The 72,089-nt window shown below is 37.0% G+C and overlaps 2 protein-coding genes across 8 annotated transcripts; one reads left to right on the top strand and one right to left on the bottom strand.

The window, feature by feature from the left end:
* Nucleotides 1-4,125: 4,125 nt before the first annotated feature.
* Nucleotides 4,126-12,675, top strand: LOC107790762 (transcription factor LHW-like). The gene is made up of 11 exons (XM_016612724.2): nt 4,126-4,413; nt 6,033-6,573; nt 7,120-7,323; nt 8,547-8,640; nt 9,238-9,279; nt 9,379-9,438; nt 9,741-10,976; nt 11,060-11,161; nt 11,737-11,883; nt 12,032-12,157; nt 12,327-12,675. The coding sequence occupies exons 2-11, from the start codon at nt 6,476-6,478 to the stop codon at nt 12,414-12,416; spliced, it is 2,199 nt and encodes a 732-aa protein (XP_016468210.2). The 5' UTR covers nt 4,126-4,413; nt 6,033-6,475; the 3' UTR covers nt 12,417-12,675.
* A 30,354-nt stretch (nt 12,676-43,029) lies between these two features.
* Nucleotides 43,030-56,127, bottom strand: LOC107781813 (ultraviolet-B receptor UVR8). 7 transcript variants are annotated; one of them, XR_012699492.1, is made up of 11 exons: nt 55,765-56,127; nt 46,624-46,700; nt 46,448-46,532; nt 46,134-46,268; nt 45,794-46,027; nt 45,383-45,622; nt 45,052-45,095; nt 44,588-44,776; nt 44,128-44,290; nt 43,552-43,595; nt 43,030-43,478 (listed from the first exon to the last, which is right to left on the bottom strand). XR_012699492.1 is itself a non-coding variant. In XM_016602594.2 (11 exons), the coding sequence occupies exons 1-11, from the start codon at nt 55,988-55,990 to the stop codon at nt 43,356-43,358; spliced, it is 1,488 nt and encodes a 495-aa protein (XP_016458080.1). In that variant the 5' UTR covers nt 55,991-56,127; the 3' UTR covers nt 43,030-43,355. The 7 variants fall into 7 exon arrangements, 5 of the variants coding, with proteins under 5 accessions (XP_016458080.1, XP_016458081.1, XP_016458087.1 ...); XR_012699491.1 differs by having other exon boundaries at nt 44,128-44,282; XM_016602594.2 differs by having other exon boundaries at nt 44,128-44,218.
* Between the last annotated feature and the right edge of the window lie 15,962 nt (nt 56,128-72,089).

The following is a 72,089-nucleotide window of genomic DNA, read 5'->3' as shown; positions in this document are numbered from 1 at the left end:
TGATATTAAGGATATTATAACTAATACATAGGACCTTGAATTGGATAGGAATTTTGATAATTGGTCGTTATATTTTATTGAGCGACAGAGTTTCACTGCTTAGCTATAAAATTTATCTGTCGCAAATTTTCTTTTAGTTGACATGTCTAGAATATACAGTACCTATAAAATCCTTTTCATACGAAGTTAAGACAAAAGAAGGGGATACATGATAGATCATTAAGCATTTAAAATTATTTGAATTATTTTTAAGCTTGGCTAGGTCATCCGTTATTTTCTTAACTAAATAGGATTAATATTTATCATTTTCAAAAGCTTATATTTTTTAAATTTTAGTTTATAACTCATATATACTATTTAATATTAATTATTAAATTTTTAAAAAGTTATACTAATACATATAAGGTATACGCACATCGCGTGTATCCTAAAACTAGTGAAAACTAAACATGCATACATGTCAGTTCGTAGCTGGTTTTGGAAAGGTTTTATCAATAGAAAACACAATTATTAGTACAAGCTAGAGAGTATATACTTTCCCCAGCTAATGGCAAAATATAACATGCAAACCAATTGATTTTACCAAATTCATGTAGCTTATTTGTTGCAGAAGAATGTGTGTTAACTAGCACAAAATCACACACAAAGTTAGGAGAGAAAAAATAACACAAGAATTTAACAAGGTTCGGCTAAGTCTAGTTCTTGGGGAGAAGCAAAGAAAGTTTTTCACTATAAATAAAAAGAAAAACACAGTACAATAAGTTTCCAACTACGACCCCAATTATGTATAGGTTCCAAGTAGTCTAAACTTACAATAGAAAAGTTTTTCCAATCCTACAAGGACAATAAATCTTTTTTCCCCAAATCTATTAGAACAATGGATTTTTTAAACCTATATGGACAATGAATTTCTTAAAAATACAAGAAAAAAATTCAAGACATAATTATCATTATTGTTGTTAGTGATGCATGCTATTAATCTTTTTTCTCCACTTACCCGAACGTTAAAAAAAAATAAAAAAGTCAACTAACATTTGCTCAACAATTGCCAGCCAATTTATTGGTTGGAGTTGTATTACAATGGTCGTAACAATGCCAGCCAATTTACATAAAGCTAAGAACTTGGAATCGAGATTGGAGTTGTATTACAATGGTCGTAACAATGTCAATACCTTGTACTAATTAGGTGGATAGATTTCAACGTTATTGAAGTTCCTTCTTTCATTCATTCCCTAACTGCTTACAATTATATATAAATCACGGCAGATGCAGTTCTTTGGCGACAAGTTCATTCTAATTAAAGATTTTCAATATAAAACACATGTATAGATATGTGAAAACCCGATAAAATTTTAACAAATATTAAATATGAACTCATAATTTTATAAGTATAGTAAATTTGGTGTCACGAACATTAAAAGTTAAACATATCAAATTTAAACTCTTGAATTCACCTCTAATTAAGTGGATCCATAAATTCAAGTCAATTAATGCAATCTGCAGATATCATTGTATACTACTAATTATGTACATGTCTCATATGCATTTGAAAAATTAAAATTGTGTAACCATAGAGTATAGATCCATCAACTATTGTATAGCATCGTAAAAGAAACTAAGCAAACACAAAGAAAATATAAATCACACGCTTGGAAAGATATTAAGCAAGATGAGACTCAAGAATAAAGTTTATAGAACATTAAATATTTAAAAATATAAATTTAAATCATGCGAAAAATTCAATACATTGTAGTTTGCTACTCATAATCGCTAGATTACCTTGTATCTTGCTAGTGAATATGCTGAAAATAATTTAGTTTCAATAGGAGTAATATAATAGGTTTGGGAATTAGAATTTTGGGTTTAATTAATTGTTGGCTTGTAACCGTTTTTATATTTTCAAGGCCCAAGGAAAAATTTAATGCTTTATTATTTTTAATATTAATATATAAATATATTTTTCCCACTAAATTTATTCAGTACGGTTCGGTATTTTTTCAATTTATTTTCATAAAATAAAAAATTTACCCTAATTATCAATACAGTTATAAATTTATAAAAAAATCTATGATTTTATTAAAGGAAACCTAAAAATCGATTCGGTTGGTTTATTCTGTTTTTAAATATCCATTGACACTCGTACTTCCTAGTACCGCGTTGGAGCAAAAACAAAGACTACGGAACTTGATTGCCTTAACGGAAAAAGGTTAAAATTACCCTATTATTTGGTAAATAGTTTAAACTTATCTCCCGTTCATCTTTTGATCCAAAAATATCCTCAACATGATTTGAAGTGAGTCAACACGAAAATTGTAGATATGGCCATATACATTATCAAAAGAGTGCATCTGTGCCTGTCCACAGCCCATGCTAACCCTAATAAAAGTATAAATGAGAATCTAGTTGTTTTCTAACTAGTCAACCAAATAAAAATAAAATTATTAAGTTGACATCAAACCATTATTTAAAATAAAGTATAGATATCTATTACACGTGGTGTTCAACGATAAGAGAACATACGTAGTGTACTGTTTCTCGTGGAGATCAGCTGATTAATTAATTTATCCTTTGCAATTAACAGTTAGAGACTGCGAAAAATAAATTATTTCTATGTTTTGAAGGACTAACAAATGTACATTACAGAATGGTTTCGACGGAAATTAATGTTTATAATATATACTTGGTAAGTTGACTTGATAAAATACTAGCAAGTTGTACCTACAGTATAAGTTCAACTTCTATTGAGCTTGATGTTAATTGTTATATGTTTAATTTGATTTAATTATCAATTTGGTAGTGTTCTTAGCTGGATATACTAATAAAATGCGAATCATGCAAAAAAATTACTTATGAATTCATCTGCATTAATAGTACTGCTTTCTAACTTTGAAATAAACATTTTCTACATTAATGGCTTTGACCAGCCAAACTTTAATCTAAACTATAGCTTTTCTTTTTGCTAGAATATTTGATTTGAATTAATAATTCTAACTCATTTTTATTTTTAATCTCTATGCATTAAGTAGATGAGAATTATCATCTAAAATTTTTGGTTTATAAAAAATTGATCTGTAGTATATTACTAGTTGCAATAATAATTCAAAGTCATTTCAACAAAATTAAATTAGCATTAAATAGCACAAAAGGATATGACAAGGCTAGGAAATAGAGTTTTGACATATTAACCGGTACTAAATAAGTCAGAAATTATTAATAACAAGATTATAATTCCGGGATAATCTTGTCTTCGAACCAAACGACCCCTAAGGGCACTCAGGAGTCAAATATATATAGCCGAACATTGTCGTAGGAAGGTTGAATTTCTTCTCTTTTAATCATAATGTTGAGTTCGAGTTTTGAAGTAAGACGAAATTTTAAATAAAAAGATCTTTATTATGATTTTATCTAACATTAATCAAAACATAAATAACACAATCAAAAGGGATGTGTGACATGAAGAGGATAGAATTCTAACTTTTGAGATCGTTGGGAATGTTTTTTGTTCATTATAGTAATATAAGGATACAATTTAACTTTGAATATAGTTGAAGAAATATTTTTGGCGAAAAACTCATAAAAGCACATCAAACAAAGACGGTAAAGTACAATAAAAGGAAGAAAAAAAATGAAAAAGAACAAATACGGCTCCACCTATGTATTTTATTTTATATTAACACCTTCTTTCTTATATTGTTAAAAAAAAATATATTTTATATATAAAAATATTTTAACTTTAAGCTTCCATTTTATACTTGATGACATATTTTTATAATTATATAAATACACGACATATTTAAGACCACAACTTTTAAAAGATATTTTTTTTCCTCAATTTTTTTTACTTAATCAAACATATTAAGGTGTATAGTCATTTCATATAATCTCCGTATCAGTTTACGTGATATAATTTGATTTAGTACGAAATTTGAGAAAGTGAAAATAACTTTTGAAAACTGTAATCTTGAATTTGGTATAATATTTGTACGACTGTAAAAATATATAATATATAATTTTTAAAAGAGGCTTAAAGTTAAATTAGTACTAGTTTGGATAAATCTTTTTCACCCACTAGTGGGGGTGGGGCTCTTAGCGCCTTTATTTATACACCAAATACTACCCTCGCTCTGAATTCTCAAAAGTCATTTCACGCTTTCCCCAAAGCCATCATCTCTCTCTCTCTCTCTGCTCGTTGTTCTTCGGGTGCAACACAACAGTGTGATTATTACTGCCGGAAAATGAGCTCCGTATCATTCTTCGTCTCTTGAAACTTCGATTCATTTCATTCATTACTTTCTTAATTGCGGAAGGAGTTCAATTCGAAGTGTTGCAGTTATGGACGCTAAACAATTCGAAGTTTACAAAAGTTCTTTCCTTTGAAGCTAACTAAGCTGCTCTTTTTCATCATAACAATTTGTGAGTTTTCACTTACCTTATATTCCTCTCCCTTTTTGTAATTATCGATTTTTTTTCATAGATAAGTATTTACACAATCAGATCACTACTTATTGTATAATTACAAGTTAATCTTCTGATAAACATTAAGTGATAATATGATAAAAAGTAATAATAGGTTAAAATTCACTGATAGCGTTAAAAAAAACTTTAAACTATAAGTGTATATAATTTAAATCCTTTGTTTAAATTTTTTGTATCGATTTTGTTAGACTAGAAGTTTTCATTCGTGTGCCGCAATTGTATACTATCGTTTTGATTGAAACGAAATAGGCATTTGCACAATATTTTGAGTTGAAGCTGACAAAAATAAGTAATTGTTGTTGAGCTTGAAAAATAAGCGGGGATGAAGTTGTGTTTGGACTTGAAGTTCAAAAACGTTATAAGAAAGTTGAAAATTTAAGTGTAGATACCAGTATTTTCACTTAAAATACATCTTAATATCATTATTTTAATGAGTTTAAGTTCTATGCACTGTCAGTGTAAAAGAAAATAATAAAATCAGGTCATTTATTAGGTAATTACAGCTAAATCTCTTGATAAGGTGTAATTCATAATCTGGTAAAAATTGTAACTAACGTGCTGTCACAGGTTAAGTTCACTGAATGTTTTTTACACTGTGTATAGCGTATATAACTTAATCCTATTTTAATATTTTCACATGAAATTCAAATAGTGAAGTATTTGCAAATAATGATTTGTGTTCGATTATTGCACCAAATATTAAAGAGTCTGCTGTCAATCTCTTTAACAGCTTAAATTTTACAAGCTAGTCTGAATTAAATTTTAGAACAATTGGTATATATCCATTAAGGTGCAACGATTTAGTGCAAAATGAGAGAAAGATAGAACTTTAGAAATGCTTTCATGTTTTTTACTTGGTCTAAGTAGGATACAAATTCCAAGAAATTTAAAAAAAAGTATTTTCTTTTGACAAAATTGAGTAAACTTTTTGCTTTGGTTTTTAGCGGTAGATTGTGATTTTCCTTTGTATCGATCATTGTAAGTCAATTCTTGTTTTTGATTTAGTCCAAAATAAAGTATGTGCAACAAGCTAAATGCCTTTCTGATATTTTTTTTTTTTTTTTTTTGATGTAAAATTGGGATGTAAATAATGTACATTTGTACATGAGTTTTTGTATTTTATTACCTCCTTAAGTTTTGTACAACTTCTGGATGCTTTGTTAATAAATTATCATTGTTTCATCCAACAAAAAAGGTGCAGAATTGTTGCAAACCTTCACTTCGAAACTTGATATCTTCAATTAAACTGGAATCTACTTTTTCTGAACAAATGTATTAAATCTCTTTAACCTCCGGCCTTAATTCTTTTACAATCCAAAATAATTTGTCTGTTCTCTATAAATCAACGGGAAGTCGGGAATAAACTAGTAGATTGAAATATTGACTGTATCATAGTTGTTGACCAGAAATAGTTCTGAAGAAAGATATGTCTTAGTTGATATAATCAATTATGCCTCCCTAAAGAGAAAATTGTTATTGTATATTTAATTTTTTGACTTTATGTATTTTGATTATCTGGAGGATTTGTCATAATCGTGTAAATTTTCTCTTTACAGTTTATCCTGTGCCTCTGGCTTTGAGTTTTGGCTTCTCTCTTGATTGTTTAGTGGAAGCACCAAGTTGCTCTGGATAGGATTGGAGGCTTCTTCTCTGCTTTTCTTGTCCTTTGATCAGAATTTACTGCATTATTTGCTTCTCTATCGGTGTTGAAGTGATGGACGCGTTCTCAGCCATGCTTTCTTCTTAATTTCTAGCTTGAAATCCATTTGTTATGCCCTTTGCATCAATTTGCTTTTTGATAGTTGGAGAGATCATTAAAAGAATGGATATGTTACTTTTGACTTCAACCGAGCCCCCAATGAAGCGCAGAGCTGGTTTGTTTATAGTTCAGGCTGGACGAGGATCATATCGTGGAAGTTAGTCAGCGATTTGATGGTAAATTGTGTTGCTATTATCTGAATTTTTGGAGCTTTTGATTTATTATTTAGAATAAAGAAGAATGAGAGCTGCTTCCTTGAGGCATTTGCTGCAAAGTCTCTGCTCCAAACCTCCATGGAACTACGCAGTGTTCTGGAAGCTTCAGCACGGTTATGCTACGTAAGTTCTTTCTTCGCCTATTCCAGTGTGACAGCTCAGTTTCCTATCTAGTAAAACAAGAACAGAAAAAAGAAAATAAGAGAAGTATATTTCCGAGGAAAGCCTATGTATCTCTGAATTATTTTCTGGTTGGCAAGCCTATGCTTCGCTAGCCAGCTTACTTGATTTGGATCGCATGAAATTCCAACGGAAGAAAATACAAATGCTATACACCTTTTTTATGACATCCATCTTCTTGTATATGCAACGGCTTACTCTCATTCTATTTCTTTTGCAGCCCACAGTATGGGCGTCTCTATGTATTTGTTTAATATTTGTCTTATTTGTCTTTCTACATATTGTTTTCCCTTTGTATCGTATTGTTGGAATTCCTTTTGCCCTTGTTTTTCCATGAACTGAATTAAAAATGTATTGCATTAGCAGCATTTCACTAGAGCAGCTTTTTGTTTTTTCCGAGGACTTGGTCTTAGGTGGTTTGTAATCTGTGTACAAGCTGAATGGTTGAAACTGGTCGCTCACTTACATTGGCTCGACTTATTTTGGCAGGATTTTGACATGGGAAGATGGATATCTGGACATTCCTTGTGCTAGAGAACCTTACAGAAGTCTAATAGGCAATTATTACAGCAAAACCTTGAATGAGTTATTCCCAAACTGTGGATCAAGATCACATATTGGAAATTTGGGTGAACATCCAATTGGCTTAGCCATGGCTGAGATGTCAAGTACTTATCACGTTGCAGGAAAAGGGTAGATCATTGATTTCCATCTCTTTCTGGTTTCTGTTATTTCTTGAATTTGTTATAGTAGCATAATTAGGCATTCATAAAAAATGACTTTAGCTCGCTAACATGTTCGCTAGATGTTGTGGGCTGGAGGTAAAAGATTCAGGCCATTGATATTGTCCTCCAGTTACTTCATAGTGTCACTCTAAGACTGTAAAGTTTCTCTAGGGGAGCTACTGCTCTGAAAGAGCATAATCCCATAAAGTTGTGTTGGCCATTTCATCATCATGTAAATGTGGTTTCTTTAGCTTCATTCTTTGTTTTGTTCGAACAAATGTGTAGCCAATTCCACTTCCAACTTTTCGATCTTTCCATTCATTCCTTGTCTTCCCTTCTTCCCCGATTTTTCCCATTCTACCAACGAATTCTCTATAATATTTTGTAAATTTAGATTAGCTAATTTTCCTCAGATAGCACCTGTGCCAGTGGAGATTTCTCGATTGCAAAATGTACCAAAATCTTGCTTTTCTTGGTGATGGCAAGTGAGTGTATGCCAAAGGGAGTCACAAATTGTTGAATGTATTGTACTGGTACTGTTGAATAAATTATCAAGTGGATAAACACAGAAAACTAGCTCCCTGTAAAAAATAAAAGGAAAAATAAAGTGACTGACTTAGCTTCTCCTAATAAACTGCTAATGTTTGTGATTAAGAAGACATTTGTGACTTATCGAGTGTGCATCATCTTAAAAAAGGTAACCCAATGCTTGTTGGAGGGAAAAGAGAAAGAAGGGTCTAGCCAATAACCATGATCTTTGTCAGAAGCAAATGTGCTTACCATTTATCTCTTATAGACAGATCAAGAATTTACTGGTGCTTGAAGCCTGTTTTATGGAAAGATCAGAGTGGATATAACTACGAAATAACTGTCGCACACATTTCAGATCCGATATGCCACCACATTGGATGAGTGAAATCTATACTGATCTGTGAATTTCTGCAATGATAAACCAACATTTTCTCTCTATTCTTGATGGTTGTTTAAGCTACCGCTTGCATAATTTACCTGGCTTACTCCTAGACGTATGGTCAGGTTTGGATCCCCATTGCATGGTTATCATCTTTATACTTAACCATGATCCTGATAAGCTGAGAGCTACTTTTTGTAGTCCATCTCCTTTGTTTGTATGAGACCAAGAGTCAACTATAATGTTTTTATTATATATGTCTTTTGTTGAAAATGAAACAGGGTGGTTGGTGAAGTGGCTTCTTTGTGCATCCCACACTGGATTTCTTCCGACGGTATAGCACCTGCAGAGCTCAGCTTTGGTTCTGTTGCTGAGGTATATATGACGTTTGACATTTTCGCTTCTGGACAATGTAGTTCATTGATTAACTTTTTTGTCCTTTTCTCAATTGAGAGGAGCCCATGTTACACTTAAACACACTGTTAATGAGGCCAAAATTGATGTAGCTTTATTATTAATCCCTCCCCCCCCCCCCTCCCCCCCAAAAAAAATTAGCCGGATAAAGTTTTCCGTTTTTTTTATTTTACCGGATAAAGTCTCCGTGTGACCTATAAGTCACGGGTTCGAGTAATGGAATCAGCCACTGATGGTTGCAGTAGGGTAGGCTGCCTATACCACCTTGGTGTGCGGCCCTTCCGGTAACCTGTGTGAACGCGGGATGCTTCGTGCACCGAGCTACCCTTTTTTGATCTCTTTGCATAACCTTTCTTCTTTAATGGTAGTTGTGGATAACTAATTTGGAGCTCTCCTGTTAATGTACAACAAAGTAATTTGGAACCCTTCCCTAGACCCTGCGCATAGCGGGAGCTTAGTGCACCGGGGTGCCCTTTTTTTTATGGATAACTAATTTCTCAAATCTACTTCTTGGATTGAAGCGTAGTTGATAAATTGAATGATTGAAATTTGTTGCAGTGTCCAGATGAGTGGCTGCTTCAGTTTGTTGCTGGCATTAAGGTGAATTTATTTAGCATTCTTAAATTTGAGGCGGTTTTATTCATCTTTTGTGTTTACAGTATTCCTTAAATTAATCATTAACATATCTTTCTTTTTCAGACTATATTGCTGGTACCTTGTATTCCTCACGGTGTTCTGCAACTAGGATCAATGGAAACGGTGTGTCATTTTTGATATCACAATATTTTCAATATTGCAGGCCTTCATTGGATCTGTTTCTGCCAAATGCCAATGTGAATTTTGAAGTTGTGTCTGATACTTATCTAATGGAAACTTAAGCAGCATATGTAACTTTAGCATAATATTTCATCGTGATTTCTAAGCTTTGGGGTGGCCATAGAACTACATGATGCCTCATTTACTTTTTCTTTCCCTTGCATTGTATATGTGCTTACATGTTGTGGTATCTTCTTACAGTCATTCACACGATTGACGATACTGTATTTCTTTCAAAAAATCAGGTAGCTGAAAACGTGGAGATGGTTACCAATCTTGCTGAAGAACTTGATGCCCATTTCAAATTTGTGGAGAACTTTTTACCTGGTGGAGGAAACTGTGAATTTCTTCTACAGTCTAGTCTCTCAGAGAGTTTGAATATACTATCTGAAACTACCACAAATAAGGTTAATGAAGATGATTTAGCTGCTGATATAGCAATTCTGAAAGATCACAAGTTATCAACTGCATTTCCGATGACTTCATTAATTGAGGTTCAACATCCCTTTCAATTATCTGGACAAAACATGCGAAATGTCCTTGAGAATGCCAATGAAAGCAAAATTGGTATGTTCGATGAAAACGTGCTAAATGTCCTAGAAAATGCAAGTGAAAGAAAAATTGAAATGCAACATGCAGACATGATTAATCTAGTGAAGCAACTCAATCATGAATATTCTGATGATAATAAATCAGGGATAACAGAAAACAGCTTGGATAGATCTTCTTGCCATGCAAAAGATGTAGATACCTTTTCTTACTCTAGCTGCAATGTCGTCGGTGGAGTTAATGCTTCCAGTGAGCTAGATTTTTACTTTGACGGAGACGTGCTAGATCCACAATCTCTTGGAATGGATTGCAGTGACACTATTCTCGGAAATCCAACAGAATGTGAACTATACAAAGCCCTTGGAAGTACAATTCACAACAACTTGTCTGGCTTTAGCGAGAATACTGTTAGCAAATCCATCTATACTGCTGATCCTATGTTTAATATTGAGCCATCTTTCGGGGAATCTAATGGATGGCGTCTGAAAGAAGATAATGCAGAGAATCTTCTGGAAGCTGTAGTTGCCAGTTCACTCAACAAAATGACTGGTCTGGAATCGTTAAACATGCCATTAGGAAAGCCTGTTCCTTTCTGCAAAAGGAAAAACCAATCAACAGAAAGTGCTTTGGTTGGAGATAACACAGTTACATGGAGCTCTCTTACATCGGCTTCTGCTGGGGCAGATAGATATGCTTTGACTAACTGTTCGCCTTCTGCTTCTTCATTTGATTGTGTTGTCAGTGCATTTAATGAGGGTCAGCATCAGTCGAAAGTCTTTAGCTCTCTGAGCTGTCGTAAGGAGTCAAAAATATCTAATACCAACAAGAAAAGACGACGGTCTGGTGATAGTCATAGGCCCAGACCACGAGATAGGCAGTTAATTCAGGATCGGCTTAAGGAGTTGCGACAACTTGTCCCTAATGGCGCCAAAGTAAGTGCTAATTTCACCTTAGTTCTATTAGGGTACTTTCCTTGTACCTTGGCTTAAATTAACTTTTTGTTTCCCCATTGCAGTGTAGCATTGATGGTTTACTACATAAAACCATAAAGCACATGGTGTTTCTGCTAAGTGTTACTGATCAGGCTGATAAACTAAGGTGCCAGACTCAGAAAGAGGTAAGCATTCCGTGGTTCATATAGCTACTCCCTCCGTTTCAATTTAGATGATATAGTTTGACTAAGCACGGAGTTTAAGAAAAAGAAGAAGACTTTTAAAACTTGTGGTCTTAAAAACTTAAGGGGTAAAAGCTTTGTGGGGCCATGCCATTTGGGTAGTTATAAAAGCTTCTCATTAAGGGTAAAATGAAGAGTTCAAAGTTTGAATTATTTCCAAATTTTGAAATGTGTCATTTATTTTGGAACAGACTAAAAAGGAAAGTACCTCATCTAATTTGAAACGGAGGGAGTATTTATTATGTACTTAGTTGTTTTTGTTGGGAATTGTTTCTTTTTTGAAGTTTTATTAAAAATATTATGGCAAAATCGCACCCTCTTTCTAGCGCTATTATTATGAGTAAACAACTAGAAAGCAACTACAAGAAGGAATGCAGTGCGGTTTGTCTTCAGATAAATTCATATCCATTAACAATAAGAAAAAGAAACAGGCCATGAATGCAATACCACACTCTCTTTTTCTGCGGGTCCAATATTTCGTCAGGTCTTAATTTCATTGATCCATAAATGCACGGCAGGTAGCCCCTGACAAGAGCCTCCAATCACCTAAAGTAAAAACTAGTGTTCAACGAGGCACCAGTTGGGCTCAAGAATTGGGAAGTGAGGACCAGATTTGCCCTATAATGGTCAAAGATTTGGAGTACCCTGGACACATGCTTATAGAGGTATATCATATGGCTTCTTCACTAGTCCTAGTTTCTTTTTACTTTTCGGTGTTCTAAAAGAATCTTCTGATCTGGGACCATAACACGAATCTGAGAGATCAGTATTCTTGACATCCATATTATGAAATTTGACATAAGTTTCAAACAGATGATGTGTGACGACCATGGACGCTTCTTAGAAATCGCTGATGTTATTCACCGTTTGGAGCTGACGATTCTGAAGGGTGTGATGGAAAAGCGTCCAGAGAGCACCTGGGCTCAATTCATCGTTGAGGTAATCCGTCTGTTCATAGATTTTACCTTTCACAACTTCTTAACGCCATTTTCGGAATGGATAAGCAACACTCATTTACTCCATTGTAGTTAATTTTCGAACTTGATTAACAAGATCAGGGAAATGGCAGTATACATGTACCGAAATATTTTTTTATACTTGCTTACAGGTCTCAGGAAGCTGCCATAGACTGGATATCTTCTGGCCGCTGATGCAGCTCTTACAGCAGGTTCCAAGTTCTATTTCGCGCAACATGTAGTTGGTTTATTAAATCACAAAGAGATGTGATGATTGGAGCTATTGAACCTCGTCTATTGTTGATATACCGCTATGAACATGTGATAGATATGCCGTATGCGACATGTGATTTTCGTATCAAGGTTGAGGCCTTGAATTCTATTATTTGTAACTACCAAATTGCATCTGTTAGTTTACCATGAACGTGTGATATTATTATGTAACTATGTGAATTTATGAAGGTTGAACCTCCTGGTTTTAACGAGGCTAGTATTATACTCTCTCCGTCTCCAATTTCTTTAGCACTCCGTTAACTTTTGTCCATCCAAAAATACTAATTTCTCAGTTTAGTTTATATTGACCTATTTTCTTTTAATTATTTTTCAAAAAGAATAAACCTTTATTAAATTTAAAAAGAAATAAAATTTTCATTTTATCCTTAGTGACAAGTTTTTATGATTACACAAATGTTATGTATGTTTAAAACCAAAAGTCTCGTAACACTTAGCTGAGTCTTGTGTTTTTTTTATAAACAATTGCTACCCTCTAGAGAGCACCCCTTCTCCCGAAGTTACAGAATTATTTTGCTCTCAAACGCCCTAATATACTCGACTTGTTCATCTATGTCGGTTTGGGGTATGATCAATTCACCAAAAGTATCATCCTCCCAATTCATAGTTTTTCCTGGAACTTCATCACACAAATCTTATGGCATATTTTTAAGGCCCAAAGTCTTCAAAGTTTTCTTTTCTTTTCTTTCATAGATAATCAAACTGGTTTACATAAACTGAAACAGGATAGTACCACATTTCTATGATTAAAAATAAATTAATTTTTGTTTCCATTTTTTACCATTAATTTAACATTGTAATATGCAGTATGTAAAGACATTTTATGCATATTCATCTTATGTGTTGAAATTCCTTCTTCCTTGGACTCTGTATCCAATCAAACAAGACCAAACAAATTAGAAGATATACTTTTAATAAATATGTGCCACTTCAAACATATGTTAAACAAGTTGTTTAGTTAATTTTTTTAAAGAGATGTTTAAGAATCTGTTAGTTGTTTGGAGGTAGTGGCAGGAGGAGCTGAGGAGCCGGCAGCGGCAAAGGAAGCGACATGTAATGGACTTCAAGGAATTGAATAAAATTCATCCAGCAACTTAACTATATTTCAGCTACTCCGAAACAGAAATTACAATCAGAAGTTCAATAAATTCCAAAACAACACCTTAACTACTAAAGTTTATCTACTGAATTCAACAATTCAAAAATGTAATTAAAAACAACAAAATGTCTACTAATCCAGCCAGACGGATTCAACATTAGCTCCGTGACCCAGTCGAATACTTCCAGAGAACATACATGAAGTAGTCTGATGACCCAATATGTCATCTTTAATTTTAAATATTATTTTTGTGTTCTAAAATCTCAAAAAGTACTATTTAATATTTTTCGACTTGCGTGCGCAGTCAGTATAATTTTTCGAAAAGTTTTTATGTGAAAAATGGATTAAAATGTGAAATAGAGCTTTAAAACTCAACTGAGTTGACTTTGGTCAATATTTTGAGCAAACGAACTCGGATAAGTGTTTTGACAGTCCCGACATGCCCGTATCGTGATTTGGAACTTGGGCATATGTCCGGAATTGGATTCGGAAGTCCCTAGCTCAAATTATCGCTATTTAACGGAAACTAGAAATCTAAAGGCTAAAGATTTTCAAAGTTTGACTGTGCAGTTGACTTTATTGATATCGGACTCAGATTGAGATTCCAAAAATTTGAATAGCTCTGTTAGGTCATTCATGACTTGTATGCCAAATTTGAAGTCATTCCGGATTCATTTAATATGTTTCGGCACGATTTTTGTAAATTGAAAAGTTTGAAATTCATAAGTCCGAATCGAGGTGTAAATTATAATTTCGACGTTGTTAGACGTGATTTGAGACCCCAAGTAAGTCCGTATTATATTTCGGGACTTGTTGGTATATTCGGATGGGGTCCCGAGTACCCCGAGTGTGATTCGGATCGAAATGGAAATAAAAATTGGACTTAAGCAAAATCTGGAATTTTGCTGCTTCTCATGCCTTCGCTTTTGCGAAGCCTTGGCCGCAGAAGCGGCTTGGGCAAGCTGGGCAAAAAGCCGCAGGTGCAGAACCTTGAACACACCCGCGCGTCCGCAGAAGCGGAAGGCAGCGCAAATGCGCATTTGGCTCCGCAGAAGCGAGATCGCAGGCACGGTCAAGTTCACCGTAGGAGCGAAAATCCCTCGCAGTGTATCAATCAAAGAGTCACGAGATTTTTTCTTATTTTTAGATATTTCAAGCACGGATTTGAGCAATTTCAAAGGGGTTTTCAAGATTTCGACTTGGGTAAGTATTCTATATCCGAAAGTGATTATATTTCATAAATCCATGTCAATATTCCTCATTTATTTCGGATTTAGATGGAAGAAATTTGAATTTTTGAAAACTTTTCAAAAACGAAAATTTAGGATTTGAAAGCCAATCTGATGTCGGAATTCGATAATTTTTGTATGGTTGAACTCGTATCGGAATAAGTGTTCGGATTTCGTGAGTTTTTTCTGGATTCGAGACGTGGGCCCTACTGTCGATTTTAAAAATAAATTTCGGATTTTAATCTAGAAAATTAGTAATTTCATATGGATTTTAATGTGAAAAATTTGTGGTTAGATTTGAAGCTTTCGGATACGAATTCGCGAGGAAAAGGTTTATTGGAATCTTGAATTTGGTTGCGAAGCGAGGTAAGTGTCGTGGTTAACCTTGACTTGAGGGAATAGAACCCTTGAATTATTGTTTATGTGAAATTCATGTGAACGACGAATAGGCGAGTTGACGAGTGTCTATACGTCGTCAAATTAATTATTTGCATAATTATTTGAAAATCATAAATTATTTTAAATTATGAATTAATTATTATATTAATTATTTCTCTCATATTCCATGCTCAATATTATGCCTTGAATCCATGCTATAATTGCTACATGCTTATTTGATTTATGTGACTTAATTGCTACTTGACATTTAACATGCTAATTATTAAATTGCCTACTTCCTTCTTAATTTCCACAATTAATTGCTACTTGTCATCACTTATTTCTGAATAAATCATAATTATTGTATGCTTGTTATCTTATAATTTCATATTAATTGTTGCATTTATTGGAGTAATTTCTTTTATAAGAATTGGTAAATTATATTATTTGAGGAGCGGGTTGCACGCCGCAACAGAAATGAAAGTGAATATATTGGAGGAGCGGGTTGCACGCCGCAACAGAATTGATTGAAATGAATATATTGGAGGAGCGGGTTGCACGCCGCAACCGAATTGATTGAAAAGATATATTGAGGATCGGGTTGCACGCCGCAACGAGATTAAATGAAATTAATACATTGTGGGATTGGGTTGCACGCTGCAACGGAATTGAATATGAATATATCGTGGGATCGGGTTGCACGCCGCACCGGAAACTGATTGAAATAATAATTGGTTATGACTGTCGAGTTGGCTTCAACTGTTGAATTGAGTTACCTGTTTTATTTTTATTATTGTTATTATTATTATTATTGCGTATAGGTTAATGTAAGTGACCTGCCTTAGCCTCGTCACTACTTCATTAAAGTTAGGCTCGGCACTTACTGCGCACATGGGGTCGGTTGTACTCATACTACACTTTACACTTCTTGGGGATTTGCTTGGATTCATCTATCCACAAGACACTTGTGGTATAGCTGCACGGCGTTCTTGAGGTATAATTGCATGGCGTTCTCAGTTCTGAAGTCTCCTTCCACTTTATCGTAGCTGTGTATTTCTTTCAGACAGTTTCATTTTTATTCAAACCTTTATTTGTATTATTCTAGTAGCTCGTACACTTGTGACACCAGTTCTGGGATGGTAATTAGACATCACTATTTTTATGGATTATTCACTTTATTTCAGACTTTATTTCCGTATTTGTTTCTTTGTTATTAATTAATTTAAAATTATTTAAGAATGGCTAATATTATTCTAACGTTAGTTTGCCTAGCAAGTGAAATGTTATGCGCCATCACGATCCCGAAGGTGAGAATTTTGGGTCGTGACAAGTGGAGATCAATTCGCAGCTCTCAATGAAAGTAGTAAGAAGAATGGTGGACACTGAAAACTACAAATTCACTATGGAAATAATTCATGCAAGGAATTCATTTTTAAAATAATCATCCATCTATCGCTCAATGGACTTCTGGCCAATCTCGAAACTCTATGCAGTATTAAAGAGGAGGTGGATAACAACATATTATGGAGCATTGATGCATGAGATGTGTCCTTTTGGTATGACAAATGGTCCAACTTAGGTTCTCTCTATCTACTCATTCAAAATAGGAATACACAGAACCAAATCAGAGTAAATGAAGTCCTTATCAATGGGACTTGGGACTGGAGCAGACTTCAAGAGCAGCCAGATGAGGAAACTTAAAGGAGGATCAAGGATCTAAACATCAAGTTATGCAGGAATAAGATGGACAAAGCCATATGGATGCCAAGAAATACATGACAGTTCACAGTTAGCTCTGCCTGGGATACCTTTAGATAGAGAAAGGAATTGAACAGATATATCAGTGGTGTATGGCACAATGAAGTTCCTTTCAAGATCTCTTTCCTCACATAGAGAGCTATCCAAGATAAATTGTCTACAGAGGATAGAGTTTCATGATTTGGGATTGATACTGACCCTATATACCACTGTTGCAACAATAACAATCAAAATCCTATTATTGAGAATATTGATCATCTCTTCTGCCTAGGAGAACATGCTAAGAAGACATGGAGATTCTTTACTGGTCTTCTGGGAATAGACTATAACAACATGAACCTCAAAATGCTCTTTCTCAAATGGTGGAACTTCAAGGCTCATAATTGCATTGCTAAACTCATTACCAAAACTCTTCCTCTTATTATTTGTTGGGAGTTATGGAAGTCAAGATGCAGCAAAAATTTTGAGAACATTAGACCCTCCTTTTACAAAAACAATACTAATATTTTATTTACTCTTGTGTAGATACTAAATAACAATTTTGGTAGAGCAAGACTAGGAGAAGATTGACAAATAATATGTGTGGCGTGTGAAGCAGTGATAAAGTAGAGGATATCCAAAATAGTCAAGTGGAACATACACCCCTACAAGTTGTTAAGCTTAACAGTGATGGGAGTGGTATTCAAGGCATGTGTGGCGGAGGAGGCCTAGTCATAAATAACAAGGGAATAGTTATTTTTGCCTACTTTATTCCTCTGGGACTAGGGACTAGCAACTTAGAAGAAGCGTCATCAATGCTCTTTGGAATCAAATGGTGTGCTGCAAATGGATATAGGCTAGCCTTGGGAGAAACTGACTCAATGCTCATCACTAGATGCATTAGAAGAGAGTGGAAAGTCCCCTGGAAGATTCAGAACATCATTACTGAGATCCAGGATTTAGTTGAAGAGCATGGATTTATTATCAGCTATTGTTTCAGAGAAGCGAACACACCTGCTGATAAACTAGAAAGTCTCATCCATAGTAATGATATGATCCATGTCTTCAACTCTTTTGCTGAACTTCCTAATCAAGTCAAAGGGCTCGTCAACATGGATAGATGGAATCTACGATCATTTAGGATCAAAAGAGCCAAACCAGGGCATGCCATATATGACCCATCATAGATTTTATAAAATCATGTACAATTTTGGTTAGGACTAATAACATATCTCAACGATCATGTACAAAGTTTGGGATACCAAACTCAATATGTAACTTTTTGCACATAAATGATTAATAGAGACAATATTTTAACCAAAATAAAGTAGTAAGAATAACTAAATAGTGTCTTCAATTAGGGAAGAAACGGAGAAAGTATATGAGAAGGAAAGGAGAAAAAAGATTCAGATTGAGATATATAGAGAGAAATAGTGGAGAGCACAGGAGAGGAGTCAACATACCATTTTCCCTGCTATTTCACTCAATCAGATTTTAGTTATGTAATCCTTCTTCGAGTGAACCTAAGCCATCCGATAGAATTAATCAGGACCTTCTACGTCATCCAACTACCATTTGAATAATTTCTATTTTCTGTTAATCGTTTCATTTAATTATTAGCTAAACGATGCTGTTAAAATCCACCATTGTTGTGTGGATATAAAGGTCAGTTGAGATATCGAAGATGAAGTCTAGAGAGAGATGACAACGACAATAACAATAACAAAAAAAATATAGTAAAATCCCACACGTGAGGTCTGGGGAGGATAATGTGTACGCAGACCTTACTCCTACCTTATGAAAGAAAGTCTAGAGAAAGAATTTTTCGGAAATTGTACTGAGCTGTGAAATTGAGAAATGAACTACAAATACTGATCCTTAGTACTGTACACGTGTGTGTGTGTATATACACTACAGGTGTGTATATATATAGCTAATCAACTAAGTTTTAATTATATCTAACCTTCTAACCGACTTTGTTAAACTATAATAACAGATACTAACTGATAACTAACTCTAGGCCACTAACAGACTGTCACTCAACCTCTCCCTTCACACATCAACTTCTTACATCACCTAACTGTCAACTTAACATTTCAACACCCCCCCCTCTCCTCAAGCTAGGTGGTGAGAAAATATTCAGCAATCCTAGCTTGGATAATATATGATAATGTTGTAAACTACCAAACCCCTTTGTCAATACATCTGCTTCTTTTTCATCAATTGGTACATACTTAGGATGTATCATACATTGCTGCACCTTTTCCCTTATGAAATGGCAATCAATTTCTATATATTTTATTCTTTCATGAAATACAGGATTGTCGGCTATCTGCATTGCAGCTTTACTATATGTAAATAACTGTATTGGAGTAGGAATCTTGACTTCCAATTCTTTGAGCAGTCCTAAAAATGAGACATGTTTATCTACTGTCAAAGCCATACTTCTGCATTCTGATTCAGCCGAGCTCCTTGCTATCGTATTTTGTTTCTTTGACTTCCAAGCTATCAAGTAACTATCAAGTTTCACCAAATAACCGGTTATTAACTTTCTTGAGTTTGGACAACTTGCCCAGTCTGCATCACAGAACGCCTTCAAAGTTCTGTCCCTTTATGCACTCATTAATACACCAAGGTCTAACTCATTTTCACATATCTCACCACTCTATAGGTTGCTTCTATATGTGAATTCTTGGGTGATTGCATGAACTAACTCAAAGTCTACACACTGTATGCTATATCCGGCTTGGATAAGGTCAAATAAAGCAATTTCCCAACCAACCTTTGGTATTCCTTCAAATTTACTAGTGTTGTATCATCACTGATGATGCAGTGTTGATTATACTCAACTGCTGTAAGCTTTCTGTTATGCTCCATTGGAGTTAGTGCAGGATTAGATCCTGCCAAGCCTAGTTCTGTAATCAGCTCTAAGGCATATTTTCTTTGGCATAACAATATTCCCTTTTGTGACCTACACACTTCAATCCCCAAGAGGTACTTTAGTGTTCCTAAATCCTTCATTTTGAAGGCTTTTTGCAGGGTGTCTTTGGCTTCCTGAGTTAGGCCAGCATCATCACCTGGGAATAGGGGTGTTCGTCGGTCGGTACGGTATTTAGATATTTTGGTTCGGTATTTTCGGTATTCGATTTTGTAAAATGCTATACCAATACCGTATCTAATTAAATTCGGTATGGTTCGGTTTTTCTCTTTTCGATTTCGGTTTATTCGGTTTGACAACTTTGGTTTATTCGATTTGAATACTAACTAGTGCATAGATTCATAGATGGTAAATATTCTTAATTAAAGTACTCAAAAGTACAAAATAAAAAATGTTTGTTGACAAAAATTTTGTCAAAAACCAGCAAATACCAACCTAGAGAGAGAAAACTTAGAGAAATATCTTGTTACTTGCTTAGAGTTATTTTATGAACTTAGAGAATAAAGGAAAGTAAAATTTTAGATTTCTTACATTTATATTATAATTAATAAAATATATATTGTGTAATATAATATATATTTCGGTATGGTATTGGTATTTCGGTATTTTATTTTAAAATATCAAATACCATATCTAATACCAATTTTTTTAAAACTTAAACCAAATACCAGACCGAATACCAAAATTTTCAGTTTCGGTATAGTAATTCGGTATTTACCAAATTATGCACAGACCTACCTGGGATGAGAAGATCATCCACATACACAAGTATTATGATTTGGCTGTTGTGTTTCTTCAGAATGAACAGGGGATAATCATGTTTACTTTGCATAAAACCAGCCTTCAGAAGAGCATCAGTGAGCTTTAGATTCCATTGCCTAGATGCTTGCTTGAGGCCATATAATGATTTGAGTAGTCTACACCTTTTGTTCCCCTCCTGGCAGCCAAATCCAGGTGGCATTTGCATATAAACATCTTGTTCAAGATCACCTTGAAGAAAGGCATTGTAGACATCCATTTGGAACAAGTCCCATTGATTCATGGCTGCCAAGGCAATCACAGTCCTAATTGTCACCATTTTTACTACATGAGAAAAGGTCCCCTAATAGTCCAAACCTTCTTGTTGGCTATATCTCTTGGTAACCAACTTTGCTTTCTACCTCTCTATTGTACCATCTAACTTGTGCTTGATTTTGTATACCCACTTGCACCCAATGGGAACTTTTCCTTTGGGAATAGTAACTACTTCCCATGTGTTATTAATTACCGAAGATCTATCTCAGCCTACATAGCTTCAATCCACTTTTGATCCTTCATTGCCTCATTATAGGATTTAGGTTCAATAGTTGTGGATACTGTATCAAGGTAGGATTGATAGGTACTACTCAGAGAGTCATAGCTTAAGTAGCTTGATATGGGATACATACATGTTGAAGATGATGCCTTCATAGTTGGGCAAACATTGTCCTTGGACCAAAGTGGTGGCCTTGATCCTCTCCTAGTCCTTATGAGCTGCAAATCTGAAATTCCCTTATTGGTAATGTCAGCGTCCTGCTCCAATTGTTGGACTGGAATCTCCTCACCACCAGTGTCTGGTAGTTGTTCTAATATTTGAGCTTGGTCATGATTGACTGCTTCTTGATTTTCAGCAGGTGGTTATTCCATTCCTTGAACTGGAGCATGATGTTTCTGAGTTGAGGTTTGATCTGTTGGCTGAGTCAAAAAATAGAGGAGGACTTCTTCCTTCCTTCATCAACTGGAATGGAAAAGTATCTTCTCTAAATATTACATCCTTGCTAACAAAGAAGTTTTTGTCCTTCAGGTTGTATAGTTATATATCCTTTCTGATATGTTGAGTAACCCATATGTATTGTTTCTATGGCCCTAGGAAGGAACTTATTATTTTTGTCAGTGACGGTGGCAAAGCAACCAATGGTCCTTAAGTGAAGTAGTGAGGGGGGTGATTTATGAAAGATTTCATATGGTGATTTATCACCCAAAAAAGAAGATGATAGTCTATTTATCTGTCACGATCCGAAATTACGTGACCGGTACCCGGTATACTATGCAACTCGGGCGAACCAAACCGTATAAGAATGCCCATCTATATGCAAAATAAAGACACGCGGAATCCTCTTTGAAAAAACAATCATTTTAAATGATAAAACAATACATGAAGTTTGCACATTCAGGGCTAAAAGATTCAGCACCATTATCGGTTCTGAAAGTTTTGACATTATGATTAAATTATACATACACCATTTTCACAAAAGCTTTCAGAAGCACAAATATATCACTTTTCAATTTCATTAAGAAGACTCAAATCATCTTAGAATGATCATCCAAAAGTATCAAGAAATATATGTTTCCATTGTAAGTAAGTACCTTATAAAGTCCCCAAATATCTACATGCACTAGCTGAAAAACAACTTATGCTCTAGTGGTGCTAAGGGGAAAAAGTTTCCTAGTCTGTCTTGCCAATGGACAGACCGTACAATTATTGAAATTGCAATTAACAGACATCTTATTCTTCATAAAGACTAGCTGCGTCATTACTCTAACTAGTACATGTCCAAGCCTTCTGTGCCACATATGAATATTTGTAGTTGCATCCTCTGCTAAACAAATCTTAATCTACTGTGTGAATTTGTTTGTGTTTGATCCATTTGAGAGGAGATAAATTCCACCCTTTTTCTTACCAATCCCCTTCACCTTCATAGTGCATAGGTTCCGGAACACACAGAACGATGGAAAGAAAAGCATGGAGCAATACAACTCTTTAGTCAATTTTGAAATTGACAATAAGTTGTATTTGAAATCAGGTACACACAGAATATTGTGAATTGAATCACCACCTGTAATGCTACATTTTCCTTGATAAGCAACTGGTACTGACTTACCATCTGGTAGATGAACACTATATTTTTTTAGAACTAAACAATCTAGTTATATCAGTCAGCAAATTAATGTTTGAGGTCATATGGTTTGTTCCCTAGTATCGATGATTTAGGGATTTTCACATGTTTGAATCAACTGTAAATCAACATTACCTGCGATGTTTGTTGCAAACTCCTCTCATTTATCCTGATTCAGCAAATTCATTATCTGATTGTACTGCTCATCAGTGAACTAGTTGTACATCCCTTGCTTTGCTCCATAGTGATTAACATTCTTGGTTGCCTGAAACACATCATCCTTTGCATAAAAGTTGTTACTCATAGCTGCATTGGCCTGTTGATATTCATGCTTCTTCTTCCCTTTAAAGCCAGGTGGATAGCCTACCAACTTGTAGCAGGTTTTATTAGTGTGGACTTTGTTTCTGCAGTATTCACAGTATAAATTACCATATCTTTTGAATTTCTGTGGAATATCCCTAGAACTCATCAAGGCGGAGGAGTCATTCACTGATGTACTAGACAAGCAAACTTTCCTTTGGCTTTTCTCATGTATGAGCATAGCATATGCGCGACTCACATTTGGTGATGGGGACATGAGTAGTATCTGGCTTCTAATGGCACTATAACTCTCATTTAACCCTATTAGAAATTTAAAAAGCTTCTGTTGTTCTAGGTGAGTTATGAAATCCTTAGTCCAAGAGTCACATGAAGAGTTGGAATTAGGGCACTATACTCATGCCACAATAACTTGAGCCTTGAATGATAGACATAGATATTAGAAGTACCTTAGAGACTGTGGCAATTTCTCGATGAAGATTATAGATATCAATTAATCTTGTGGAAGCGATCCTTTAGATCCATCCACACCTCATGAGCATTATTGGCATACACTATCCCATTCACTAACTCCGGCGAGACAGTGTTCATAATTCAAGTCAAAACTGTAGCATTGATACACTCCCATTCCTAGCCTATATCAGTAGTAAATTGAGCTTTGGTGCATGTTTAGCTTATAAACCTAGCTTGCATTTAGCTTGTAATGCAATCTTCACGGTCGTGTTCCAAACTGAATAATTCTCACGTCATGTTAGTTAAACTAAGATTATCACATTTCTTGGTGCGTCTGACAATTATAGATACATCGAATGTCGAGGATTGTCAATATCCAGAGCAGCCATTGTAGATTTGCTTCGAAATATTGGGGATTTCAGAAGATACATGAATCAATTGAGAGATTTTCTCAGCACTTCACAGAAATAACTCTAAAACCAAAATTCTAGCTTCGATTGATCCACTAGAGCTCTGATACCACGTTAAAATCCACTATTGTTGTGTGGAGTCAGCTGAGATATAGAAGATGAAGTCTAGAGAGAAATTTTTCTGGAAATTATATTGAGCTGTGAAATTGAGAAATGAATTACAAAGACTGGTCCTCAGTACACTACAGGTGTGTATATATATAGCTAATCAACTAAGTTTTAATTATATCTAACCTTCTAACCGACTTTGTTAAACTATAATAACAGATACTAACTGATAACTAACTCTAGGCTACATTAACTGTCAACTTAACATTTCAACAAACGACGCGTTCCTTAGTGAACTCATGTCCAGTTCATTACATGACAGTGGAGGAGAATAATGGGGGTAGGAGAGGCGGAGGGGGGGAGAAAGAAGAGTACGTCATTTTGTATAAAATAAAAAACTTTAGAAATTTTAATGTGTCATTAATCATCATCATACTATATTATAAGTAGGAGACCCTAAGTCTAAAGTTGAATTACGCAAATACCCATTAAAAATTGAATAACCATCTTACCCTTCCAAAAAATAAAGATGAAAACAAAACCTTCGGCTGAATGCATCGATGGAGCAAATTGGAAGGATTTGTTTCATCTGCCATCAGTTATTGCATGCTGCAGGTGTGAATGTTTTGCTTAATAAATGCCATTAGATGTAATATTGAAATTTCTCCTAAAGAATAGAACTTTTAATTCCACTATTTTTCTCTCCATTTTGACTAGGCGGAAGGTACAGGATATCTATATTCATATTTATTTTTATTCTGGATTTTTGCTTTTTTCCTCAAAAATTTCATGTTTTAACTTATTTTTAAAAATCTAAAAATGTTTAGCTTCAGTTTTTAGATCAATAACTGTTCATTGTCTAAAACTTATTACGTGCCTTTCATCTTCTCCTATGTTCTTCTTCCTAGCTTCCTCTTTCTGCATTGTATTGTACTGTTCCATCTTTTTCCATCAATATATACAAAATGTGGCTGGTGCGTTTGATGCGAGCAAATTAATTAAAATTTCTTTGTGATAAATTTAATTCATTCTCCAGTTATGGTTTCGAGTGCAAAAGAACTAATTTATAAAAGCAATTCACAAAGAGAATACTATATATTGGACAGTAAATGGTTCACAATATATATCAATAACGTATTATGTCCGTATCCTAAGATGGTATAGTAAGAGGCGGAGTTAGGATTTGAACCTTATGGGTTAGAGCTGGGTTCTAAATTAATGATTTGTACATATTTATTGAATTTCTTAATACAAATACAGGATTTGAACAGAAGCTACTGGTTCAACCGAATCCGGAAACAGGCACTGTGGCTCCGCCCCGGGTGTAGTGATATATATGTTAAATAGGAGCAGTATGATATTTTTTTTCTGATTTTTTATAGTAGAATTCAAAGAATGTGATGTTGGGACGTCGGATGCACTAATTTTCGAAGCATGCACACTTGTATTCGTTGTCGTTCAATTAGATGTGATTCTTAGCTTATGTAAATAGAATTATTTCTACTTTGTTAGGAATGAAGTGCAAAGTGAGATCTTTTTTGAGTCTAAATTTATATGATCCTCTGTTTTCGTCATTACCTTTTAATATTGAACAATTCCTACCTTATTATTTTTCTTTACTTCCATTTATTATATTTTTTTGGTTAAGCTTCATATAAAAGCTAGTGTCGTCCTTATTTTATTTATTTATTTATTTATTTTGTGTGTCCTTAAGGGTTGCACTATGCAATTAAAGTAAAAAAAAACTTTTCTCTGATTTGACAAGGTATTAAATTTTGAAAGGAAAAGTGAATAAAATTGCAGGGAATATAGTTGCACACTAATTGTTTATGTAATTTAGTTTCTTTTTAAAACTCCAGACAAATATTTCTAAATATTTATTCTCCTAAAATTCATTATTGTTTATACAAATATTTTAATAGTTTCCTAAAGGTATTTATAATATGGTAGTGATTATTACAACAATTTATGATTGACATGTACATTAAAACAAAAAATAATTAGGCTTACATAGTTTAGAAAGAGAAGTTTTAATTGATGGGTAACGATTGAAAAATATAATGTAGAACGACTTTTGATTTCATTCATAAGGGTAGTATTAAGGATATGCATTAATACAACCTTTGTATAATTTAATTTCTAATGTATAACTCAATCAAATATTTTTAAGTATATTAAAAATGTGGATATATTAGACTCATAAGTTTTGAGATTTTTTGGAATTCTAAATTGTAACAAGCTTGACTTAATTCTACTTAGGTAACTTTAATCTCTTTGCGTTTTTACCTTCTTTTAGAGTACTTTCATATATTTGATTGTTTATTTCATGTTACGATGCACCAAGTACTTCATTTTATTTACTATCATGTACTACATAACTTTCCCTCTTTTGGAGCACTTCTATACGGAGAGAATAATATACTCTTTGATTGTCCATTACATATCTTGATGCACCAATTACTTGATTTTATTTACTTTCATGCACTAAATTATTGAATAATTGGTTGTTATTATCTTTTCGTGATTCGATATTATTTTAAACATGAAATGGCTAAACAAAATATGGGTATATTATAATGAAAATTAAGTTAGCCTATGACTGGTATTTTAGACCATTCAATTTGAGTTTGTCTCTATTTATCGTAAAATACTAACTTTCATGACAATCTTGAAATAGGAAATGATTTATTTATTTTTCTTATAGTTTTAATTCTTATAACTCGAAACGCATTTTTCATCATGTTCTTTTTAAAAAATTTGTACAAATTGATATGGAACCACGTGTAATGTGCGTATACAAAAATTAGTAATAATAAAAAAAGAGTATCATATCCAATTTTTAAAACTCCGAGTCTCTGACTCTTAAATAAAAGCTTCAAACGGCTCTTCTAATTCAACACCCCTATGCAGCTTTAAATGCTTCTCTTCGACCCAGTCATCGCCTTCCCCTGCAGCCACGTTGAAGCGTTACATGATTCTTCATATCGCCACATTTTTCTTTAACATGCTAAGATAATCATCCATATTATCTACGACTAAGGGTGGCATGTGGGCCGGTTAGAATTAGGACTGTGGGGAGGTGGGCTGGGTAGTAGGCCGGTCCAATAGACGAGACCCGCGAGACCGGGACCGTTTGAGACCGGGACCGGTTGAGAAGTGGGCCGGTTCAAGCGGTCCTAAACGGACCTATCCGGGCCCAACGGATAAATTTTAAAAAAAATAAAAAAATTGACCGCTTGACCATTTAAAAACTAGTCGTTTGGTCTGCCAAAATAGTCGTTGGCTATTTGCAAAATAGCCATTTAACCCCCCAAACTTTGTTTTAACCCCAAACTTTTTATAATTATACTTTTTCCCTATTTTCAACTATAAATACCCCCTCATTCTTTTATTTTTCTCATAAAATCATCAAACTCTCTCAATCTCTCTCTAATATTCTTCTATAATTGCTTACTTAATTGTTACAATTTGTGCAAAATTATGAAGTTGGTGAATTGAAGTCTTCAAGTCTTCAACGATAATTAATTTTCAACAAGTTGTTCGTCAATTCGGTAAACTCGTTCCAACTCTTAAGTTTTAGTATTATAGTTTTGTTTGTTTTATTTACTTTGCTTGATGGCTTATTCCTTAAAAAAATGTTTAGTAAAAATAAGGAAAAATCCAAGAGTGGTGAATCTAGTGGCCAATCTGTTTCTCCTCCACTTCCCCCGACTCCCCGACCCAAACCTGTTACCCGTCCTACACCTCCTATTCTTGATAGCGATAATAGTTTATTACAGTTTATCGAGAGTCAATTTTGCCATAATATTGCACCCGGTGTATAATTAAACCATGAATATATGAATGCTCTTTATGGTAATCCAACTATTGATGAAAATGATGATGAAGAAATAGATTTTGATGAAACGCAATCGGATGACGATACACCCACTAGTCCTGTTCCTGAAGTTAACTCAACTAATAATAATCCAAATGATGCCCCGTCTGACCCTCATGTTAATGCCTCTACTTTTTCTAGACAACCTTCTAAACGGGCAGAAATATCTGTTGTTTGGCCATTTTTTACTCAACTAAGAGAAAAGAATAGGGCTAAGTGTAAAACTTGTGGTAAAGAGTTAGTTTTTAAATATGTTGGAAGTCGGGGGGGACGGAAAGTTTGACTAGACACATATTGCTACACCCTCAAGATAAAGCTAGATATTTTCGTATGAAAGCTTTGGCCGAGGGGACAAGTACACCTAGTCAGGCTGACCTTAGTACCGGGTCAAATCAATTTCAACCGGGAATTAACACTGTTACCGGTGGTATTTTATATTATGATCCAAAAAGAAATCGGGAAGAATTGGCAAAAATGATTACTGTTATGTGCTTACTCTATAGTTTTCCTTCTAACCCTCACTTTGTGCATTATATTAGAAAAGTTTATAATCCTACTTATAAAGGTTTTCCTCGCACAACCGTAAAGGGCGATATTTATAAATATAAACATGAATATGAACAATATTTGCGCTATTTATTTACTCATATAAATTATCGTGTTGCTATTACAACTGATATTGGTAGAAGTGGTAATGATTGTGATTACCTTACTGTTACCAGTCATTGGATTGATGAGGATTGGATAATGCAAAAGCACATTATTGCTTATAGAATAATTAATTCACGTCACACAGGGCAGTTTATTTCTAGCACGATTACGGATATTTGGATATATTTTTATATTAGTGATAAAATAATATCAGTTTCAATGGATAATGCTACTAGTAACACAAATATTGTAACCTTGCTTACCACTACACTAAGTCCTGCATTTAGTAACATTTTTCATGTTAGATGTATTTGTCATATTTACCATTTAATTGTGGGTGATGGTATGCGAATTTTAAATGTTGAAATTGAAAGGTTAAAATGGCTCTTAATTGGCTTTTTTATTCAAACCGTAGAAGTAGACTTAGAGAATATTTTAAAAGATGCGATGAATTTAGCCTAAGAGAAAGAAATGTTACTAAACCTTGTCCAACTAGATAGAATTACATGTATGAAAGTTTAGTTGTTGCATATGAATATAGAAACCCCATAAACTCAATGTTTAATGCTCATGTAAGTGATGGTGATGAGCACCTTACAAATACGGATTGGGCTAATGTTAAAATCCTTGTAGATATTTTAGAAAAATTTCATATCGCTACAAATGAATTTTCTGGGCAATATTATCCTACTATTTCTAACTGTTTAGTTTATATTGCAGAACTTGCAAATTTGTTTGATCATTTTTCAGAGGGTGGGTGTCACGACCCAAAAATTCCTCCGTAGAATGTCGTGATGGCACCTAGTCTCTAAGACTAGTTAAGCCTATCAATGCGGAATAATAATAAATATCTTAAATAAATAAACTACAATTCAAATAATTTTAACTCCCAAAACCCGATAGAAATAAGCCACAAGCTTCTAAGAATTTATTCTCAATGTCTCTATATGTCAAGGTCTAAATAAAATATAAGGAAGCAACATAAAATGATAGAAGGGGACTCCGGAGTCTGCGAACGCTGGCAGATATACCTCGAAGTCTCCGTGCGCAAGTAACTCACTGACGTCTAGGCTGATAAAATGTACCTGGATCTGCACAAAAAGATGTGCAGAAGCATAGTATGAGTACACCACAGTGGTACCCAGTAAGTGCCAAGCCTAACCTCGGTAGAGTAGTGACGAGGTCAGGTGAGGCCCTACTGGAATATAATAATGGCATGGTAAAATGTTTATCAATGTAGTAAAATAAAATGACATTGAAAATGAATCAAATAGTATGTCACATTTAATGACATTAAATAATTACAAATAATATCTCGTGGAATCAAAACAGAATTTCCTTCAACTTTATGAAAATCACAACAATTAATCGAAAGCAACTATGGCTATAAATCAATATCAACAAGGGCACTACCGAGGTACCGCCTCGTAGTCCCAAATCATAAATAAATTCACAATATCTCATTTTCTTATATCACCGCGGGAGCCTTCACAATTTATTTAAAGAAAATATTTTTTTTCCGAAATAGCATCCCGCGTTTTAGCCACCCTTATCACACCGCATGACTTCTAGTAGTTCCCCTACTAGCCACGCGTATCAAGCCACCCTTATCTCACCGCATGCGTTTCAACACCCAGACCGTATACCACCGCATGCGTATCAATATCACAATATATCACAATTTGCACCTCAAGTGCTCAAATAATTTAACTTGCCAAAATAATTCAACAACAATATTTTTCCACAATAAAGAGGTCATGGCTCATGCCAAAATAAATCATCAATAATACTTTTCCACAATAAAGAGCTCACGGCTCCCTCACAATGAGTATAAAAATATTCAGGAGTAAATAATTTAGGAAAATAATATTTTAAAATTTTTACTACGTTGCTTCAATATCAAGTTTAAAAATGTCAAATACTTCATATTAATAATATTTAATTTAAAGAAAATCAACCTTCAAATAATGCACAGAATAAAAGAAACCAAGTTTTAACTAAACAGATAAAACAATTAGTAAGAAAAGATCAAACAAATTTGAAGTATATATCTCAGATCAATGATGAAGAATATATCAAGATAAAATAATTTAATAAATGCGCAACAGTGATCTACACAATTTAAAAATATAATCTTTCGCAATTTAGCCCGTGTACACACTCGTCATCTCGTGCACACGACTTTCAACACATTTCAATAATCACATCAATACCAATCCTAGGGGAAATTTTTCCCACACAAGGTTAGACAAGTCACTTACCTCGACTTGCTCCAATTTAACCAAATATTATGCTTTTTCCTCGAATTTCCGACTTCGATCGACTCGTATCTAGTCATAATTAATTCGATACAGTCAACAAAAATTATAGTAATCACTTTCATAAGAAAATATTACATTTTCATTAAAAATCCGAAATTAGCTCAAAATTTGCCCGTGGGGCCCACATTTCGGAATCCGACAAAACTTATAAAATCCGATAACCCATTAAATTACGAGTCCACCCATACTAATTTTACCAAAATCCGATAACAACTCGACCTCCAAATTTTAAATTTTTGTTTTTGGAAGATTTTGCAAAAATCTTGATTTCTTCCATTTAAATCCGAAATAAATGATGAATATGACCATGGATTTATGAGATATAATCACATTTGGATATAGGACACTTACCCAAGTTGAAGTCTTGAAGAAATCCTCAAAATCGCCCAAGAACCGTGCTCCAAAACTCCAAAACGAAATGAAGGAAATGACCATTTTTGGTCCTTAAGTTTCTGTCCCAAAAACACTATTCCGGTCGCTAAAAGTCCAATCCAGTCGCTAAAAGTGTCACATCTAGTCGCTAAAGGTGCACACCAGGACTATTTACACCAGCAGTTTTATTTCACTAAAAAGGCTCTAACTCCATCATACGAATTCGGAATTCGACGATTCTTATTCCTATGAGTCACAAATAAAACTACGAACCTATTCATTCAACCGAAACTCAATTCGGAGCTCATTTGCTCAATGTGATACCAATTTCGCTCGTTCAACAATTAACTCATATTTCGCGCTTAAAACTCAATCGCCACTTGATGAAATTAGACCAAACTTTTCAGATCACTCCTATAATTCATTATCAAAATGTCAAAAGTCTCGAAATCGAATTTCAATCTCTAGAACTAAAAATGGACTTTTGGATCATTACATACTTATGTTGAAAACATCAAACTCTTCCTCGACAGCCTGTAGTGTATCAATCATAACTTCTTGTACTCAACTCCAACTACCAAACGGTTTAAAGTTCTGCAAACTAGATACAAAGTACTACAACTTTTATGTTTTTCTCATCGCCCAACTCCCTATAGATTGCGAGATATAAGCTCCCAAAGTCAGCTCTGTGCAGCAGAAATTTCTGGCGATGCACACTGCTGTAGCCAAAATCTGCAGTACCAGCTTCAGTCAATCGATCATAACATTTTGTATAAATGTCTGAATGATAAATGGTTTATCATTCTGGAAACTAGAATCAAAGGGCTACAACTTTCATGTTTTGATAATGTTCATATTTCTTATAGATTTCGAGATATAAGCTTCCAAAGTCAGCTCTGCGATTGCACCGGTTGCTGTCCAAAAATAGCTTCTGCAGCAGAAATATTCCAGCAGTTCCTTTTTGTCCGAAATCCATTCCGTTAACCTTCCGAAATCCACCCGAGGCCCTCGGGACCTTAACCAAATATACCAACATGTCCCAAAATACAATATGAACTTAGTTGAGGCTTCAAACCATGCCAAACAACGCCGAAATTACGAATCGCGCATCGAATCGAATTATGAGTTTTCTATTCTTCCAACTTATATATTTTGCGCTAAAACATACCAAATCAATTCCGATTGAACTCAAATTTTGCACACAAGTCATAAATGACATAACTGAGTTATGAAAATTTTCAGAATCGGATTTCGACCCCGATATCAAAAAGTCAACCCCTCGGTCAAACTTCTCAAAAATTCAACTTTCGGCATTTCAAGCCTAATTCCACTACGGACTTCCAAATAAAATTCTGATCACGCTCCTAAGTCCAAAATCACTATACGGAGCTGTTGGAATCATCAAAATTCTATTCCGGGGTCATTTGCACATAATTCGACATCCGGTCACTATTTGAACTTAAACTTTAAAGTTTTCATCAAAATTCCATATCTCGGGCTAGGGACCTCGGAATTTGATTCCGGGCATACGCCTAAGTCCCAAATAACGATACGGACCTACCGGAACTGTCAAAACACTTATCCGAGTCCGTTTTCTCAAAATATTGACCAAAGTCAACTCAGTTGAGTTTTAAAGCTCTAATTCACATTTTAATCCATTTTTCACCTGAAAACTTTTCCGAAATTTTTTTACGGACTGCACACTCAAGTCGAGTAATGGTAAATAATGCTTAGATCACATAATAAATCATTAAATTTAAAGATGATATTTTGGGTCATCACATTCTCCACCTCTAAAACAAACGTTCGTCCTCGAACGGAGTTAGAAAAAGTACCTGAGCTGGTGAATAAGTGTGGATAACAGCTGCGTAAATCATTCTCGACCTCCCAAGTCGCCTCCTCAACCGGATGACCCCTCCACTGAACCTTTACAGAAGCAATGTTCTTTGACCTCAGCTTTGGAACCTGCCTATCTAAAATAGCCACTGGTTCCTCAACGTAAGATAGATCCTTGTCCAACTGAACCGAACTGAAGTTTAACACATGAGACGGATCGCCGTGATATTTTCGAAGCATAGAAACATGGAATACCGGATGAACCGCAGAAAGACTAGGTGGTAGTGCAAGTCTGTAAGCCACCTCTCCAACTCTCTCAAGAATCTGAAAAGGCCCAATATACCTAGGGCTCAACTTGCCCTTCTTCCCAAACCTCATCACACCCTTCATAGGCGAAACCCGGAACAATACCTGCTCACCAACCATGAATGCAACATCATGAACCTTCCGATTCGCATAACTCTTCTGTCAAGATTGGGCTGTACGAAGTCAATCCTGAATCAACTTAACCTTTTCCAAGGCATCCTGAACCAAGTCTGTACCCAAAAGTCTAGCCTCGCCTGGTTCAAACTAACCCACTGGGGACTGGCACCACCTACCATACAAGGCCTCATACGGAGCCATCTGAATGCTTGACTGACAACTGTTGTTGTAAGCAAGCTACGAAAGTGGTAAGAACTGATCCCAAGCACCCCCAAAATCTAACACACACGCACGAATCATATCCTCCAGTATTTGAATAGTGCGTTCGAACTGCTCGTCCGTCTGAGGGTGAAATGTTGTACTGAACTCTACCTGAGTACCCAACTCATGTTGTACTACCCTCTAGAACCGTGTTGTAAACTTCATACCCCGGTCAAGGATGATAGATACCGGTATGCCGTGAAATCTGGCAATCTCGCGAATATATACCTGAGCCAGCTGCTCTGAAGAGTAAGTAGTAATCACAGGAATAAAATGAGCTGATTTGGTCAGCCTATCCACAATCACCCAAACTACGTCCAACTTCCGCTGAGTCCGTGGGAGCCCAACAATGAAATCCATAGTGATCCGCTCCCATTTCCATTCTGGAATCTCTAACTTCTGAAGAAATCCACCCTGTCGTTGATGCTCATATTTTACCTGTTGACAATTTAAACACCGAGATACATACCCCACTATGTCCTTCTTCATCCGCCTCCACCAATAGTGCTGTCTCAAGTCTTGATACATCTTCGCAGCACCTGGATGAATGGAGTACCGCAAACTGTGAGCCTCCTGGAGAATCAACTCATGCAAACCGTCCACATTAGGCACACATAGCCTGCCCTGCATCCGTAGTACATCGTCTTCTCCAATAGTGACTTCCTTGGCATCACCGTACTGAACTGTATCCTTAAGGACAAACAGATGGGGTCATCATACTGACGTTCCCTGATACGATCATAAAGTGAAGACTGGGAAACCACGCAAGCCAAAACTCGGCTCGACTCGAAAACATCCAGTCTAACAAACTGGTTGGCCAAGGCCTGAACATCCAAGGCTAGAGGCCTCTCTGCTACCGGTAAATATGCTAAGCTGCCCAAACTCTCCGTCTTATGACTCAAGGTATCGGCCACTACATTGGCCTTCCCAAGATGATAGAGAATGGTGATATAATAATCCTTAAGTAACTCCAACCATCTCCGCTGCCGCAAATTAAGATCCTTCTATTTAAACAGATATTGGAGATTTTGGTGATCGGTGTAGACCTCACAATGGACACTGTACAAATAATGGAGCCAAATTCTTCAAGGCACGAACAATAGCTGCTAACTCAATGTCGTGGATCGTTTTTTTTTTTTTTATACCTTTAACTGTCTAGACGCGTAGGCAATCACCCTACCGTCTTGCATCAACATCGCGCCGAGACCAATACGCGATGCGTCACAATACACAGTATAAGACCTTGAACATGTAAGTAATACCAACGCTTGTGTCAGAGTCAAAGTGATCTTGAGCTTCTAAAAGCTTAACTCACACTCATCTGACCCTGTAAATGGGGCACCCTCTTGGATAAATTTGGTCTTAATAGTTGTTCATAATCAATTACAGAATCGTCATTTAACCTCATGTTAACAAAAATCTCGTTGCAAACCTTCACAATACTAATAACTAGATGCGAGGCATGAAGACTTTATAATTATTTACCCGAATTAACGAGTCACATTTAACGCCACCTAGGCGGGCACCTACCTCGTAGGTTAAAAATTAATAATTACAACACGAATTTGACAACTATGCACAGAGAATTTCATATAAGAATTTTCAAATAAGCCTAACAGGCATGACTCCCTATTAGTACTATAGTACAAATTTAATTTCACAAGGGAGAACTTAAACACAAGAATTTTTCTCACAAGGATCTCGTCCTTATATAACTTCCACCGCAGCTCGTAGCCCGGTTTAAACATATCAATTTATATAAAAATGTGAGGATCTCGTCCTCAGTTCTGAATCACAAGTAATATGCACATCGTGCCAATTGAAAATTTCTATTTTCTCCTTTTAAATAATTTCGGTTATACCAAATCACAACACATAATGAACCCCACACCGGTAGGGCATATAATTCATAATTTGCAATTAATTATTCGGAATTTACATCAAAATTTACCGAAATGAGTAACAGAAAGCTACATTTAGACTTGCAGCTCTTATTAGTGACCAACACGAAATGATAGGCGTAGTTATCTCCATAAAATCTCCCAACAGGGGTAAACACATAAGTAAATTATAGAATTATGAAGCTCACTCATAAATGAAGCACAATAGGAAGACTCGTTTCGATATTGAGAACCGAATCAACTTAAGGAAATTATTCCTTTATATTAAATCGAGGTCGTACCTGTAACGACACCATCTGATGTAGCAACCTCCGCCATACCGTAAAATAAATATATCAACAGCTGGGTCTCCACCTCTAGGACGCTTTTTACCCGTCTGTCCTTCACCCCTAACTGGTCATGTGGGTGGTGTAGTAACTGCAATAGGGCACGTAGCCTGAGTGCTTTGATGAAATAAGTCTCACCCAAGTTTTTGACAATTTTTCTCATGATGTGCCTAGTATCACCGTATTCATAACAACTCCTTTGCGGGTTAGGCTGCTCATATTGAGTCTGTACCAGATAACTGGAATAACCATTGTAGGAACTCATGTCGGTGGTGCATTAAAAGAACTTACTGGAGCACCCCGAGTAATCCGATGTGCAGATTGGGCTGGACGACTGCCTGAGCCCCTGCCATAATGATTTATACTCGTAGAGTAGAATCCACTGAATCCCCTAGAACCTCGAGACGTCTTGGTCTCCTCAGTTTCCTTTTTCCTTACCCCGAACACGTTCTAATATCTTGGCAATTTGTACAACTAGCAGAAATGAAGTATTAACTTGTAGCTCCCGAGTCGTACAAAATTTTACGATCATAATTAAGTTCTTTAATGAGTCTATGGACTCACCCTCTGGATGTAGGAAGCAAAGTAGGAGTATGACGGGCTAACTTATTGAACTTGATGGCATATTCTGACATCGTCAATGGTGACATGACGCAACCGTTCAAACCTTATGCGCCACGCATTACGGAGAGTCCAGAAAACAAACTCTTTCAAAAGTGTTTCTGAGAACTGAGCCAAGTGGGCGGTGTTGCATTGGCTGGTCTGCCCTCTTCATAGGCTTGCCACGAACACTGGTGGAGAATTATCTCTCCCAAGGCAAATTTCTTCTTTTGTTATGCTGACTCAACACTGTTGAGCTGACCAATTTCTTAACAAACTCTTCGATTCTTCTTTGGGGTAACCCTTACCCCTATTTATACACAACGATCACGAAAGTAGAGCTCCATACAGACAAATCTTATCACGAACCACATAGTCCAGACTCTCGTCAACAAGTGTACTTACTCCGAAGCACCCCAAAATTCGCAATAGTGACGTCCACGCTAAGTAGACCTTCTATAAATTTAGAGTTGTTTCTATAACTCCTTTGGTATTGAAGTATAGGATTATTAAGGAGGCGGACATACCGCAAGTCTCAACCTTATCCTCTACGAAATCTCAGTTCTTAAACATGTATAAATTTTAGGGAACCTTTCAGTACCACATATATACATTTCAGGCCCAAAACTGATATAATACATGACCCCACAATCCACCCATTGATAGTGGACGGCGTGAAGTCATAGGTCACAACGTCCGATGATCCACAATAATAACCTTCACAGCTCGTATAAATCAACCTGACGCCAATGTCCGTTGCACCCCGCACATGATTCACTAGGTGATCTCTCAATACGCCCACATCTTCAATCGGAACCACACGTTAAGGCAATGTTTGAGCATCTCTGGCTCCCTCGTAGTCCATCTGCAGCATCACGAACCGTCGACGCACAACTGATATTGAGTGCGCAATGTCATACGCGAGTGGATACAAAGGAATATGAGATATATGTTTCAAGCTAAATCAATGCCGCACGATAAGGAATCAAAGAAGTGAATATTTTCCTAACAGTTCCATAGCCTCCCGAAGATAAGTACAGATGTCTCCGTACCGATCCACAAGACTCTACTAAACCTGCTTGTGACTTATAACACCTATGAACCTAGTGCTCTGATACCAAGTTGTCTCGACCCCAAAATCCCTCTGTAAGATGTCGTGATGGCACCTAGTCTCTAAGACTAGGTAAGCCTATCAATACGGAATAATAATAAATATCTTAAATAAATAAACTACAATTCAAACAATTTTAACTCCCAAAACCCGGTAGAAATAAGTCACAAGCTTCTAAGAAATTATTCTCAATGTCTCTATATGTCAAGATCTAAATAAAATATAAGGAAGCAACATAAAATGATAGAAGGGGACTCCGGAGTCTGTGGACGCTGGCAGATATACCTCGAAATCTCCGTGCGCAAGTAACTCACTGACGTCTAGGCTGGTAAAATGTACCTGGATCTGCACAAAAAGATGTGCAGAAGCGTAGTATGAGTACACCACAGCGGTACTCAATAAGTACCAAGCCTAACCTCGGTAGAGTAGTGACGAGGTCAAGTGTGGCCCTACTGGAATATAATAATGGCATGGTAAAATGTTTATCAATGTAGTAAAATAAAATGACATTGAAAATGAATCAAATAGTATGTCACATTTAATGACATCAAATAATTACAAATAATATCTCGTGGAATCAAAACAGAATTTCCTTCAACTTTATGAAAATCACAACAATTAATCGAAAGCAACTATGGCCATAAATCAATATCAACAAGGGCACTCACGAGGTACCGCCTCGTAGTCCCAAATCATAAATAAATTCACAATATCTCATTTCCTTATATCACCGCGGGAGCCTTCACAATTTATTTAAAGAAAACATTTTTTTTTCCGAAATAGCATCCCGCATTTTAGCCACCCTTATCACACCGCATGACTTCTAGTAGTTCCCCTACTAGCCATGCGTATCAAGCCACCCTTATCTCACCGCATGCGTTTCAAAACCCAGACCGTATACCACCGCATACGTATCAATATCACAATATATCACAATTTGCACCTCAAGTGCTCAAATAATTTAACTTGCCAAAATAATTCAACAACAATATTTTTCTACAATAAAGAGCTCACGGCTCATGCCAAAATAAATCATCAATAATAGTTTTCCACAATAAAGAGCTCACGGCTCCCTCACAATGAGTATAAAAATATTCAGGAGTAAATAATTTAGGAAAATAATATTTCAAAATCTTTACTACGTTGCTTCAATATCAAGTTTAAAAATGTCAAATACTTCATATTAATAATATTTAATTTAAAGAAAATCAACCTTCAAATAATGCACAGAATAAAAAAAACCAAGTTTCAACTAAACAGGTAAAACAATTAGTAAGAAAAGATCAAACAAATTTGAAGTATGTATCTCAGATCAATGATGAAGAATATATCAAGATAAAATAATTTAATAAATGCGCAACAGTGATCTACACAATTTAAAAATATAATCTTTCGCAATTTAGCCCGTGTACACACTCGTCACCTCGTGCACATGACTTTCAACACATTTCAATAATCACATCAATACCAATCCTAGGGGAAATTTCCCCCACACAAGGTTAGACAAGTCACTTACCTCGACTTGCTCCAATTTAACCAAGTATTATGCTTTTTTCTCGAATTTCCGACTCCGATCGACTTGTATCTAGTCATAATTAATTCGATACAGTCAACAAAAATTATAGTAATCACTTTCATAAGAAAATATTATATTGTCATTAAAAATCTGAAATTAGCTCAAAATTTGTCCGTGGGCCCACATCTCAGAATCCGGCAAAACTTATAAAATCTGACAACCCATTCAATTACGAGTCCACCCATACCAATTTTACCAAAATCCGATAACAACTCGACCTCCAAATCTTAAATTTTCGTTTTTGGAAGATTTTGCAAAAATCTTGATTTCTTCCATTTAAATCCGAAATAAATAATGAATATGACCATGGATTTATGAGATATAATCACATTTGGATATAGGACACTTACCCAAGTTGAAGTCTTGAAGAAATCCTCAAAATCGCCCAAGAACCGTGCTCCAAAACTCCAAAAGGAAATGAAGGAAATGACCATTTTTGGTCCTTAAGTTTCTGCCCCAAAAACACTATTCCGGTCGCTAAAAGTCCAATCCAGTCGCTAAAAGTGTCACATCTGGTCGCTAAAGGTGCACACCAGGACTATTTACACCAGCAGTTTTATTTCACTAAAAAGGCTCTAACTCCATCATACGAACACGGAATTCGACGATTCTTATTCCTATGAGTCACAAATAAAACTACGAACCCATTCGTTTAATCGAAACTCAATTCGGAGCTCATTTTCTCAATGTGATACCAATTTTGCTCGTTAAATAATTAACTCATATTTCGCGCTTAAAACTCAATCGCGACTTGATGAAATTAGACCAAACTTTCCAGATCACTCCTATAATTCATTATCAAAATGTCGAAAGTCTCGAAATCGAATTTCGATCTCTAGAACTAAAAATGGACTTTTGGATCATTACATGCTTATGTTGAAAACATCAAACTCTTCCTCGACAGCCTGTAGTGTATCAATCATAACTTTCTTGTACTCAACTCCAACTGCCAAACGGTTTAAAGTTCTGCAAACTAGATACAAAGTACTACAACTTTTATGTTTTTCTCATCGCCCAACTCCTTATAGATTGCGAGATATAAGCTCCCAAAGTCAGCCCTGTGCAGCAGAAATTTCTGGCGATGCACGCTGCTGTAGCCAAAATCTGCAGTACCAGCTTCAGTCAATTGATCATACCATTTTGTATAAATGTCTGAATGATAAATGGTTTATCATTCTGGAAACTAGAATCAAAGGGCTACAACTTTCATGTTTTGATAATGTTCAGATTCCTTATAGATTTCGAGATATAAGCTTCCAAAATCAGCTCTGCGATTGCACCGGTTGCTGTCCAAAAATAGCTTCTGCAGCAGAAATATTCCAGCAGTTCCTTTTTGTCCGAAATCCACCCTAGGCCCTCGGGACCTTAACCAAATATACCAACATGTCCCAAAATACAATATGAACTTAGTTGAGGCTTCAAAACCATGCCAAACAACGCCAAATTACGAATCGCGCATCGAATCGAATTATGAGTTTTCAATTCTTCCAACTTCTATATTTTGCGCCGAAACATATCAAATCAATTCCGATTGAACTCAAATTTTGCACACAAGTCATAAATGACATAACTGAGTTATGAAAATTTTCAGAATCGGATTTCGACCCCGATATCAAAAAGTCAACCCCTCGGTCAAACTTCTCAAAAATTTAACTTTCGGCATTTCAAGCCTAATTCCACTACGGACTTCCAAATAAAATTCCGATCACGCTTCTAAATTCAAAATCACCATACGGAGTTGTTGGAATCATCAAAATTCTATTCCGGGGTCATTTGCACATAATTCGACATCCGGTCACTATTTGAACTTAAACTTTAAATTCTTTATCAAAATTCCATATCTCGGGCTAGGGACCTCGGAATTTGATTCCGGGCATACGCCTAAGTCCCAAATAACGATACGGACCTACCGGAAATGTCAAAATACTTATCCGAGTCCGTTTGCTCAAAATGTTGACCAAAGTCAACTCAGTTGAGTTTTAAAGCTCTAATTCACATTTTAATCCATTTTTCACCTGAAAACTTTTTCGAAATTTTTTTACGGACTGCACACTCAAGTCGAGTAATGGTAAATAGTGCTTAGATCACATAATAAATTATTAAATTTAAGGATGACATTTTGGGTCATCACAGTGGGAAAATTTATCAACTTGCTATTGATTCTATGAGAAAAAAGTTTAAAAAATATTTTTTCCCTATTCCCCCTATTTATGGTGTTGCTGCATTGTTAAATCCTACTATGAAATTAGGAGGTCCTCAATTTTGGTATGAAACTATTTATAATGGTTTAGCACTTGAAGATGAGGAGTTGTCTACACTTGCGGACGCAATAGCCTCAATTAAAATAAATATTCAAACTATTTATAATGCTTATCAAGTTGCATTAGATCATGCTAGACCAAATGTTCCAACTCCTTCTTCTTCTAGTTCTCAATCATCTAAAAGAAATGCGGGAGTAAGAGCACTTAGTGCTTGGGCGGGGTTCACGGGTTCTAGTACTAGTAATTTTTCACAACTAAATGAGCTTGAAGTTTATTTGTCACAGGAAATTGAGAAAGTGAATCCCGACAGCTCCTTTAATATTTTGGAATGGTGGAAGGACTAAGAAAAACACTTTCCGATTCTTTCAAGGATGGCCCGAGACATTTTAACTATTCAAGCTTCAACAGTGGCATCAGAGAGCGCTTTCAGTCAAGCAAGACCTCAACTCGGTGATTATAGAGCGTCTATGAGGGAGAGCTTGGAAAAATCAGTACTTTTCAGAGATTGGATCCGTTCGGAAAGAAGAAATTTTGGACTTGCTGAATCACAACCAGAGGTAGACGAAGCTTACGAAGAAATGCTAGCTGAACTTGCGGAGGATGATGCTTCGCCTGGAAGCGGTGATGACCAAGCTTCATTTCCGCCACCACCAACGGAAATTCCTCCGGACCTTGAAGGATTTATGAAATTTGTAAGAGATACCATGTAAATTAATATGTAACTTGTATTTTGGCACATCTTGATTAGTTTCTTTTTCTTCTCAATGGTGGTATTAGCACCTTGTTGTGCTCATTCCATAGGGGGAGGAAGACTAAGAAAGATATTGCCATAATTTTTTAATGCTATAATAAAATTATAACACATTGCTTTTAATTTGAATTAAAATATTTATCTTTTTATATATCTTAAGCTGTATATATAGTATAATATAGTATATACTATACTATACTATATATACATCTTACTATATATATATATATATATATATATATATATATATATATATATATATATATGTATATATATATATATATATATATATATAAATATCTCTTTACAATATTTTTGTCTTTAAATTTGAATTAAAATATTTAGGTGACAATTCTATAATATAATTTACAAGGAATTGCCTTAGATATTTTTATTACAATTTTTTTTCTCTAACTTGTATAAAAAAAATTTAAAAAATAGAAAGTATCCATTGGGCCCGCTTAGGCCCGAGACCGGCCCACTTAAACCCGGGACCGTTAGTTCGTGGTCCCGATCCCGGACCGGTTCCAACAAGAAGCCCGTGAAGCCCGAGACTGCTTAGAACTGAGCCCGCAAAGCCCACTTAGGACCAGGCCCGACCCGCATGCCACCCTTATCTACGACTCTAGAAAAATTACACCTGTCTAAGATAACTTGTCCAAGGTAGTCATTGTCTAAACATGCAACTTGAGAATAGGTCACACCAGGTCTATACCAAAAGAGGATAAAGAGCTACATAAAATAAGTCTATTGAAACTATGAAATACATCAGATTTAAACTCGAAGAGAATAGGTCAGTTAAATATATGTTACATTCAACATACTGTACATTGGTTCAACAAATACTGCAGCTCTAAAACAATTGTCTCCAAATGTCTCTGGAATCCTGAAAATGAACCTGAGACTTGAGAGAGAGATCCAGGTGACCACATGTCACGCCCTGATGCTGATCTTGTGCAAATTCACTGTCAGTGGGTTACTGGGCAGATCACGCCCTGATGCTGATACAACAGAAGTTCTCTCCAAATACTGGGCAGATCACTGATGGCTTTGAGCAAGTAATAGTGTGTGCCACCACCCACACGCTACATTTTTTGGTGTACAATCATCGATGGGTACTTCACAAGGATTGTTACGGTCAATTGTATCACTTAGGCCAAGCTGGAATGAAAAGCAAAAGGTTAGATTGAATACTCATGTAAATTTTTTTAATGAATAATAATCTCTCACATACCTGACCATACTTGTTCCATCCCCAGCTATACACTTTGCTATCCTCTAAAGGTTAAAGCAAAAAGTATCTTTAGATACTAACATATAGCAAACGGATAATAGAGATATTAACGTGTTACCCTACTAGTGACAGTTTAGCAATAGTAGACATTATTGTTTTACTAGTAATAGTTTCACAATAAAAAGACATATTTAAGTGCTAGTTGCTTCCTATTGTTTAATTCCTACCGCAGCTGATCGATTTAACACACATTTGATAATGATCAACAGCAAAAAAGGTGTACCACATGGGTAAGACACAAGTATATTCAAACTCACCATCAAAAGTATACTTTGCTACTCATAAAATTCCAAAGATTCAGATATGTACTTGGACAAGACTAATTAGTCATAGTTATGTAAACAATTGCATGTACTGAACAATATCTCCACCACAGATCACCACAAATGGAATAGGTGTGTGAGATCAAACTAAGTGAACTAAAGTTGTCCTCTATGAAGAAAAAAAAGAACTCAGGTTGTCCGGTGGATTAGAGGCCGAAATGCACTTCATCTTCTTGATAGTCTCGACACTTACCTGTCATTATGGCACTATGACGAGCTCCACAAGACACTACTTTGGCATTCTTGTTTTCCAGTATTGAGGCATCCACAAGCCTAGGTGATGTCTGTAACAGAAATCTCCTGTTGAGTTTCTAGTGCCCTCAAACAATAAGGTTTAGAATAATGCATCTGCAAAACTGCCAATATATAAGGAATTATATGGTCTAACTAATTGGCTGTCAAAAATGGACAATTATCTCTTATCCCTCAAGTGCTAGGTATATTTAAAGCCACCACTTCTGGTTGAAAGTTTCTGGACTGTGATTTCAACAAATCCTACTTCTTGGCACATCTCATGGTACGACTAGCCAAACTCTTAGATGACATCATAATTCAGCCTCAACTAGATATTACTATTGGACATTGAAACTGTTGAGTCCACAAACAAGAGTTTATTAGAAAGACACGAAACAAGTGATAAATCTTGGACGCACCTCTGCATGGTCCGCGCCTGTACCTACACCCAATTGGCCAAACTGATTTCCCCCAAAAGTATACACACGGCCATGATCACATAAGCACACAGAATGCCATAGTCCACCTGCCACAGCTTCTATTCTAGTGTTCAATAGAGAAGAGACACAAGTTGGCCTCAGCACGTCATTTGTATTACCTAGTCCACACTGAATACAACGAATGAGACTAGAGGACTTACAAAGAAAAGCAGTGCTTGTTTGAAAAAAAAAATGATATCAAGTGGTGGACATTCTATTCCGGCAACAAAACATATATCGACAACGCTATAAGCAAGATGCGACCTGGCTATGATATTTCCTTGCTCAAGATTAATCAATCTTTTTAATGCTGAAATTGTAGAGAATAGCATGTGAAGAGTTCTTTTATGGATAAGAGGACAAGACATGCATCGCATTTGAAGTGTGATGATAAAAACACTCACCTGCCCATACAATCCCCAGCCAAATGTAAGCAGCACCCCAGCATCTGACAATTGAAACAAATACCCAGGTGAGCAGAAAGATAATCCAGGATGAAGTATCATTTTAACTTCAAGGAGCAAAAAGTAAAGACAATGATTTGAGATGGAGTCTGACTTTGTTGCAAAACGGAGTAACTCAAAGCCATTCAAACTTGAAAACCTTAAACATATTTCCAAAAGCATTCTTCTTTTCTTCTCACAATGTGAAACTTAAATTTGTAAAGTGTCCTTATTAAAAGATATTGGACCCTATGTGGTCAGCAGAAGTACTAAAACTGAACTCAGTGCTAACCTGTGATTACTGCACTATGCCGACCACCACAAGCAATTCTCTTTATGTAGCTCCCCAAAGCTTTATGTGTCTGACTCCCTGGGGTAAGGCTTCCTTGAGGATTCCCAAGACTCCGGTCTGCTCCATGTGAAGACGTATCCAGACATGGTATAAGATGAGGGGTAGCCACTATTTTAATCCTGGAGCCTACGCCAAGCTGCCCTTCACCTCCATAGCCCCAACCCCATACCTGTCCCACATCTAAATCCGGCAAAAATATGATGCATCAGGTGTCTTGCTTTATATTAAAGTTCTTCCATATCTTCGTACTTCATAAGACCTACAAAACTATATGGCGTAACCACAAAGCAACCGACTTCACTTCCAAAATGACAGCAACACACTACAACCTGCATGGAGGAGTGAAGTTACCTGACAATGCTAATGTGTGGCGCCCTCCTGCAGCAACTGAGGTTATCTTCACCCCAGGATCCAGTTCTACAATACAAGGTGGTGCAGAAAGGGATTCGTCAGCAGGTGGTGGGCTTTCGAGTTCTTGTTTAGCTGTCACTGTTCTTCTCCTCTTTGTAGTTTCTTCAGCCTTTTTATTATCTTGGTGAGCGACTGAACTACCAGTTAACTTGGAGCCTTGAGACTGAGGGCTCTCTGCAAAAATTAGTCTTTGTAGTATTAGTTAACTCTCCAGAGATAAACATGCAGATGAACTTGCCAAAATCTTAACTGGTTCAAATTGGAAACCAACTTCCATTACCTTGCTCAGTTAATACTGAACTTTCTTTCCGAAAAGCATCCCCCCCTTCAACACTTCCTCCAGCAGCGAAATTTAAAACAAGCTTGGAAGAAGGCACACATTCTTTCCAGCCCCACGTGTATACATCATTCTTTTCTGTACAGAAATATAAATATTTTATAACCATATGTCTCCGCTTATCTTTCTTATGGTTTGAAGTAGAAAAAAAGAGAAGAAAAGAAAAGAAATGAGATTGAGAAGGTTCCTGCAAATAACATTCTGAATTAGCTGAAGGGTGACTGACAGCTCAGAAAGACTGGGCAACAGTACATCACCTGTAACAGATACAATATGTGCCCAACCAGCTGCAGCTTTCACGACTGGATCATCAGTTGGAAGCGGAAATGGCTCTGGAGTCTCCTTGATAAATGCAGTAATGAAAGAAGATAGCAACATCAATTTTAAGTGATCGATATAAACGAGTCCACACAAGAAAGATTTGCCACAATACCCCATGTTTTCCTGAAGTCAAGTAGCTTTGGCCTTGATCATCTGCAGAACCCCACGTGATAAGTTTTCCAGACCCTGCTGCCAATTCATCAAACTGTTAGAATTATGTATATAAGTATGCTTAGTCCCACATTGAAATACGAGTAGTATGTATTGTGTAGAGTATAATTATAAATAGGGATCCTTGTATTAACTATTTGACGCTACTTTTTCTCCTATTTGCTTATCGCCTTTCTCCCCCCTCTGCCCTCCTCTTCTTCTCCCCTATTCTTCCTTTCCATCTTTTCTTGAGCCGAGGGTCTATCGGAAACAGCCTCTCTACCTCTCCAGGTAGGGGTAAGGTCTGCGTACTCACTACCCTCCCCGGACCCCACCCGTGGGATTATACTGGGTATGTTGTTGTTGTTGGATCCTTGTATTATAGTATGTACATTAATAATATAGTTTTCCCGTGCTAGTTCTCACACAAATAATACATAGTTAAACCACATAAAATCAACGGTCGCGGAGCTGTCGTCATTTTCAAGATGGAAACCATCTGCAGAACCCCACGTGATAAGTTTTCCAGACCCTGCTGCCAATTCATCAAACTGTTAGAATTATGTATATAAGTATGCTTAGTCCCACATTGAAATACGAGTAGTATGTATTGTGTAGAGTATAATTATAAATAGGGATCCTTGTATTAACTATTTGACGCTACTTTTTTTCCTATTTGCTTATCGCCTTTCTCCCCCCTCTGCCCTCCTCTTCTTCTCGCGGAGCTGTCGTCATTTTCAAGATGGAAATCACTGAGAAGATGTGGAAAAAGGAATGAGATTGGAATGGACGGAGAGATCCAGTGTGGAACCTTTCCTTTTTTATTCTCAAGATGATGTCCTTTGCCCCATGTTAAATATACCAAAACAGTGATCAATGGAGGCTGGAAAATCAATCAAGGCCCTGTAACTCAAACATAAGTGTTCATGATGGAACACTAATCTCAAAGCACAAGGATTAGTTGTTTTCCCTTGGTAGGTGCAATTTCAACTGTCTCTTATAGCTTGTGTATATTCATAGACAGCTTACAAAGAAGCATCTCTCTCTTCTGACAAGCAACAATGCTCTGCTGAGTTGTGCTTATGTGAACTACAATTCTTATCTTATGATAGTAGACATTCATGACTCAACGCACAAGGCTTAGTTGGTTAGTGTTGGTCAGATGCAATTCCGACTGTCTGATTTGGTATTATAACTAGTATCTCTTCATCAACACCTTGAACAAAAATGCATCTCTTCAATTTTTACCTCAATTATTTTGCTAGCATTCCTTATCACATACTTATCGTAATACAGCATGTACAGCAGTAATTGATTGGGAGGGTGATCAGATGTCATGATGTATACATGTTATAATCATGATGCATACATTATAATTATTATGTATCAATGACACTTGGGTGCCAAGACGAGTCACCAAGGCTTACAAGCTCACTTATGTTTTGAACATTCTTCAAACAATGCTTTGCATGTTTATGTTATATGAAGCATTACATTGAAAATGCGAAATTTTATTTAAAAAACTTGATTCAACTTTTAGAGGCATTTTATTTGAAAAACTGAATTTTATACTTGCCCCATGCTATGTCATACAGATTCTGTCAGTCTCGAACACCAGAGTTGAGCACCACATCCATAATTTCAGCGGCAAGCCCCATACTTGACCCATTGTGGCACCTTTTGTTCTTCCTTTCTTTGACATTGTAAGGTTATGTTCTGTCTCGAATTCATATTATTGTAGTCTTAAGAAGCTCCATGACCACTTACGGGTAGATATTAGTTTTGGAATGAACACATATGTCGCCTCATGATGACACCTCTCTTGATATGGTTAAGAGGGTGTTTGGCTAAGCTTATAAGCTGGTCAAACTGGCTTATAAGTACATTTTGATTTATCTATGCGTTTGGTAAACACATAAAGTGCTTATAAGCTAAGTACTTAAAAAGTCCAAAACAACCAAAAGCCAATATTTGGTCACCCCAACATAACGGTTTTCAGCTTATAAGCACTTTTGGTTTGACCGTAATTTTTACTATTTTATCCTTACAAAACAACAACAACAATAACTACGTCTCAATCCCAAACAAGTTGACGTCGTTTATATGAATCCTCGCTTCTAAGTTCAACTAATATCATTATCATACCAAATAAAGTAAAAGTAATAATAATAATAATAATAACGGAAAAGGGCCAAAAATACCCCTAACGTATTGAAAATGGCTCAAAAATGCCCCCCGTTAACCTTTTGGTCTAAAAATACCCTTAACGTTTTATTTTTGGCTCACATATATACCCTTAACGTTTTATTTTTGGCTCACAGATACCCTTGAAATTAACAAAACATGAATGGTAAATTTTTGGCTCACCTTCCATCAATATACCATATATTTTTTATATGTATTTTATACCACATATATAAATTATATATATACAACATATTTTCGTTTTTTATTATAGCTAATTTTACTTTTTCATTTATTTTTTTTAATATATTTTTAAAACTCCAACTTGAAACTACTCCCCAATTTGAATGAGTAGTTATTGTTTTTATATTTTCGTTTTTTTAACATAGCTAATTATAAGATATCTATATTTATTAATTATTAATTCAAATAGAGTAACCAATTAATTCAAAATTTAAAAAGATTTTTTTTAGTTAAAAAGGTACTAGTTTGTTTTGTCTTAATAATGCCACTTGGCTTTTTGTGGTTATGCCACTTGTCTTAATAATGTGCTTTAGCCTCTCCTTTTATTATATATAGATATGTGATAAATTAGATAATAGAGGTATATATAAAGTATAAAATACACAACTTTAAAGAATATGTATGGTATATTTTGTTTGTTTACATGTATTATGATGTATATACATAATTTATATATGTGGTATAAAATACATATAAAAAATATATGGTATATTGATGGAAGGTGAGCCAAAAATTTACCATCCATGTTTTGTTAGTTTCAAGGGTATATGTGATCCAAAAATAAAACGTTAAGGGTATTTTTAGACCAAAAGGTTAACGGAGGGCATTTTTGAGCCATTTTCAATACGTTAGGGGTATTTTTGGCCCTTTTCCGTAATAATAATAATAATAATAATAATAATAATAGTAGTAGTAGTAGTAGTAGGAGTAGTAGAAATTCCCTAAATAATAATAATAATAATAATAATAATAGTAGTAGTAGTAGTAATAATAATAATAATAATAGTAGAAATTCCCTAACAAGTCTATACAATACTCTCAATTAGTAGATATCACCTAGATGGATCTTTTTCTTCCATAGTTCCATTGTGTCCTATCTTTAGCAAAATTTGCATTGATTCTAAGAATTGGTAAGTCTCTCAGGACAATTATCTTCCATGTGATTTTAGCTCTATCCCATTCCCTTTAAACATCTTCAACAATAACCCAGTATAATCCCACTAGTGGGGTATGAGGAGGGTAGTTTGTACGCAGACCTTACCCCTACCCTAGGGTAAAGAGGCTGTTTCCGATAGACCCTCGGCTCCCTCCCTCCAAGAACACCCCACCTTGCTCTTGGGGTGACTCGAATTCACAACCTCTTGGTTGGAAGTGGAGGGTGCTCACTACTACAGCAACCCACTCTTGTCCCTTTTAAACATCTTCATTCACCATTATTCCAAACCTACAAACCGGTAATGTTATCAAAGGTTAAAGCACGCTTAAGCCCTAAAGCGAGGCTCAAAACATGTTGAGCGCTTCGCCTCGCTTAGCGGGCGCTTCAATGTTTTTCCTTGCCAATGAACGTAATCCTGAAGAGGCAACAATCAACAATTGATATTTTATTTATTGTAAATTTTCTTCAATTTCTTTGTCCATATATATGGTATTCATACTTATAGATATTAGTCTTGGACTGCACATACATATAATTTTTTTTTCATTTGCGCCTTTCTTCATTAAAGCTCACACTTTATTTGTGCTTTGAGCTTAAAGGCCAATAGACCTTAGAGCTTTTTTACGCTTTTCACCTTTGATAACACAGCGAATCGGTGCATTTATAAGTCGACGCAAGATATGACTAAACCATCTCAAGCGGCCTTTTCTAATTTTATCCTCAATGCATCCTGCTTGCACCTTCTGGCAACTGTGGTCATTCTTTATCTTATCTAATCTTTTTATGATTACATATTCATCTAATCATCCGCATCTCTGCAACATTCATATTGTGAATATGTTAAACTTTAGCAGCCCAACAATCACTACCATATATCATGGTCGGTCTTATAGCTATTCTATAGAACTTACCAAAGTGAAAGATGCATTCTTTCATTACATGACACCCTAATAGCAGTTTTGCATTTCAACCATTTTATTTTAATCCTACGAACATCTTCATCATCATTCCCTTCTCTTGAAACGATGAATCTAGATATCCAAATTGTTTGCATTTTGGGACAGCAAAACCTTCTAGTCCCACCTTAACTTCACTCTTTTCATGCTGACTAAACTTGCAATGCAAGTGTTCGGTCTTACTTTTACTTGTTCTAAAACTCTTACTTAGTAAGGTACTTCTATGTACTTCAAGCTTTTGGTTGACACCCTCACTAGTTTCATCAATTGACACAATATCATCAGCAAATAGAAAACATTAAAGTGGAAGCGAAGAAGGTGGCGTACCTGAAGTTTGTAGGGAGCACAGGCGAGAAGAAGAAAGGAGAGCGAATAGAGAGAGGTATAAGGTAACTAGGAAGGAGGCGAAGTTGGCAGTCACGGAGGCTAAGACTGCGGTATTTGGTTGTCTGTACAAAGGCGGGGAGAAGAAGTTATTCCGGCTGGCCAAGGCAAGAGAGAGGAAGGCTCAGGATCTGGACCAAGTGAGGTGCATCAAAGACGAGAACGGTAGAGTATTGATGGGAGAGGCTCGGATTAAGCACAAATGACAAACTTACTTTCATAAGCTTCTGAATGAAGAGGGGGACTGAGATATTGTGCTAGGTGAATTGGGACATTCCGAGAGTCACCAAAACTTTAGGTATTGTAGGTGCATTAAGGTTGAGGAGGTCGTGGGGGCTATGCGTAAGATGAGTACGGGCAGAGCAACCGGGCCAAACGAAATTCGGGTAGTATTTTAGAGGTGTGTGTGTGTAGAGCAGGCTTGGAGTGGTTGATTGGGTTGTTTAATGCTATTTTAAAGACAAAGAGGATGCCAGATGAAGATGGTGAAAGAGAGGGTGATGAGGATGGTGTCTATATCCGACAACCAGTTCGGGTTCATGCCGGGTCGTTCTACTACGGAAGCTATCCACCTTATTAGGAGGCTGGTGGAACAGTACAGGTATAAGAAAAAGGATCTGCAATGCAATAGTGTTTATTGACCTGGAGAAAGCGTATGACAAGGTCCCTAGCGAGGTTCTTTGGAGATGTCATAAGGCAAAAGGTGCCCCGGTTGCTTACATTAAGGCGATTAAGGACATGTATGATAGAGCTAAGACTCGGGTTAGGGCATTGGGGGGCGACTCAGAACAATTTTCAGTTGTTATGGGGTTACACCAAGGATCTGTGCTCAGTTAGTTCTTATTTGCCCCAGTGATGGACACACTGACACACCATTTCCAAAGGGAGGTGCCATAATGTCTGTTATTCGCTGACAACATAGTTCTGATTGATGAGACGCAAGACGGCGTTTACGAGAGACTAGAGGTTTGGGGATAGGCCCTTGAGTCTAAGGGTTTCAAGTTGAGCAGGACTAACACAGAATACCTGGAGTCAGAGGCGGAGCTAGGATTTGATGTGTGTGGGTTCTAAATTTTAAAATAAAACATTGCTTTCAGAGGGAATCGAACCCCATCTTTCCCAGCTAACCCACAACCCTTACCAAGACCCCTTTTGTTACTGGGTTCGGCAGTATATATTTATATAGATTTAGTAAATATTTCAATACAAATATAGAGTTCCGGAAAAAGTCACTAGGTTAGCCCGAACCCGCAACAACTGCTGTAGCTCCGCCCCTGCCTGGAGTGCAAGTTCAGTGCCGAGTCGAGGGAAGCGGGCATGGACGTGAGGCTTGAATCACAGGTCGTCCGCAAGAAAGACATTTTCAAGTACCTTGGGTCGGTTATCCAGAGGAATGGGGAGATCGGCAAGGATGACACACATCGTATAGGGATAGAGTGGATGAAATGAAGGTTAGCATATGAAGTCATGTGTGACAAAAAAGTACCACCGATACTCAAAGGTAAGTTTATAGAGCGGTGGTTAAACCGTCCATGTTGTATGGGGCTGAGCATTGGCCAGTTAAGAAATCACATATCCAGAATATGAAAGTAGCATAAATGAGAATGTTGAGGTGGATGTGCGCGCACACTAGGATGAATAAGATTAGGAATGAAGATATTCGGGAGAAGGTGGGCGTGACTCTTATGGATGACAAGATGTGGGAAGCGAGACCCAGATAGTTCGGGCACGTGCGGAGGAAAAGCCTGAATGCCCTGAAAAGGATGTGTGAGCAATTGGCTTTGACGGGTACAAGAGAGGCCGAGGGCGGCCTAAAAAATATTGGGGAGAGGTGATCAGGCAGGACATAGCGTGGCTTTAGACGGTTGTAAATAGCGCTCGCCTCAACACTAATAGCGAGAGGCGTAGCGATGCGAGCCTCCATCGCTTTTCTGCTATGTTGCGCTGCGTTTTACAAATAGAACTCGCCTCTGCCTGTGTAGCGAGAAGCGACAATGTGGCGAGATGCAACTGTAGCGTCGCTTTTTTAAAAAAAACAAAAAAAAGTGCAGAGATTAAAGAAAAAGGTCGTGATTTGGGCTATGAGCTTTCAGACGTTTCTTTCTTCTTCAAGCTTCAAACAGCAGAGCAGCCACAATGATTTCGACCCAGCCACATTTGAAAGCTTCAAGTTTTTGCCATCTTCTTCTTCATCTATGTCGACCCAGGTATGCTTCTCTTCTTCTTCTTCGAGTTTCCTTTTTTTTTTTTCTTTCTTCTTCATCTTTCATCTTTCTTCTTTCTCCTTTCTTTTTTTTGTTTGTTTTGGCTCTGTTTTTTATCGAGCAATACACTCAATAGAACAAAGAGTGTTCTTGCTCTGATTTCTCTTCGTTTTTTTTCTTCTCTTTTTTTTTTTGGCTCTGTTGTTTTTGATCGAGCAGCTCAGCAGAGAGATTTTTCTTCTTTCTTTCTTTCTTCTTTCTTCTTTTTTTTTGGCTCTGTTTTTTCAATTCTTTTACTGTTGGGCACAGACAGAGTGTTTCTTCAAAGTTTCAAACCTGAAATTTCCTCCTTTTTTTTAGTTATAGAGCAGAATTAATTGCATATTGACTTGATAATTTTTTCCTATAAAACAATATTGAAATGGCGTCATCCGATGGTAATTTTAGACTTTTAGTTTATGAATCTACTATCACTATCTATTGAGTTTTTAATTTTTGAATTGATATATTTATTAATATATTATTGCTATTGAGTTTTTAGTTATATATATAATATTTTATTTTTTTGTATAAATTGTCGCTTCACATCAAAAAGGCAAGCACTTCGCTGCTCGCCTCTCGCCTCAGTGAAGCGGGCCCTCGTCGCTATTTGTCGCCGCACGCTATCCAAAACGCGGGTCTAAGTCTGTATTTCACACCACCCAATGACTTCTACTACATGCAGTAATCAGCCTCAACATCTTTAGTCCAAATCCAAACAATGTGAGGCTAGTATAATAGGGTTTTGTCTTAGACTGCTAGTGGTTAATGTTGTGTTCACACTATTCTTCCGTTGTTCATTGTGCCAGGCCTTATATGGTATTGTTATTGCTTTTTCATCTATTTTCTGGCTCTTACGATGCTGATATTATCTTCCTGGCTTCTGTTGCTGTTACTGATCTATTGTCTCTTTTCGTCTTCTTGAGCCGAGGGTCTAGCGAAAACAGCCTCTCTACTCTTCCGGGGTAGGGGTAAGGTTTGCGTACACACTACCCTCCCCAGACCCCGCTTGTAGGATTTTACTGGTTTGTTGTTGTTGCTGTTGTTACTATCTTCGCACATTCATCTCGCTGCATAACTTGGGTAAAAAATAGGGGCTCAATGTCGACCCTTAATGTAGACCCACTAGTGCGAGAAACTCCTTTGTATCTCGTATTATGGTTTTTACACTAGTAACGACCCCTTTATACATATCCTTTATGGCATGTATATATTTATTATGAATTATTTTCTTCTCCATCACCCACCAACGGACCTTTCGTGATACTCTACCATATGTTTCCTCTAAGTCAATGAACACCATATTTTGTCCTTCATATTATTTTTTAATTGTCAAAATATCTTTTCTAACTTTATTTAGGACTGAGGCATAGTTGTTGTTGTTGTATCAAAATATCTTTCCCGAAACAAAATTCCCAAATTCCTCTCCACTCTATGTTTGTCAGATCCTCAAAAAGTAGTGCATTTTTGGAGGATCCAATACGATTAAGACAATATTTTAGGAAAGTTCGAGCAACATAACTCCTACGTCTAACTTCAAAGATGTATTTATTGTCCTATGGAAAAAAATATTTGAATTTGGCAAGAACCTTATTAAAAAATCTACCCTAATACCGAGGAATTGACCAAGTATATATTACTTCTATTTAGGGGTTCTACAACACCAGTAGGTTTGGATCAAACCATGTATTTGTGTTAGGATCAAACCCTATATATATGTTAAAAAATCTACTCAATATGTAGAAATAATTTATCTAGAACCCAATAAGCCGCATTGTCTAGAACTCAGACCCGTAAACTTAACTCTGCCGAGGCCTCATACCCTCAACCAATGTGACGCTGTTACAAATAAAATGAAATTACACATAGGCAGGCGTCTTCCTAATCGTCACATTTAGCTATACCAAATTAACTTACTTTTTTTTTATTCACTTCATTAATATGAGGAAAAACTCACGTCTAACCTGCTAAGATCTAAGTCAAACTTGCTACCTACATTCATAGTCGCAGATCTCACTATATGAATATCAATGAAAAGCTTGCCACACAAAGCTAGAAGAAGTAAGAGATTTACTTTTTCTAATTCATAAAAATCCGTAAACATAGAGAAAAATTCGCGTAGGAACACAAATTCAAAGAGAAAATAAGTATATAACCTGAAATGGCCATGGCGAACCCACAACCTCCACCACAAACATCCTTCCATGATTGAACATCGATGCCGGTCTCCGGCGACTGAACGGCCACCGGAGAATTTAACGGCGACTTATGAGTGAATACTCCGGGAAGATATCCCCACATTAACACCTTATACCTCTTCTCCTCATCATTCTCTTCCTCCATTTTCTCCACTTCCTTTTCTCTTTCACCATTTCCGTTCATTACTTCGGAAAATCGAAATTCACAAAATCGAAATACAATATTCTCTGTAAAAATTTTGGTTCCAGAAGCAACTGGAAGCTACTAGAAGTCGAAGTTTTAAAAATTGAATTAATCGAAGGTGGTGGAAATAAAATAATGCGACAAATCCGGGGCGTATCATTAACAGGTTAATTCATAGTGCCACGTCGGATCTTATTGGTCCCAGAAGGACACGTGTTCGATGGTGGAGGCTCTTCTGTTGTAAGCCACGAATTCATTAGAAGTTTCTGGAAATCTAGGGGGTTAATACCTACCCCAGATATAGCCGTCCCTCGCGTGCGTGCGACGTGATGTATCTTGAACTGACGTGGCATAATGTCATCCGTACGATGTGAGATGCTCGCCACATCAACGGACAGCGTGCCAGTAGCCAACTTGAGAGTTGATTTAGATTATCGTTAGATTGGGATGATATTCTTTGTAATTAATTGATGGGCAAAGGGTCAAATATTCTCTTATACCTTCGAAAATTTTTTAAGAATATCCCTTATTATATTATTGAGTTATTTATATCCCTTCAATCATATTTTGGGTTAAAATATATCACTCATTTAAACGGAAGGACACGTGTCATCGTCCGGTTGGTCACTTCTAAATAGCTCCTAATTAATTAAAAAGTAATTTTCTGAAATAATTATTTTTTGTAAAAACTGGAAAAACTGAATTTTTTTACTAAAAACTGAAAAAAACGAAAATATTTTTTTTTCAGTTTTTACAAAAATATTGCTTTAAAAAAACTGAAAATATTTTCTAAAATAATATTTTTTTAAAAACTGAAAAAAAAAACTGAAAAGCAATTTTTTAAAATAATATTTTTGTAAAAACTGAAAAAAATGAATGTTTTTTTACTAAAAAATCAAAAAATCAAAAATAGTTTTTTGTAGTTTTTAGAACAGTATTGCTTTACAAAAAACTAAAAAATAGTTTTTAAAGCAGTATTTTTTGTAAAAACTAAAAAAAAAACTGAAAAGTAATTTTCTAAAGTAAAGTTTTTGTAAAAACTGTAAAAATAATTTTTTTTTCATTTTTTAGTTTAAAAAATTTCAATTTCGTCCACTTTTTAATTTTTTTAGAAAATTGCTTTTCAGTTATTTTTTCAGTTTTTACAAAAATATTTTTTTAAAGTAGTTTTTTTGTAAAAAGTGAAATTTTTTAATTATTTTTTTTCAGTTTTTTAGTAAAAAAATTCAGTTTTTTCTAGTTTTTACAAAAAAAATTGATTTAGAAAATTACTTTTTAATTAATTATGAGATATTTAGAAGTGACCAACAGGGCGATGACACGTGTCCTCCGTTTAAATGAGGGGTATATTTGAACCCAAAATATGATTGCATGAATATAGATAATCCAATAGTATAACAAGAGATATTTTTAGACCATTTTCAAAAATACAAAGGTATATTTGACCCTTTGCTGTTAATTGATTATAGTCTGTCTTTCACAAGTTGATGATATTGTCACACATACAAAGTTGGGGGAACAATTCGAGGACTTTATTGGCATTTGCGTTTTTGTTTTTTTTGAGTATGTGAAAGTGTATCATTTTTCAAGCTTGTAAATGATGATGTATCGTCTCAGTTTCCGATGCCTCGAGCGGACTTAAAGTCTTAAACATAGTATTTGAATTCATTTTAAATAATGGAATTTAATGAATACAAAACTTTTTTAAAAATATATTATTGCACTAAATAACATAGTAACATATTTTTAAAAAGAAAACTTAGTGACTTATTGTCTGGAAAAAAAAAAAAGTTTCCTTTCGGTTCATATAATTTGGTGCTTTTAAGAAACTAACTACTCCTAAAAAATAAGAAGAATTTTAACAAAATTAACGTACATATCTAGTGTAAAAGCAATATGGTATAACATTATGTACATATTAAATGCCTTTGACGAAGTAGTAAGAGTACCTATTTAATGTACTTATAGGAAATTATAATTGAGAAAGACTTCTTGAAAAGCAGGGTAAATAAGAGTAAACTTGATAAAATTAATATTTTTTTGATTATATAAAATACCCGTTTCAATTTAGATAAGTTAGTTTGACTCGGCACGGAATTTAAGAAAAACAAACTTTTAAAATTTGTGATCTTAAAAATTCAAGGGGTAAAAGCATTGTAGAATCATGACATTTGTGTGGTTGTAAAAGTTTCTCATTAAAAGTAAAATGATAAAATGAAGAGTTTGAAGTTAAATTATTTTTATTTATAGAAATATGTCATTATTTTTTTAATGGACTAATAAAAAAAGTATGTCATCTAAATTGAAACAGAGGGAATACTTATTTTAGAATAAAATAAAAAATAAAAAACTAAATAATATGGACTAGAGAGGATAATATTTGTAAATAAGGCAATCATGAAAGCTAGCAGGAACTTAGCTTTCTATGAATAAAAACAAAGCGAGTTAATTGTAGCAATTAAATAAAATAATGTGAAAAATCAGTGCGTATCATTAACGGGATAATAATAGTGCCACGTTGGATGCGAACTGTTCCTGGAGGACACGTATCTGATTCCTACCAAACATGAAGTTTTCCCTCGTTCAAAATTCCTTCTAATTGCGTGCAAGGTGGTGGGTCTAACGTTCAATCGTCTCTTCATTTAAATAATATTTAAATTTGTCACTAGTTGGCATTTACAAAATGGTATTGGTTGAATGCATAACATACATTTAAAGGTTGTGTTTTATCGACACTGTAATTAGATTTTGTTTCGATTGAACATGTTTAAAGTATACAAATCAAACACATTTTGCGTTTAAATTATACAAATCAAACACATTTTGCACTGATCAAAAATATCTTAAGCGCATGCAAACGCTCCTTATGTGAAATAATTAGCTAATTAAAGCGTTGATTACACGGGAACAAGTTTTTTTCGCTAACTCTTTTGAAAAGCATCTTCAAACTTCTTCTTAGGTTCATCTCTCACACCACATGTGTTACATGTCTGTATAAGCTCTTTACGTGAAATAATTAGCCAATTAAAATGTTGATTTCTTTTGGAGAGTTTTTCAAACTTCTTCTTAGGTTCATCTTTAACACCAAAATGTGATAGTACATTGTATACGGTTAAAATCGGCCCCACTCGATTTTACTATTTGATCGAGACCAGAAGTTTACATCGAAGGGCGACTCCAAAGTGGATCGGATCGAGGCATGAAGACAAGGTGCCGAGGTCAGAATACGAGGCACCTGTCAAGATCGAGGCCGACAACAATCGAGACCAAACAAGACAGGCATCGGGCAATACCGAAGATAGCGTAGTAACAGAAAAGCGAGATATCCGCGACTGATCGAAGATCATGGCGAAAATCTCGAAACAGATCGAATCAAGAGCGGTTGTTTAGTTAATCATGGGATTTTCCTCTGTAATTAGAAGTGTACCATATTTAGAATTCATCTACTATATAAAGGGGAGTTCTAACCATTTGTAGGGAGAGAACTGATACAAAAGATATATAATTTTCTTTCTTGCTCACGCTCTTGTTCTTCAGCTTATCGTATTTGTATTATCCTTGCATCAACCAGTTCGAGAGTGCTCCAACTCAAGGGCTGAGTTCTATTCAAACACTAGTTTGGTTTGCCTTATAGTTCAACTCTGACTTTAATCTTTATATCTATCAATCAGTATTAAGTGAAATCATGTGTCCTTAAATTCACATTATAAATTTAATTGTTATCCAATTTTGAGGGTAAATAGTTTGGTGCCCACCGTAGGGCTAAGGATAATAGTGATTAGTTAATATTGATTCCGATAACACACACTACTTTACGCTTGTTCTTGTAAGTATTTTTATTTTCAGGGAAAAATATGTCAAACTCACAAACAACACCCGCACATGGTGACAACTGTCACGACCTAAATTTCCCCTCCGTATAACGTCGTGACGGCACCTAGTCTCTACAACTAGGTAAGCCTACCATTCGCGGAATAATAAAATGAAAACATAATTTTAACACCTAACCGTTCAAAAATACACAGCAAATCCCAAAACCCGGAACATCGTGAATCACAAATTACAGAAGGAAAAATCTAGTGTCTCTATATATCAGAATCTAACAAGGAAAATACAGAAGATAATGGGCATGAGAAAGAGTAGAAGGGGACTCCGAGGTCTGCGGACGTGACAGATATACCTTGAAGTCTCCAAAGCTGTCCCGCTCACTGATAGTGCAGCTGATAAGGTGCACCTAGATCTGCACACGAAAAAAATATGTGGAGAGAGTAGCATGAGTACACCACAATCGGTACCCAGTAAGTGCCAAGCCTAACCTCGGTCGAGTAGTGACGAGGTCAGGTCAGGGCCCTACTGACAAATATATAATAAAAACAATATAGAGTGTAATACCGCAATAAAATAAAGGCTGAAATTTAACAACAATGAAATCATAGAAGGTAACAGCTCAGTACACAGAAATCACAACATGGGATCTTCCGAGATACCGTCTCGTAGTCCCAAACGTAAATATGTAGGGGGATCTCCCGGAATACCGTTCTGTAGTCCCAAAGTAAATATGCAGTACATGGGAATCTTCCGAAATACCATTCCGTAGTCCCAAAGTAAATATGCAGTACATGTGGATCTCCCGGAATACCGTTCCGTAGTTCCAAAGTAAATATGCAGTACAAGGGGATCTCCCGGAATATCGTTCCGTAGTCCCAAAGTAAATATGAAGCGCAAATGATAGAAATACAACTACATCACAAAATTCTTACAATTTAGACTAAGTACCAGTTAGGGAAGAAGCCGGAAATTCACTAAGCATGCTGCACAGAATTCACATAAACAATTAAGATACGTAGACATGTTGTATTAGACTAAACATGATAGCTACACATATTGGAATAACTCAATTAAGAATGAAAATAGATTAGTACTCATTAAAATGGTATAACTCAAAATAACAGGAAAGCATGTTGCTACTCAATAAGAAAATCGGGTTTTACCACAACTAGCCTGTGTACGTACTCGTCACCTCACGTACACGGCGCTCACATATCACAATAGTTCCAAATCTTAAGGGGATTTCCCCCACACAAAGTTTGACAAGCCACTTACCTCGAACCCACTAACCTCGAACCAAGCTCAATCAATCGGTCACAATGCCTTTTCTACGAATATTCGGCTCTGAATGACCCAAATCTAGCCAAAAGCAATTACATATCATAAATACAACAATAATAAACTCTTCTAATTAACGAAATCAACAATTTAACGAAAATTCCGAAATTAACTCAAAAATCACCCATGGGACCCATGTCTCGGAATTGGGTAAAAGTCATAAAATACGAAAGCTCGTTCACTCACGAGTCTAACCATATCAAATTTACTAAAAATCCGACCACAAAACCCCTTCAAAACTCGAAATCTTTGTTGAAGAAGTTCTTCCAAATTTTTCCCAATTTCAACCCCAAAAATCCGAAATTAAAGAGGAAATTAATGATAGATTAGTGGGATATAACCATAAAGGAGTTAAGAATCATTACCCAATTGATATCTCTGAAAATCACTCAAAATCTCGTCCAAATTCGAGCTCCCTATCTCAAGTTTTTTGGTAAAATGGAAAAATCCCCGTTTTTGGAAACTTTAACACTGCCCAGCGATTCCTTAATCGCGATCGCGGAAATAGCCTCGCGATCGCGAAGAACAACTTTACTGCCCCAGAAATTACTCTACGCGATCGCGTAAAACACCACGCGAACGCGATGCTCTGGCTCCCCTATTCACGCGATCGCGAACATCCGTACGCGTTCGCGATGAGCAAAGCGTGTGGTCCAACTTTGGTACACTTAACCCTTTACGATCGCGACCCTGTCTCTGCGTTCGTGAAGCACCACCTCACATCACTACGCGTTCGCATGCCCATGTCCGCGAACACGAAGAACAATTCCATCCTCTACTAGCTAAGCCTACACGATCGCGGATCACCCCACGCGACCGCGTATAAGGAAACCAGAACTCAGGCACCAGAAAACTTTAGCAACCTCCTAAGTCCAAAAAACGATCCGTTGGGCGTCTGAAACTCACCCGAGGCCCCCGAGACCTCAACCAAACATACCAACCAATCCTAAAATACCATACGAATTTAGTCGAGCTCTCAAATTATATCAAACAATGCTAAAATCATGAATCACCCTCCAATTAAAACTTAAAGAACTTGAAACTTCAAAATTTCACAACCGATGCTGAAACCTATTAAATCACGTCCGATTGACCTCAAATTTTACGCACAAGTCATAATCAATATTACGAACCTACTCTAACTTCCGGAATCGAAAAACGACCCCGATATAAAAAATTCCACTACTAGCCCCAAAACTCCAAAAATTCGACTTTCGCCATTTCAAGCCTAAATGAGCTACAGACCTCCAAAACACAATCCGGACATGCCCCTAAATCCAAAATCACCTAATGGAGCTAACAAAATCGAAAAATTCCATTTCGGAGTCATTTTCACACAGTTCCGACTATGGTCCAAATCCTAAGGCTTAAGCTCTCATTTAGAAACTAAGTGTCCCAAAACACTCTGAAACTCTAAACCAATCATCCCGGCAAGTCACAATAGAAGAAATAGATATGGGGAAAGCAGTTAATAGGGGTTCGGGGCTCTAACTCTCAAAACGACCGGCCGAGTCGTTACATCCTCCCCCTCTTAAAATAATCGTTCGTCCTCGAACGAGCATAGAGACATACCTGAAGTGGTGAAAAGATGAGGATAACGGCTGCGCATATCCTGCTCGGTCTCCCAAGTCGCCTTCTCGACCGGCTGTCCCCTCCAATAAACCTTTACGAAAGCAATGTTCTTTGATCTTATCTTTCTCACCTGCCTGTCTAAAATAGCTACTGGCTCCTCAACATAAGATAGATCCTTGTCTAATTGAACTGAGTTGAAATCCAACACATGGGACGGATCATCGTGATACTTCCGGAGCATAGAAACATAGAATACCGGATGAACTCCTGCTAGACTAGGAGGCAAGGCAAGCTCATAAGCAACCTCCCCAACTCGATGCAACACCTCAAATGGACTAATGAACCTTGGGCTCAGTTTGCCCTTCTTTCCAAACCTCATAACGCCCTTCATAGGCGAAACCCGGAGCAAGACTCACTCTCTAACCATGAATGCCATATCGCGAACCTTCCGGTCCACATAACTCTTCTGTCTGGACTGGGCTGTGCGAAGTCTATCCTGAATCACCTTCACTTTTTCTAAGGCATCCTGAACCAAGTCTGTACCCAATAATCTGGCCTCGCCGGGTTCGAACCAACCCACTGAGGACCGACACCGCCTACCGTACAGAGCCTCATACGGTGCCATATGAATGCTGGACTGATAACTGTTATTGTAAGCAAACTCCGCAAGTGGCAAGAACTGATCCCAAGCACCCCTAAAATCTATCACACACGCACGGAGCATATCCTCTAATATCTGAATAGTGCGCTCGGACTGCTCGTCCGTCTAAGGGTGAAATGTTGTGCTCAACTCAACCCGAGTACCCAACTCATGTTGTACAGCTCTCTAGAACCGTGATGTAAACTGCGTACCCCGGCCAGATATAATAGATACTGGTATGCCATGAAGCATGATGATATCACGGATGTAGATTCGAGCTAGCTGCTCGAAAGAATAGGTAGTCAACACAAGAATGAAATGAGCTGACTTGGTAATCCTGTCCACAATCACCCAAACTGCATCAAACTTCCGCTGAGTCCGTGGGAGACCAACAACGAAGTCTATAGTGATCCGCTCCCATTTCCACTCCGGAATCTCTATCTTCTGAAGTAACCCACCCGGTCGCTGATGCTCATACTTCACCTGCTGGCAATTTAGACATCTAGCCGCATACTCTACTATGTCCTTCTTCATCCTCCTCTACCAATAATGCTGCCTCAGGTCCTGATACATCTTCGCGGCACCCGGATGAATGGAGTACCGCGAGCTGTGAGCCTCCTGAAGAATCAACTCACGCAAACCATCTACATTGGGAACACATAGCCTGTCCTGCATCCTCAATGCACCATCTTCTCCAATAGTGACCTCCTTAGTATCGCCGTGCTGGACCGTGTCCTTAAGGACAAGCATATGGGGGTCATCATATTGACGCTCCCTGATACGATCATAAAGAGAAGACCAAGAGACCACACAAGCCAATACTCGACTCGGCTCAGAAATATCCAATCTCACAAACTGGCTGGCTAAGGCCTGAACATCCAATGCCAATGGCCTCTCTGCTACTGGTAGATATGCTAAACTCCCCAAACTCTCTGCTCGGTGACTCAAAGCATCGGCCACCACATTGTCCTTCCCAGGGTGGTACAAAATAGTGATATCATAATCCTTATGTATCTCCAACCACCTCCGCTGACGGTCACAATGCCTTTCCCACGAATATCTGGCTCCGAATGGCCCAAATCTAGCCAAAAGCAATTACATATCATAAATACAACAATAATAGACTCTTCTAATTAACGAAATCAACAATTTAACAAAAATTCCGAAATTAACTAAACAATCGCCCGTGAGACCCACATCTCGAAATCGGGTAAAAGTCATAAAATACGAAAGCCCGTTCACTCACGAGTCTAACCATATCAAATTTACTAAAACTCCGACCACAAAAACCCTTCAAAACTCGAAATCTTTGTTGAAGAAGTTCTTCCAATTGTTTCCCAATTTCAACCCCAAAAATCCGAAATTAAAGAGGAAATTAATGATAGATTAGTGGGATATAACCATAAAGGAGCTAAGAATCGTTACCCAATCGATATCTCTGAAAATCCCTCAAAATCGCGTCCAAATCCGAGCTCCCTATCTCAAGTTTTTTGGTAAAATGGCAAAACCTCCGTTTTTGGAAACTTTAACACTGCCGAATGATTCCTTAATCGCGATGGCGGAAATAGCCTCGCGACCGCGAAGAACAACTTTGCTGCCCCAGAAATTACTCTACGCGATTGCGTAAAACACCACACGAATGCGATGCTCTGGCTCCCCTACTCACGCGATCGCGAACATCCGTATGCGTTCGCGATGAGCAAAGAGCGTGGTCACCCCACGAGTTCGCATGCCCTTATCCGCGAACGTGAAGATCAATTTCATCCTCTGCCCAACTAAGCCTACGCGATCGCGGATCACCCCATGCGATCGCGTATAAGGAAACCAGAACTCAGACATCAGAAAACTTCAGCAACCTCCTAAGTCCAAAAATCGATTCGTTGGGCGTCCGAAACTCACCCGAGACCCCCGGGACTTCGACCAAACATACCAACCAATTCTAAAACACCATACGAACTTAGTCGAGCTCTCAAATCATATCAAACAATGCTAAAATCATGAATCACCCTCCAATTCAAACTTAAAGAACTTAAAAACTTTAAAATTCCACAACTGATGCCGAAACCTATCAAATCATGTCTAATTGACCTCAAATTTTGCGCACAAGTCATAATCAATATTACGGACCTACTCCAACTTCCGGAATCGGAAAATGACCCCGATATAAAAAATTCCACTACCGGCCCCAAAACTCCAAAAATTCGACTTTTGCCATTTCAAGCCTAAATGAGCTACGGACCTCCAAAATACAATCCGGACACGCCCATAAATCCAAAATTACCTAACGGAGCTAACCGAACTGACGTAATTCCATTTCGGAGTCATCTTCACACAGATCCGACTACAGTCCAAATTCTAAGGCTTAAGCTCTCATTTAGGGACTAAGTGTCCCAAAACATACCGAAACTCAAAACCAATCATCCCGACAAGTCACAATAGCAGAAATAGATATGGGGAAAGCAGTTATTAGGGGTTCGGGGCTCTAACTCTCAAAACGACCGACCGGGTCATTACAACAACAATCTCGGATTTCACTGGGAGAACGACAATATAGCCGCCCCAGGAATCAAGGTGCCTTAGGATGATATCGAAGGAGTACCAATTGCAAATCCCATCGATGTCAGTTCACATATCGCCCTAAATACAAATTTGGGCGCTGATCTCGAAGGTAGAATACGCAGGGAAGGTCGATCTGGTGGTCGAGGTACGCAAGGCGGAGAAGATGGTAGAGTCAGCCTCCAATTGATATTTGAAATGTTATAGGCTCAACAAGCCGCTAAGGCGCAACTACAAAATCAACATCAAGCGCCGAGTGGGGTAGAACCAGAGGTCGTCCACAGGACCGAGCTAATGCCGAAAAGGTCAAATGCCAATGAATCGGTGACTGACCCCATGATTATGAAAATGCTCGAGGAGTTCGCTAAACGAATTGAAATGGGAGAAAAGAGAATAGAGGCAAATGACAAGAAAGTAGAGACATATAACTCTCGGTTTGACCAAATACCGGGGGCACCATCAATTTTAAAAGGTATGGACTTGAAAAAGTTTGTACAGAAGCTGTTTCCCCCAAGTGAGTCTCTGAAGCCCATTCTGAAGAAATTCCGCATGCCGAAAATCCCCATTCCAAGTGAGCATGTCACCTCTTATACATGTGCGATAAAAGGAAATGATTTAGAAGATGATGAGATCGAATCGGATCTACTAAAGAAATTTAGAGAAACTTTATCGAAGGGGGCACTGATATGGTATCACAATCTGCCACCTAATTCCATCGATTTCTTCGCCATGCTTGCAGACTCTTTCGTAAAGGCACACGCCGAAGCAATAAAAGTTGCGACCAGGAAGTCAGACCTCTTCAAGGTAAAGCAGAGAGACAACGAAATATTGAGGGATTTCGTATCTTGGTTCCAGATGGAACGCATGGAACTACCACCAGTCACAGACGATTGGGTTGTTCAAGCTTTTGCTCAAGGTTTGAACGATCGGAGTTCGGTGGCCTCACGACAGCTAAAGCAGAATTTAATTGAATACCCAGCGATAACCTGGGCCGATGTACATAATCGATACAAGTCAAAAATCAGGGTCGAGGATAATTAATTAGGGACCTCTTCCGGCTCCGCTTATCCAATCAAGCCCGTTGGAAGAACTCATAGAGATATCGATAGAGAACCTCGGTTGAACAAAGATCGATATCAACCATACAATGAAGATAGAAGAAATGGCGGCCGAGGACGCAATCCCATCCGAAATGATCGAAGGAGCAATCGAGGACAGAGCTCTCGAGAGATCATGAGTAAAAACGATTTCGATAATCGTGCCTATCCCACAGAGGCACCACGATTATCGGAATACAACTTCAACATCGACGCATCAGGTATTGTGTCATCCATTGGGAGAATCAAAGATACTAGATGGCCCAGGCCCCTACAGACCGATCCATCCCAAAGGAACCCCAATCAAATATGTAAATACCATGGTACGCATGGTCACAGAATCGAAGACTGCAGACAACTAAGGGAGGAAGTGGCCCGTCTATTCAACGAGGGTCACCTTCGAGAGTTCTTGAGCGACCGAGCTAAAAATCATTTTAAAGACAGGAATGCAAATAGGAAAAATGAGCAGGAAGAACCACAACATGTGATTCACATGATCGTTGGTGGGATCGATATTCCACAAGGGCCCGTTTTCAAACTCACTAAGGTATCGATCACCAGGGAAAAACGAACTCGAGACTATGTACCAGAAGGCACTTTATCATTCAACGATGAGGAAGTAGAAGAGATCTCACAACCCCACAATGATGAATTGATAATCTCTATCCTTGTGAATAAAATTCAGGTTAAACGTGTTTTAATTGATCCAAGAAGCTCGGACAATATTATTCGATCAAGGGTTGTGGAGCAGCTCGGCCTACAAGATCAGATCATGCCCGTAGCTTGAGTTCTCAATGGTTTCAACATGGCAAGCGAAACAACTAAAGGAGAAATCATTTTACCAATAAATATAGCTGGGAATATTCAAGAAACCAAGTTCCATGTAATCGAAGGCTATATGAGATACAACGCCCTATTCGGAAGACCCTGGATTCACAATATGAGGGCAGTCCCTTCAACACTTCACCAAATGCTGAAGTTCCCAACACCGGATGGAGTAAAAATGGTGTACGGGGAACAACATGCTGCCAAAGAGATGTTCGCGGTCGACGAAGTGATACCGATATCGGCACTTTTGTCAACAAAAGGATCGGAGTCTAAAGGAAAACAAGAAGCTAAATAGCAACCGTAGCTGCCAGCCTTGACTCAATCGAAGAAGCAGGGAACGGATGAGGACGGTGACTATTGGATCCCTCGATCCTTCATAATCCCTGAGGATTCCGACGCCACCAAATCGATGGTCAAGGAGCTGGAGCAATTTATACTGATCGGGCATCTGCCCGATCGAAAGGTATACGTGTGAACGGGATTAACCCCCGAGTTTAGGGGAAAACTCATTAAAATTCTTGTCAATAATATGGATTTTTTTTCTTGGTCCCACTTAGATATGACAGAGATATTGTCAGAAATTGCTACACATCGACTGAGCTTGGACCCGAAGTTTCGCCTGGTAAAACAAAAGAGAAGACCTCAGTCCGAGGTAAAACATGCATTCATCAAGGAAGAGGTAACCAAACATCTCAAAATAGGATCCATTCGGTAGGTAAAATATCCTAAATAGTTAGCAAACATAGTCGTAGTCCCTAAAAAGGGAAATAAACTTAGGATGTGCGTAGATTATAAAGATTTAAACAAAGCATGTCCTAAAGACTCTTTTCCTCTGCCGAATATCAATCGCATGATCGATGCCACGGCCGACCACGAGATCCTTAGTTTTCTCGATGCCTACTCCGGGTACAATCAAATACAAATGAACCCATAGGATCAGGAAAAGATATCGTTCATCACTAAGTGCGGCACCTATTGTTATAATATAATGCCGTTTGGATTAAAAAATACTGGAGCCACTTATCAACGCTTAGTAAATCGAATGTTCAAAGAACAAATAGGTAAGTCAATAGAAGTTTATATTGACGATATGCTAGTTATGTCCCTGCGAGCAGAGGACCATTTGACACATTTGCAAGAGACCTTCGATATACTAAGGAAATACAACATGAAACTCAACACGGAGAAATGTGCATTCAGCGTCGGCTAGGGCAATTTCCTTGGCTTTATGGTATCAAATCGGGGTATCGAAATCAACCCCGATAAGATCAAGGAGATCGAAGACATCACAGTTGTGGATAATGTTAAGGCCGTACAAAGATTAACAGGGCGTATAACCGCCTTAGGCCGATTCATCTCAAAGTCTTCAGATAGAAGTCACAAGTTCTTCTCGCTGCTAAAAAAGAAGAACAATTTTACATGGACCACGGAATGCCAACAGGCATTGGAAGAGTTAAAGCGGTACCTCTCAAGCCCACCACTGCTTTAACTCCGAAAGCAGACGAGCAACTCTACCTGTACTTAGCAGTCTCAGAAATTGCGGTAAGTGGAGTTCTAGTTCAAGAAGATCAAGGTACGCAATTTCCTATTTACTATGTTAGTCAAACTTTAGGCGAAGCCAAGACCCGGTACCCACACTTAGAAAAATTGGCGCTTGCCCTAATAAGCGCCTCTAGAAAATTAAAACCATATTTTCAATGTCACCCAATTTGTGTGGTGACCACTTATCCTCTTCGCAATATTTTGCATAAGCCCGAACTCTCGGGCCGATTGGCCAAATGGGCCGTCAAAATCATCAGGTACAATATCCAGTATCAATCCCGAACGACCATCAAGTCTCAAATCTTAGCAGACTTCGTGGCCGACTTTACGCCAGCCCTCGTACTTGAGGTCAAAAAATAACTATTACTAAAATCAAGTATAGCATCGGGTGTGTGTACCCTATTCACACACGGTGCTTCGAACATGAAAGGGCCCGGGCTAGGCATCGTTTTGAAGCCGCCCACATGTAATACAATTAGAGAGTCTATCAAAACTTCCAAATTAACTAACAACGAGGCCGAGTGTGAGGCCATGATTGCAGGTCTCGAGCTAGCTAAGAGTTTGGGAGCAGAGGTCATCGAAGCCAAATGTGACTCCTTACTTGTGGTAAACCAAGTCAACGGAACCTTCGAGGTTCGAGATGATCGAATGCAGAGATACTTGGATAAATTACAGGTGACACTACATCAGTTTTAAGAATGGACCCTACGGCATGTACCTCGAGAGCAAAACAGCGAAGCCGATGCCCTTGCAAATTTGGGGTCATCGGTCGAAAACGACAAAATTAGCGCGGGGACTATCGTGCAACTTTCAAGGTCAGTGATCGAAGAAGGCCACGCCGAAATAAACTCCACAAGTCTAACCTGGAATTGGAGGAATAAATATATCGAGTACCTAAAGAACGGAAAGCTTCCATCGGATTCTAAGGAATCGAGGACTCTACGTACGAAGGCCGCACGATTCACATTGGCCGAAGATAGGATACTATATAGAAGGATATTCGATGGACCATTGGCAATATGTTTGGGTTCCAGAGACACCGACTACGTCCTACGGGAAATTCACGAGGGAACTTGCGGAAATCATTTTGGTGCCGAATCATTGGTTCACAAAGTTATCAGAGCAGGATATTACTGGGCCAATATGGAAAAAGATACGAAGGAATTCGTTCGAAAGTGCGACAAGTGTCAAAGATATGCGCCGATGATCCACCAACCCGGGGAGCAACTCCATTCGATCCTATCCTCATGGCCATTCATGAAATGGGGAATGGATATCGTCGGCCCTCTACCATCGGCCCCAGGTAAAGCTAAATTCATTTTTTATGACTGACTATTTCTCTAAATGGGTTGAAGCACAGGCCTTTGAAAAAGTCAGGGAAAAAGAAGTTATCGACTTCATCTGGGACCACATAATATGTCGATTCGGAATGCCTGCCGAGATCGTGTGTGACAATGGAAAGAAATTCATCGGCAGTAAAGTAACAAAGTTTCTTGAAAACCACAAAATCAAAAGGATCTTGTCAACGCCATATCACCCAATTGGGAACGGACAGGCAGAATCAATGAACAAAACCATCATTCAAAATCTAAAGAAAAAGTTGAACGACGCTAAGGGAAAATGGAAAGAAATGTTGCCCGAGGTCCTTTAGGCTTATCGAACAACGTCAAAATCCAGTACGGGGTCAACACCGTTCTCTATAGTATATGGTGCCGAAGCTCTGATCTCGGTCGAAGTCGGGGAACCTGGCGTCAGGTTTCGATATGCAACGGAAGAATCGAATTATGAGGCTATGAATACAAGTCTCGAATTGCTAGATGAAAAATGAGAAAGCGCCCTCGTTTGAATGGCCACACATAAGCAAAGGATCGAAAGGTACTACAACCGAAGAGCTAATTTTTGACATTTTAGAACCGGGGACTTAGTACTGAGAAAAGTCACCCTCAATACTCGAGACCCAAACGAAGGAAAACTCGGCCCAAATTGGGAGGGACCGTATCAGATCCTCGATATCGTCGGAAAAGGATCTTACAAACTCGGCATGATGAAGGACGAACAATTGTCAAATAATTGGAACGTGTCACTCCTCAAATGATATTATTGCTAAGGTACGACCTTCTCCGTTTTCATTAAAGTTTTATGCTAACCAATTGTAGGCGTTCTATCGGAGACATCAGAGCATCCTTCAACTTGAAGCCCTTAGGTCTGAAAGAACGCATTGCACTCTTTTTCCCTTCGACCGGGTTTTGTCCGAAATGGGTTTTTCCGGCAAGATTTTTAACTAGGCAACCATTGTTCGTGCTAAATAAGAGCAATTCAATAGTATCCGAGGCTCTTTTACAATTAACCTCGAATATTGGGGGGCATCACCCTCGGATAGTTACAAGGAAAATACTTTATGTCGACAGGGTCTCGATAGATAAATTTTGTAGAGGACCAAACAGTCAAATGAACCGTGTCTGTGTAGATTACTAGAGCCCTAAATGGAAAGACATTTACGCATGTATAAATCTATTTGAAGAAGTATTTTCTCCTTACCAGATGCTCCATGCTTTAGAAAAATTTATACTTTACAATTTCATACATGATCTATAGTGGAAACTAGCTCAAGGGCCGATCACAACTGAAGATCAAACAACTTACCCGATACTCGGGGACTGTCTTGCAAAAAATCGACAAGATCAATTCACTAAACCTC

Source organism: Nicotiana tabacum, chromosome 2, assembly GCF_000715075.1.
Source record: "Nicotiana tabacum cultivar K326 chromosome 2, ASM71507v2, whole genome shotgun sequence".
Taxonomy (NCBI): Eukaryota; Viridiplantae; Streptophyta; class Magnoliopsida; order Solanales; family Solanaceae; genus Nicotiana; species Nicotiana tabacum.
This window is presented reverse-complemented; position numbering and strand designations above follow the sequence as displayed.

Excerpts from the sequence above, each read along its gene's own strand:
- LOC107790762 (XM_016612724.2), top strand. The coding sequence starts at position 6,476 with ATGAGAGCTGCTTCCTTGAGGCATTTGCTGCAAAGTCTCTGCTCCAAA. Across the intron at positions 9,280-9,378 it reads AGTTTGTTGCTGGCATTAAG|ACTATATTGCTGGTACCTTG; the intron begins GTGAATTTATTT and ends TTTCTTTTTCAG. Across the intron at positions 9,439-9,740 it reads AACTAGGATCAATGGAAACG|GTAGCTGAAAACGTGGAGAT; the intron begins GTGTGTCATTTT and ends TCAAAAAATCAG.
- LOC107781813 (XM_016602594.2), bottom strand. The coding sequence starts at position 55,990 with ATGAACGGAAATGGTGAAAGAGAAAAGGAAGTGGAGAAAATGGAGGAA. Across the intron at positions 46,533-46,623 it reads TGACTTCAGGAAAACATGGG|GAGACTCCAGAGCCATTTCC; the intron begins GTATTGTGGCAA and ends GCATTTATCAAG. Across the intron at positions 43,596-44,127 it reads TCATAGTGCCATAATGACAG|AGGATAGCAAAGTGTATAGC; the intron begins GTAAGTGTCGAG and ends TTTAACCTTTAG.